We start from the raw sequence: 67,412 nt of genomic DNA on the forward strand, positions 1-67,412 counted from the left end.
CAGCAGCATTGCACTGCACAGGACAGGAGAGACAGCACGACAGAAGTTTGTTTGCGTGTTTTATTTGCTTTATTTAATAAACACACAAAAATGGAATCCTGCTTGGACATTTTACTCTCTTCTGGCTGCGTAAGAATACCGACCACGTGGCATCAGTGGCGTTTGATTATTATTTGTTTAAGTTTGATTTAGCCGACAAATGGCCACTACATAAAGTAGTGGCCACTACATAAACTTTATGTGACTATGACTTTTTTAGCATGTCGAAAAAAGTCATTTTATAGCATGTTGAAAAAAGTCATCGTATAGCGTGTCGAAAAAAGTCATAGTATAGCGTGTCGAAAAAAAGTCATAGTATAACATGTTGAAAAAAGTCATCGTATAGCATGTCTCGACAGTATAGCATGTTGAAAAAAGTCATAGTATAGCATGTCTCGACAGTATAGCATGTCGAAAAAAGTCATCGTATTGTATGTCAAAAAACGTCATCGTATAGCATGTCGAAAAAAGTCATAGTATAGCATGTCGAAAAAAGTCATAGTATTGTATGTCGAAAAAAGTCATAGTATAGCATGTCTCGACAGTATAGCATGTCGAAAAAAGTCATAGTATAACATGTTGAAAAAAGTCAGAGTATAGCATGTCTCGACAGTATAGCATGTCGAAAAAAGTCATAGTATAACATGTTGAAAAAAGTCATAGTATAGCATGTCGAAAAAAGTCATAGTATAGCATGTCGAAAAAAGTCATAGTATTGTATGTCGAAAAAAGTCATCGTATAGCATGTCGAAAAAAGTCAAAGTATTGTATGTCGAAAAAAGTCATAGTATAACATGTTGAAAAAAGTCATAGTATAGCATGTCGAAAAAAGTCAAAGTATTGTATGTCGAAAAAAGTCATAGTATAGTATGTCGAAAAAAGTCAAAGTATTGTATGTCGAAAAAAGTCATAGTATAACATGTTGAAAAAAGTCATAGTATAGCATGTCGAAAAAAGTCATAGTATAACATGTTGAAAAAAGTCATAGTATTGTATGTCGAAAAAAGTCATAGTATAGCATGTCGAAAAAAGTCATAGTATAACATGTTGAAAAAAGTCATAGTATAGCATGTCGAAAAAAGTCATCGTATAGCATGTCGAAAAAAGTCAAAGTATTGTATGTCGAAAAAAGTCATTGTATAGCATGTCGAAAAAAGTCATAGTATAACATGTCGAAAAAAGTCATAGTATTGTATGTCGAAAAAAGTCATAGTATAACATGTCAAAAAAAGTCATTGTATAGCATGTCGAAAAAGTCATAGTATAACATGTCGAAAAAGTCATAGTATAGCATGTCGAAAAAAGTCATAGTATTGTATGTCGAAAAAAGTCATCGTATTGTATGTCAAAAAAAGTCATCGTATAGCATGTCGAAAAAAGTCATAGTATTGTATGTCGAAAAAAGTCATCGTATAGCATGTCGAAAAAAGTCAAAGTATTGTATGTTGAAAAAAGTCATGGTATAGCATGTCGAAAAAAGTCATAGTATTGTATGTCGAAAAAAGTCATTGTATAGCATGTCGAAAAAAGTCATAGTATAACATGTCGAAAAAAGTCATAGTATAACATGTCGAAAAAGTCATAGTATAGCATGTCGAAAAAAGTCATTGTATAGCATGTCGAAAAAAGTCATAGTATAACATGTCGAAAAAAGTCATAGTATTGTATGTCGAAAAAAGTCATAGTATAGTATGTCGAAAAAAGTCATAGTATAACATGTTGAAAAAAGTCATAGTATAGCATGTTGAAAAAGTCAAAGTATTGTATGTCGAAAAAAGTCATAGTATAACATGTTGAAAAAAGTCATAGTATAGCATGTCGAAAAAGTCATAGTATAGCATGTCGAAAAAAGTCATAGTATAACATGTTGAAAAAAGTCATAGTATAGCATGTCGAAAAAAGTCATAGTATAGCATGTCGAAAAAAGTCATAGTATAACATGTCGAAAAAAAGTCATAGTATTGTATGTCGAAAAAAGTCATAGTATAACATGTCAAAAAAAGTCATAGTATAACATGTCGAAAAAAGTCAAAGTATAGCATGTCGAAAAAAGTCATAGTATAGCATGTCGAAAAAAGTCATAGTATAACATGTTGAAAAAAGTCATAGTATAGCATGTTGAAAAAAGTCAAAGTATTGTATGTCGAAAAAAGTCATAGTATAACATGTTGAAAAAAGTCATAGTATAGCATGTCGAAAAAGTCATAGTATAGCATGTCGAAAAAAGTCAAAGTATTGTATGTCGAAAAAAGTCATAGTATAACATGTCGAAAAAAGTCAAAGTATTGTATGTCGAAAAAAGTCATAGTATTGTATGTCGAAAAAAGTCATTGTATAGCATGTCGGAAAAAGTCATAGTATAACATGTCGAAAAAAGTCATAGTATTGTATGTCGAAAAAAGTCATAGTATAGCATGTCGAAAAAAGTCAAAGTATTGTATGTCGAAAAAAGTCATAGTATAGTATGTCGAAAAAAGTCATAGTATAACATGTTGAAAAAAGTCATAGTATAGCATGTCGAAAAAGTCAAAGTATTGTATGTCAAAAAAGTCATAGTATAACATTTTGAAAAAAGTCATAGTATAGCATGTCGAAAAAAGTCATAGTATATCATGTTGAAAAAAGTCATAGTATAGCATGTCCAAAAAAGTCATAGTATTGTATGTCGAAAAAAGTCATTGTATAGCATGTCGAAAAAAGTCATAGTATAACATGTCGAAAAAAGTCATAGTATAACATGTCGAAAAAAAGTCATAGTATTGTATGTCGAAAAAAGTCATAGTATAACATGTCAAAAAAAGTCATAGTATAACATGTCGAAAAAAGTCAAAGTATTGTATGTCGAAAAAAGTCAAAGTATTGTATGTCAAAAAAAGTCATAGTATAACATGTCGAAAAAAGTCATAGTATAGCATGTCGAAAAAAGTCAAAGTATTGTATGTCGAAAAAAGTCATAGTATTGTATGTCGAAAAAAGTCATTGTATAGCATGTCGAAAAAAGTCATAGTATAACATGTCGAAAAAAGTCATAGTATTGTATGTTGAAAAAAGTCATAGTATAACATGTCAAAAAAAGTCATAGTATAACATGTCGAAAAAAAGTCAAAGTATAGCATGTCGAAAAAAGTCATAGTATAGCATGTCGAAAAAAAGTCATAGTATTGCATGTCGAAAAAGTCATAGTATAACATGTCGAAAAAAGTCATAGTATAGCATGTCGAAAAAAGTCATAGTATAGCATGTCGAAAAAAGTCATAGTATTGTATGTCGAAAAAAGTCATAGTATTGTATGTCGAAAAAAGTCAAAGTATTGTATGTCGAAAAAGTCATAGTATTGTATGTCGAAAAAAGTGATTGTATAGCATGTCGAAAAAAGTCATAGTATAACATGTCGAAAAAAGTCATAGTATTGTATGTCGAAAAAAGTCATAGTATAGCATGTCGAAAAAAGTCAAAGTATTGTATGTCGAAAAAAGTCATAGTATAGTATGTCGAAAAAAGTCATAGTATAACATGTTGAAAAAAGTCATAGTATAGCATGTCGAAAAAAGTCATAGTATATCATGTTGAAAAAAGTCATAGTATAGCATGTCCAAAAAAGTCATAGTATTGTATGTCGAAAAAAGTCATTGTATAGCATGTCGAAAAAAGTCATAGTATAACATGTCGAAAAAAGTCATAGTATAACATGTCGAAAAAAAGTCATAGTATTGTATGTCGAAAAAAGTCATAGTATAACATGTCAAAAAAAGTCATAGTATAACATGTCGAAAAAAGTCATAGTATAGCATGTTGAAAAAAGTCAAAGTATTGTATGTCGAAAAAAGTCATAGTATAACATGTTGAAAAAAGTCATAGTATAGCATGTCGAAAAAGCCATAGTATAGCATGTCGAAAAAAGTCAAAGTATTGTATGTCGAAAAAAGTCATAGTATAACATGTTGAAAAAAGTCATAGTATAGCATGTCGAAAAGTCATAGTATAACATGTCGAAAAAAGTCATAGTATAGCATGTCGAAAAAAGTCATAGTATAACATGTCGAAAAAAGTCATCGTATAGCATGTCGAAAAAAGTCAAAGTATTGTATGTCGGAAAAAGTCATAGTATAACATGTTGAAAAAAGTCATAGTATAGCATGTTGAAAAAAGTCAAAGTATTGCATGTCGAAAAAAGTCATAGTATAGCATGTCGAAAAAAGTCAAAGTATTGTATGTCGAAAAAAGTCATAGTATAACATGTTGAAAAAAGTCATAGTATAGCATGTCGAAAAAAGTCATTGTATAGCATGTCGAAAAAAGTCATAGTATAACATGTCGAAAAAAGTCATAGTATTGTATGTCGAAAAAAGTCAAAGTATAGCATGTCGAAAAAAGTCATAGTATAACATGTTGAAAAAGTCATAGTATTGTATGTCGAAAAAAGTCATAGTATTGTATGTCGAAAAAAGTCATATTGTATGTCGAAAAAAGTCATATTGTATGTCGAAAAAAGTCATAGTATAACATATCGAACAAAGTCAAATTATTGTATGTCGAAAAAAGTCATAGTATAACATGTCGAAAAAAGTCAAAGTATTGTATGTCGAAAAAAGTCATAGTATAGCATGTCGAAAAATGTCATAGTGTAACATGTCTCGACAGTATTGTATGTCAAAAAAGTCATAGTATAGTATGTCGAAAAAAGTCAGAGTATAGCATGTTGAAAAAAGTCAGAGTATAGCATGTCGAATAAAGTCATAGTATAGCATGTCAAAAAAAGTCAGAGTATAGCGTGCCAAAAAAAAAGTCATAGTATAATATGTGACTTTTTCCGACATGCTGTACTCTGACTTTTTTCTCTCTCCCTCAGTTCTCCTAACAGGTCAATCGGGTGATTGGATTCCACCTGTGGGGGCCGGTTGTCCTGATGGGTGGGATGGCACCAGCGGCAGGCTGGCCAATCGGCAGAGGGAGAGCCGCAGATAAAAGGCAGGAAGCCTCGGAGTTCAGAAGAACTTCACTTCATACTGTGTTTATGTAAACTATGAGAGCGGCACTTGTTGGAGTTTGTGGTGAGAGGTTGCGGACAGTAGGTGAGTCTGGGGTACCCTGTACATTGGCACACACAGGATATTTTCTAGTGATGGCGAGATGACGCTTTCCATCCAATTGGTTCACACATGGGTCGAAGCTTCATTTGCTCTACTGCGCCATCAAGTGGACAATAAATGTAAAACGGGCAGAGTGATTAAAATAACACCACGGCTTTGGTGTGTGAAGAATTGAATAAATGAATGATCACTTTTTTATATTTTTACGACATTCTATCATATGACTTATATATATTTTTACGACATACTCTGACTTTCTATATATTTTTTAAACAAATTCCTGTGAATATTAAAACCTGCATCAGGAGGAATGCAGCAGCAAGAAAACAAAAATCTCAACACACAAGTTCACATCAGTAACACTGTCCAACGCCTTTGATGTAAACAGAGTCCTCTTGTACTACCGGAGTGATGTACTCCGGCCTGTGGTCCACAACGATGGCGCCAAGTATATGTAAAGATGACACGCTATACTGTGACAGATTCACACACAACACCCTTCATTTAGAATGAACCAGTTTATTGACAAACCAGCCAATGGAAGGAAATAGCTTTTTAAATGCATGAGACGTAACTTTAAACTGAGGATCATTTGAAAACATGACTGTATAAATTATTGCTAGACAATTCTAGAAGTATATCTTAAATAGTGAAAGACATAAATATATCGAGATTATTGTATGTGTGGCGGCAGTATTTATTGAATCTGTTCAACTCAGTTGCATCATTGAGTAAATGTATGACACACTGTAAAATGTCTACTGCGGCCACATCCCCCACGCCAGCCCGGGCAGGATGAGAGCGACCAGGACGGAGGAGAACAGGTTCACCGCGTTGTTGTCTAAGATCGGTTTCCCACAGATCCGCCGGCTCGTGGCCGACTGGTAGTTCACCACCTTCCCGATGCTCGAGTCGAAGCCTGAAGACGAGAGGAACGTAGTTTACAGAAGAAGAAGATCTGCTGACTCACATGGAGCTCAGTTATCTTTAGAAAGTCACAGTATATATTCTCATAGTATTTTATAAAGACATCGTCTCAACATTTTTCTGAGTATCTTTGGGTTTTAGACAAACTAGCGATTTAAAGATGTCAACTCGGGCGTGAGAAAATGATAAGTTAATAATAATAATGTGTTCCTACCCGAGTATTGCATGTGAGCTCCCAGGAAAGAGTCCAGCATCGACCCCAGCAGCCCGGCCACGCCCCCGTACACCATGATTGGCCACTGAGGGTTCACCAGGTTCAGGTCGTCCACCAACAGGAGCTGCGTTACGTAATAAGCCCCGCCCACCACCAGCCCGCCCAGGAAGCTGGCGACCAGTCCGACGGCGGTGACGCCTCCGTTCGTTCCTGGAGCGGAGAGAAAGTAGATCCGACTGAACAAAAGTACATTTACGTTCCGTAAACAGACGACATTCATTCTGAACGTATAACTCTCTACATGAGCATACAGCAGCTTCAGCTCATGTGAATGTTAAACTAACGACCTGATGAAACAGAGACGTGTAATAAACTACAGCGTGTATCGTAGCCAGAAGCTGTATAAACCGTCAACAGGTTTTCATCTTTCCTACGGTCCTTTAACACACCACGTGTGACAAACGCTTTCATCTAAAAAAAAATTAAAATCAACCAAAACGAAGCTTAAAATCAACCGCTCAAACTATGGCTTCCCCCTTTTTAGAAGAGTTTTAATGTTCGTGTTCTTTACAAGTACTACAATATTGTCACGATATGTTTATTCTTGTGTCCCTTGTTTATCTTGTAAAGCTGCTTTTAATAAATAAAATCTATATTTAGTCGTAGCTGGACACCCTGTGACTCGTCTCACCCGCTGGGACTTCCTTCCAGGTGGTGATGAGTCTGGGCTGTGATTGGCTGAGAACAGGCCCCACCTCCGACGCCCAGGTGTCCCCGCTGCTGCAGGCCAGAGCTCCCAGCAGAGAGAGACACATCCAGGAGGCCGTGTACTGTCTGCTGAAGTCGATGGGCATCTCACCGGGACCCACCTGAGACACAACTGAAGCTTTGATTACATCCAAGGTACTTCTACTGTACTTTCTCTGCATCTCAGAGGTGCATATTGTACTTATTCCACTGCATGCGTTTGTTTACCTCGATCATATAAAGCAGAGCCAGCTCTGTGGGAACTCCTCCGTTACAGAACACCTGGATCCAGTTCCTCTGACCCCCTGAACAAAAACATGAATATGAACACTTTGAATCGATTAAAAACATAGACCAGCGCGCACACCTTCACGTCTCTCACCTTCTTTGTACTCGGCGTCTAGTTTCCTCTTATGTGCTCCTCCCCAGCGGGTCAGCTTGGAGGAGGTGATGAAGAAGGCCAGCAGAGCGGAGAAGAAGCTGTAGTTCGCCATCGTCAGCACGAATCCTACGAGCAGAGCTGAGAAACACGAGTTCAACACATCAAAGACAAACGGACACTTCAGAGAGAACCTCACAGGACAAACAGACACTTCAGAGAGAACCTCACAGGACAAACAAGACACTTCAGAGAGAACCTCACAGGACAAACAAGACACTTCAGAGAGAACCTCACAGGACAAACAGACACTTCAAAGAGAACCTCACAGGACAAACAGACACTTCAGAGAGAACCTCACAGGACAAACAGACACTTCAAAGAGAACCTCACAGGACAAACACACTTCAAAGAGAACCTCACAGGACAAACAGACACTTCAAAGAGAACCTCACAGGACAAACACACTTCAGAGAGAACCTCACAGGACAAACAGACACTTCAGAGAGAACCTCACAGGACAAACACACTTCAGAGAGAACCTCACAGGACAAACAGACACTTCAAAGAGAACCTCACAGGACAAACAGACACTTCAGAGAGAACCTCACAGGACAAACAAGACACTTCAGAGAGAACCTCACAGGACAAACAAGACACTTCAGAGAGAACCTCACAGGACAAACAGACACTTCAGAGAGAACCTCACAGGACAAACAGACACTTCAGAGAGAACCTCACAGGACAAACAGACACTTCAGAGAGAACCTCACAGGACAGAGAGAACCTCACAGGACAAACACACTTCAGAGAGAACCTCACAGGACAAACAGACACTTCAGAGAGAACCTCACAGGACAAACACACTTCAGAGAGAACCTCACAGGACAAACAAGACACTTCAGAGAGAACCTCACACGACAAACAAGACACTTCAGAGAGAACCTCACAGGACAAACACACTTCAGAGAGAACCTCACAGGACAAACAGACACTTCAGAGAGAACCTCACAGGACAAACAAGACACTTCAGAGAGAACCTCAGAGGACAAACAGACACTTCAGAGAGAACCTCAGAGGACAAACACACTTCAAAGAGAACCTCACAGGACAAACACACTTCAGAGAGAACCTCACAGGACAAACAAGACACTTCAGAGAGAACCTCACAGGACAAACAGACACTTCAGAGAGAACCTCACAGGACAAACACACTTCAAAGAGAACCTCACAGGACAAAGACACTTCAAAGAGAACCTCACAGGACAAACACACTTCAGAGAGAACCTCACAGGACAAACAAGACACTTCAGAGAGAACCTCACAGGACAAACACACTTCAGAGAGAACCTCAGAGGACAAACACACTTCAAAGAGAACCTCACAGGACAAAGACACTTCAAAGAGAACCTCACAGGACAAACACACTTCAGAGAGAACCTCACAGGACAAACAAGACACTTCAGAGAGAACCTCACAGGACAAACAGACACTTCAGAGAGAACCTCAGAGGACAAACACACTTCAAAGAGAACCTCACAGGACAAAGACACTTCAAAGAGAACCTCACAGGACAAACACACTTCAGAGAGAACCTCACAGGACAAACAAGACACTTCAGAGAGAACCTCACAGGACAAACGGACACTTCAGAGAGAACCTCACAGGACAAACAAGACACTTCAGAGAGAACCTCACAGGACAAACAAGACACTTCAGAGAGAACCTCACAGGACAAACAAGACACTTCAGAGAGAACCTCACAGGACAAACAAGACACTTCAGAGAGAACCTCACAGGACAAACAAGACACTTCAGAGAGAACCTCACAGGACAAACACACTTCAGAGAGAACCTCACAGGACAAACACACTTCAGAGAGAACCTCACAGGACAAACACACTTCAGAGAGAACCTCACAGGACAAACGGACACTTCAGAGAGAACCTCACAGGACAAACAAGACACTTCAGAGAGAACCTCACAGGACAAACAAGACACTTCAGAGAGAACCTCACAGGACAAACAAGACACTTCAGAGAGAACCTCACAGGACAAACAGACACTTCAGAGAGAACCTCACAGGACAAACAAGACACTTCAGAGAGAACCTCACAGGACAAACGGACACTTCAGAGAGAACCTCACAGGACAAACAAGACACTTCAGAGAGAACCTCACAGGACAAACAAGACACTTCAGAGAGAACCTCACAGGACAAACAAGACACTTCAGAGAGAACCTCACAGGACAAACAAGACACTTCAGAGAGAACCTCACAGGACAAACAAGACACTTCAGAGAGAACCTCACAGGACAAACAAGACACTTCAGAGAGAACCTCACAGGACAAATTGATCATTTGGTGTCACACTCGTCCACATTAGCCAGCTCTGCTGTTTTATATTAAGTATTACAGAATCACCATCATCTGGAGTCTCAAGGTTTCAACTGAAACTGGTACATTTTAGATGAACAACATTTCAGTGAACTGTTAAACTCTAATATGATGTGACATGATGATAGTTCTATGTTGGCAGGCCATATGACGTCACATCCTCCTCATATAACATTTGAATAGTTATGGACTCATAAGGACAAAGACACGACAAGAAGCTGAAGTCACTTCTCCAGCGTCACAGAATCAAAGTTGAACGGACGTGAAGGAGAGATTTTAAATGATCCGTTTATCTGTTTTCAGGGAAAATGTGACAAACAAGGCTTCAAAGTAAAACGCCGTTAATGTCGAATGAGACGGAAGATCTAATCAGAGAGCGATGCTGATGACTGACTCCATCAGTCACCACAAGGAGAACGGCTCTAAAGTTAAAACACTCATTTACTGTCCAGTGAGAGCATTAGAGGAAGAGATGAGCCGGGACTCATTTGCTTTATTTCTCCGTTAAATAGCCGACTCCTAACTTTAACGGGAGACAACGGTGAAGAGTTATTTTCAGAGCATTGACGTTCGCTGTTAGTTTGTCTGCCGTGTCCGAGAAATCTGATTTCAGATTCAAAAAACAAATGCAGGAGTTATTTATTCATCAGAGGTATGAGCTCACTTTGATCATTGCAGAGTACGTACTGCACAGTGCGTACAGTACAGTGCACAGTACGTACAGTACATTTTCATGTCGTTCTTACTACGGACACTGAACATCTTTTGTGCAAAAACCTTCTTTCAGATGAATGAAGAACGAGATCCTAGTTTTCTCCAGAGAAACCCAACGAGTGAAGCTGAAGCGCTTCCCTCCGCTCACACTGAACGTCATTCATGAAGCGGATCTCACCTCCCATCGCTCCGGAGCAGCTCAGACTTCCTCTCTTCGACGCTCGGATCGTCAGCATGAGGGGGACCAAGATGGAGAACAACCATCGCCACGGCGACACAGGCTGCAGTGTCCCTGAGAACACAAACAAACAAACAAGCTCAGAACCACATGTTTATACCGAGTGCAGACATTTTGTGACGTTCAATAAGCTTCTCCAACCGTTTCCTCGCAAACAGACAAAGTCCAGCTTTATTATTTACATTTTGTGATTTGAATTAAAGACTTTTATTAACAAGTTGTGATGCGTTTAACTCTCAAAATCACAACGAATGTGTTGATTACTCGGGATGGGACGACACAGGATACTATTGGGCGATGGTACTATTAATATTTATCAGAGTGTTTCAAGTGAAAATGCAGTTTTTGGTGATAAACGTGAGTAAATAAAGTGGTTTTAAGGAAATAATATATAGATATCAGAGATGAATTGTGTTTAACTTCCTCTAAGCAGATTATAAAACATCAATAAATCAGTTTTTTGTATTTCTTAATCGTTTGAATTGTGTGTTTTTATGCAATTAACCACTAAAGATGATTAGAACTAATGAAAGGAGAACATGTAAACTTCTCCAGAGCGGTTTAAATGACGTGAGGAACAAAATAAACAGTTTGGATCCTTAAATAACAAAACAAAACAACAATATGGATCATCGACACCACGCTGCTGGAGACCAGGATGTAATGCAGGACTGAGAGGAGCAGACGGTCAGACCTGCTGCAGCAGAATGAGAGGTTTTCTAAAGAGTCTGGTGCTCAGAGACACGTCCACTTTAGTCCACAGGGGGCGACAGAACCAACACTAAACAGAGTGAAGTGTTAATGGACTGGACTCACCGAAGTAGCTGCTGATGGTGATGGAGATCACCCAGAAGGAGAGCGACAGAGCCAGAGTGGCGCACAGCACGATCATATCGGTCATCATCTTGATGTACTCTTTCATCAGCACGTCGCTCTCAGAGGTCATGGTGACGGTCAGAGCAGAGCTGCAGGAGTCAGATACACAGATACAGATACACAGATACACACATACACAGATACATCAGATACATCAGATACACAGATACAGATACACAGATACACACATACACAGATACATCAGCGGGCGTGCTCCAGACAATGAAGGGAACCTCTTCATCTCAGATCTCTCTTCATCTTTCCTCCTCCTTTTATTATTAAACGCCTTTTGAAAGCTGCTAGAATTTTTATTTGTGACGATGTGAAGGAGTCGCTCTGCAGAGTTTTCCTTGTAATTGCATCTTTGTCGAATGTAAACAACACCTGCACACAGTCGGTGTGCGAGGGAGCCGGCTTTACCTCGCGGTTACAAACAGACTCGTCATTACGAGCAGGAGGATTTGTTGTTGTGTTTCTTAATATCAGTGTTTGGTTGAAACAGATGCTCGGTGTTCTCTGGAGGTGATGTAATGTTTCAGGTGGAGTGAGCGCTGCACCAGACTCTGGTTAAAACCTGCCTTATTAAATACTACATTGTTTTGTCTCGTGGTATTTGATCCTCTGCACAGAAACAGGCGGAGCAGCTCGAATAAACGCCGTATCTTCTGCTTCAGTGCGGTGAATCTGATCTTCTGCCGGTGCGACGAGTGGTTCTTGTGGATTTCCTCGGGGGAAACACGGCTCCGTCTCAGATTGGTTCCAGATAAAACGGGTGAAGATGTGGATGAAACAGAAGCTGTTCGTGGGTGAACATTCCCTCAATCTGCCTCAATGCAACTGGTTGTTTTGAATCGGCTTCAACTGTGTCTCATTCATACGGACCAGTAAAAGAGTCATGGGGCCAAATATCCACAGTTCTTTCTGTGCAAAAGAATCATCATCTGAGACACAAAACGCCCCTTTTTACCCTGATGCACAAGGAAGCAGTGTGTGAGGAGACGTGTTTACGAAAGAGCCCAAAAGACTGGATGAGTCTGTACAAGTCCTTTGAACCTTTACTTTGACGTATGTAATGTGTATGTATACACAAAGTATACATATCTATATATATTATATATCTACACACATTTACTTTAGTCAAAGTGTGTAAGTATCAGAATCACATTTATTGCCCAAAGGGTTTTCTGCAGAATATAAAGATATGAATAATTAAATATGCATGCAAAGTATTGCGATACAAGTCAGGAACATACAGAATAAACTACAACTAGACACAGTAAATAGCAGTTAAAGTATTAATAGTGCAGTTCATGCTGCATTAATGTGTAAGCAGCATTTAACCTGCTTTAGTCTACAGCACATTAACTAACTCCTCCTTTACATGTGGTCTCGTGTGACGTCACAGTTTAGCTGTCGGCCATGTTGGAGTACACACAAAGCCACTGGCATGCACGGCTGAGTCGCATAACCTATCGGTGGTGAACTTTTGTGCTGTCTTTGGTTGTGGCAGCAGAGCTGATAGACAAGAAATCATTCGTTCGTTTGCCAGCGGTCATTACACATCAAGGAAATGACACGAAGGAGCTATCCAAGCGACGTCGCCAGAAATGGCTGTCACGCATCTCTCGAGATATAAAGGAATGGAATTTGGCGTACACTAGAGTATGTGCGGATCACTTTATAAGTGGTACGTGATTTTATATACAAATTCGTTTGTGAACAGTATTTAATAAAGGAAATATAAATTAAACTTGGACATGAGAAGGTTACCGAAGCTTCATCGGCCCGTGACAGCAGTCTGTACCAGAGACGTGTGGAGCGTGTACAACAGGCGAAACACAGAGATGCAGCCTCAGCATTGCTTGATACGAGTTTAACGTCAGATCATATATATATATATATATATGTATATATATATATATACAACTCGCACGCACACAATGACGTGCACGTACAATGTAAACAAACACACGTGTCTGTTTGCGCTGAGTAAACATTGAATATTGCTAAATATCGGACCAGATCTGTATATATTTACTCTTCCAATGACGAGATGAGAATTGTCGACGACTGTTGCTTTGACGTCTCGGACCCATCCACTGACAAACTGATTATAAGCGTCGAGCCCTTTGTAGCACTCCAACTCGTCTTTTGTGTGAGGACTGGGGGTGTTCACGAGATACGTGTAACGTTAGATGTTTGCGTAGTTTACCGATGGAAGATAAGTAGGATCGGCACTGAAACGATCTGCACTCATCGTATAGGGATCCAAGTTACCAATAACCTTCAATTTGGCCAGGTAGCGAACCTTTGATGCACTATCCAGTGATTCAAAGTATTGTATTTTCGCCGCACTTCCTTGTTTACGCGCCGCCATGTAGGATCTGTATGTACTCCAACATGGCCGACCGACCTCGTAACTAAGGAGATCGTGACGTCGGTGAGACCACTCCATTGGTACAACTTCAAATAAAACATTTAAATAAAGCACGTGCGTGTGTTAAACTCACCGGAGCCATCGTTGCTTAGCTTGAGCTAACGTCCGCTAATGTCACGTTGGAAGCTAACTTAGCGAACACTTTGTTTATTTAGTATTTTACAGTTCGGCCGATTGAATCTTCTCCGGGAGTTCGTGTTTCGTTATGAATTATATTCACGAAAACAACCAAATCGTTACTACGAAGTAGAACGAGACGACTGAAGCTCCGTGTCACATGACAGAGCCGCGCCCCCCAGAAGAGTTTTCTAAATACAACTTCCGGGTACATCACGTGACGCGGAGTGCCCATATTCTTCTTTGGTGTTTATTTGCGGTTAGATGCGCATTACCGCCACCTACTGGCCTGGAGTGTGGAGTAGTAGATGATAGGAGGAAATAAATTAAATAATTACATTCTCTATTACTCCTGTTGCTTTATAAAATAATACATATATAAATAAATACATTGTCGTTTCTTGTGTGGCACTGAACATTGTTCGGATGAAGATAATGTATGGAGGACCAAAGCTAAACATTTATTTATTTGTCAAATTACTTCTTCTCTTTATATAAAAGCAGGAGTTATTTTATCCATTCATATAGAATCGTACGGCTCAGTTGTGACGACAGACTTAGTGAGTATGAACACTACGTCATGGCTCCACCATTGTGTGAGGGCAGAAAGGAGAAGCTCTGCTCCTGGAGGAGGAGGAGGAGGAGGAGGAGGAGGAGGCGGCTCTGCTGCTGCTGCTACCGGGAGCTGGGCTCTCCTCCTCCCTCCGGAGTTCTGGATCTGGGTCTGTCCACGGTGGACCGGTCTCTGCTGGAGGATCTGGGTCTGTCCACGGTGGACCGGTCTCTGCTGGAGGATCTGGGTCTGTCCACGGTGGGCCGGTCTCTGCTGGAGGATCTGGGTCCGTCCACGGTGGACCGGTCTCTGCTGGAGGATCTGGGTCTGTCCACGGTGGACCGGTCTCTGCTGGAGGATCTGGGTCTGTCCACGGTGGACCGGTCTCTGCTGGAGGATCTGGGTCCGTCCACGGTGGACCGGTCTCTGCTGGAGGATCTGGGTCTGTCCACAGTGAAAAATATTTCCAACATAAATTTCTGCATGAAAATGAAGCAGAATGCAGGTAATGAAGCACAACATCTCCCGGGGGACGAACCCCAAAACACGGAAAGTTCACACATACTGCACACATAATGGACAATTCATTACCTGAAATGTGTTGATAGTACCAGGTGCAGAAATGATGAAAAATTACCACTCAGTCTGGTTTCTGGTCAAATTATATTTCTGACAGAGCGACAGAGAGTGAGACAGAGACAGAGAGACAGAGACAGAGAGACAGAGAGAGAGAGTATTAAACTCATTTTTTACCTATTTATTATACTATATTAAATACCCTTTCAGTACTTGTTTTTGTATACTTGTTTTTAATCTTTTTTTTAAATACTTATGCCTCTTGTTAGTTTGGACTACCCACTCTGCTGCTGTTATTCTGCATATTTCCCCGCTGTGGGATTAATACTTTTGATCGAAACGCATTTATTTTGGTACTCTTGGCTTGCCGTAGTATTTACATCCACTGTTTACAACATGGCGTCCTGCAGTTATCCGGTTAGCTTGGACACAGGCAGTTTTTTATCAAACGTTGTCGTTTTAAATACAAATTGAAGGGTTTTTTTCCCGTCTTAATCACGAAGATACATACGTTTCTATACATACTGTCAAAGATGTCGGTAAAACGCGTGTTTTCGCGGTCGTAATGCTCTTTTCTTACCTAGACCAGGCTAGCCGTTAGTTCTCCTCAATGACGTCATCGGAGGCCGTGGAGGAGCTGCGGCCCGTTCCTCGCGAGCGCGCCACCCTGGAGAGCTTCTTCACGCAGCTCGGCATGTTCTCCTTCGACCGAGCGAAGGACTACGTGGAGAAGGAGAAGGACGGCAGCAGGAGCGGCGGGGCCACGTGGACCGCGCTGCTCGCGGCTCTGGCTCACCTGGCCGCTGCGGAGAAGGTGTACCACCACATGACGTTCCTCGGGCAGAAAATGGGTAATAATTAATATAAGTCATAATATAACTTAAGTACTACTGCAATAAAAATACTGCGTCTGAAAAAAGTAAAATAATATTTATTATAATATTGTACTCTTATATTATTTATATAAATTATATTATTCAATTTAATGTATATTATATTGATTATTAATCGTACCTTTACTTCAGTGAAAAAGATAGCAATACAATGTGTGTGTGTGTGTGTGTGTGTATATATACACATACATGCATACATACACATACATGCATACATAAACTAAATATTAAAATACCGGAAGTAAAAAAGCAGCTAATATTAAATATATGTATATAAAAAAGGAAGTACTTTTACTTTCGTAAAAATTTAGATATCAGTGTAGGAATATTCTGTCAAAATATATCTGAAATACCAATAGCAAAAATGTTTATGGCCCATTTGAAAATATTATTTTGTTATATTTTTGATGCATTATCTCTAAATCTTTTTTATGGCTTAAATATAATTAAAAAAATATATATTTATATCAAAATAATTAAATATTGGAATGGAAATATTATTTTTTTTCATCCCATTGACAAAACTAGTCTTAATAGCAGCAGTTTCAACACCAGATGGCGCTGTAGCACTCGAATGCTGGAGGATGTGAACTGTGTCTCTCTCCCCCCCCCCCAGGAGGCCAGAGCTTCTTCAGCCGTAAGGACTCCATCCGAACCATCTACACGTCTCTGTACAACGAGCTGAGGAAGGTGATGACGACGGGGCGTCACAGCCAGCCGGGCTCCGCCTCCTACCTGGAGGACCTGCTGTGTCACCTGTCGGAGCAGCTCTGCCACTTCACGCAGGCGCGCACCGAGATGGCCGACCTGTACGAGAAGATGCACTCGCTGGGCAGCCAGAAGAGCATCAACTCTGAGGAGCTGGTGACCACGCTGGAGGCCGTGCTGCACAAATACAGCTCCAAGTTTGTTCATCATGATTAACAAAGTACAAACAGCATTATAGAAGAAGAAGCCGTAAACAGAGTGACAGAATGGGGCTGGAGGAGGAAGACGCTCTGCTTATTCCAACAAAAGCAGAATTCAACCTTTTATTATTATTTGTGTGTGTCAGCAGTTTGACACCAAACATCTGGAGCCTTAGTGTTTGTGTTGCTGACACCTTCCTCATCCTCCAGGTTCCACCACCCGATCCTGGGCCGGCTGGAGGAGGGCTTCCAGACGGAGGTGGACGTGGTGACCCAGCTGCTGCGCTGCCAGGTCCAGGTGTCCGAGTGGTGCTTCCTGCCGGCTCTGCTCAGCCTGCACGGCGCCGGCTCCAAGCTCACCGCCTGGGGCCAGCTGTTCCAGCGGCAGAAGGAGACCCGCAAGCACCTGTTCGGCGGCCAGTCCCAGAAGGCCGCGCAGCCGCCGCACCTGTACGCGTGGCTGCAGCGCTTCCAGGCGGCGCTGCTCGCCAAGTTCAGCTTCTACTTCCACGAAGCCCTGAGCCGGCAGGCGGCGCCGGCGGACATGCGGGCGCAGACCGCGCGCACCGCGCCGGACTACCACGGCAAGATCTGCTCCTTCGTCCGCAAGCACGACGCCAGCAACGTGTCGCTGGTGTTCGACAACCGCGGCTCGGAGAGCTTCCAGGGCCACGGATACCACCACCCGCACTCCTACCGGGAGGCGCCGAAGGGCGTGGAGCAGTTCCCCGCCGTGGTGTCGATGCCGTCGGGCGAGCGGCCGCTGACGCACTGGCCCAACGTCATCATGATGATGGGCGACCGCGCCGCGGAGCTCAACACCCTGGACAAGGTGGTGCACTTCTACGACGACAAGGTGCAGAGCACGTACTACCTGACGCGGCCCGAGCCGCACTTCACGCTGGTGGTCATCTTCGACGGCAGGAAGTCCGAGAAGGACGTGCACATCGCGGGCTTCCTGCAGGAGATCTCCGGCTCGCTGCGGAACTCCAAACCCTTCAGCACCCTCAAGCCGGGGTCAAAAGGCTGAGGCGAGCAAAACAAGTGCACCTCGAATCACTTTGGTTTCCTTCTATGTTGCGTTCCAGACCAGAGAGCTGCACCAACAAACTCTCTCCTGTATTTAAAGTTCATGTTCACGATTAATGTTTGTATTTGCTGCACAATTTAAATAAAGCTTTGAGATGATTGCACAATGTGCTGACACGTCAATAATGTGACTTAAATGAAAGAACTTTTTAACGCAGCAACTTCTTCCAGAATCCCATTCAGAGTTTCATGAGTTTTAACTCGTTGACATTTTGTAGCGTTTAAGGAAACCACATGTTTACAGAACATCTGGAGGTTTATTAGGTGTTCAAAACATTTTTTGCCACATTTTCATATTTCTAAAGAGAAACAAAACCCGTTTCACGACTCGAATGCTAATTTATTCCGGTTTATTTATAATATAAATACAACACATTGATACAATCCATTTGGCTATATGAGCTCGTCTTTTCAGGGGAAGCTCAGTTTTCAAATACGGCGACACCGAACAGACAAAACGGCTTTTTCCTGTTTTTAAATCGTGAAACACGTTCGAAGAAAAGCAAAACCTCCCGACTGAGTCTTAAACTGCACCAACGTGTTCTGATGCTTCATGCCAAGTACACAATCCCGTTATACATCAAAGTGCAAAGTCACAATGGGTTAATGCTAGAATTCATAATTCAGTAATCTACTAAACACTTTATGATTATTTCATTCAGAGTGCTGCTGCTCTTCGTTCAGGACATGCGTGAGTGGATTTACAACCCCCCCCCCCCCCCAACAAAAGACGAGGATTAAAAAAAAGAAAAGGCACTTTCACATACACACACACACCTCAGCACGTCACACACACACGTCAGTTACCAGCCCGTTGGAGGCCACATTCAGTGTGCTGTTCAAGTGTTTTTGTTATTTTTTGGGGGCGTTTACACACAACAGCCCCACCCTGTTAGCTTATTGTGATAGTTTAAGGTTAACTAGTGACTTCATAAGCAGGTAAACCAGCACACACACACACACACACACACACACACACACACACACAGAGTGGCATGCTTTTTGCACTTTTCCCAACTTGCACTTGGCGTGTTGTGGCATTGAAGGCGGGCATGAATTATCCATCATACTTCACTATTCTAGTGCTGCTGCACTTACAAGCAGTTAACACACTTCTTCTTCTACACACACGCACACCAACGAGCAAGAAGTAAATCATACTCCCGCTCTGTCCAAGCTCCACCCGATGTATAAAACAACAAACACAAGAAGGCTGTTTGAAACAGGTCGAGCGTCTGCTCGCCTCACATTCCAGAGATGAACAGTCGTCGGACATTCGTTGACGTGTTTGAGGCGCTCGTGAGCTTAGCAGCAGAAGAAACGATAATAAATGACAGCGGTCGTTACAATAGTCTTCCTCCTCGTCTTCCTCAGATACAGCAGCGTCTGCACTTCTGTCTCTACACGTTTTTATAAACAGCAGCTTTTTTTTTTTTTTTTTTGGCAGATCAGCCTATCGCCATGACAGCACAGCCAACATTCACATCACTGAACACGACATTTCTACTGGAGCTGAACTACACGCCCCCCCCCCCCCCCCCCCGACCAGCTCGTCTCTGCACTTCTTTTCGCTGACCTCTGATAAATGCTTCAACACATGGAGAAAGTAAACTCCTACACACCAAGAGAGTACACACCAACCTGACAACACGTAGAATATCATATCACAGGTGATGTCGTATATTATGGTGTCTTACTACATTAACCCTTTGTCCTCCTCTTCTACCCTCATGTTGATTAGAAACCCTGATCTCCGGCTTGGGCCCGGGTAGGCCTGATTTTGGCTCACATGGTGCAGGACTTGTCCAGCGGCGGGGGCAGCGGCGGGGTGCTGCTCTTGGGCGGGACCGCGGGTTTGGGCTTAAGGGCGGGGGGCCGCAGCGGAGCCCCCATGCGGGCAGCCGCCACCGGTTTAAAGGAGCCCAGGGTGTCGGGGGAAGGGTTTGCCGGTCTGGGAGGTCCCGGCGGAGGTCCGGGGAGCGGGCTCATGGGGCTCAGAGGACTGAGGGGGCTCGGGGTCCCGGGGGTGCTGGGGGTGCTGTGGGGGCTGGGGGACTCGGAGGAGCAGCTGGTGGCGGGGCCGTTCTTCACCTGCTCCAGAGTGTCCAGCACCACGTCGGGGGCCGGCCGGCAGCCATGCCTCAACTCCCCCAGAGCCACCGTCACCGTCTCCTCGATGTCCTGCAGGACCAGAGAAAAGCAGTCGAGTACAGAGTACCTGAGCAGAGTACCCGAGCAGAGTACCCGAGCAGAGTACCCGAACAGAGTACCCGAACAGAGTACCCGAGCAGAGTACCCGAGCAGAGTACCCGAGCAGAGTACCCGAGCAGAGTACCCGAGCAGAGTACCCGAGCAGAGTACCCGAGCAGAGTACCCGAGCAGAGTACCCGAGCAGAGTACCCGAACAGAGTACCCGAGCAGAGTACCCGAGCAGAGTACCTGAACAGGTAGAGTACAGAGTACCTGAACAGGTAGAGTACAGAGTACCTGATCTAACACACACTCAACACTACGTGATCAAAACAAGGCAACAGGCTGTTAGAAGGTAACAACTTTGAAGGGTTTTAATAATCAGAAGCCTAAAAACTTGTTTTTTTAATTAAAACGTCGCATCATCTCAAAACCTGGCGTTTAAAGGGTTAAAACTCTGAAACTGAATAAACATTTGGTATTGATATTTGGTAATAAACAATTAACTCGGTAAAAGTGGAAAATAATGTTGATATATAGTATTTTTATGGCCATTTAACGAGAGGACGTGTTTGTCGGCGGCCCATTCCTTCTCTCCACCCTCCATCACCTGTGTGTGTGTGTGTGTGTGTGTGTGTGTGTGTGTGTGTGTGTGTGTGTGTGTGTGTGTGTGTGTGTGTGTGTGTGTGTGTGTACCTGAGCCAGTGAGTCTGGGTCCAGGGCTCTGGAGCGATGGGAGTCACTGAAGCCGTGCTGCCCGCTGCTCGAGCGCCGGATGGGCGTGTCCTCCGGCCTCCGCAGCGAATCGTGTCGGCTCACCGTCATGGTCACCGCGGCGGCGGAGCGGCGGCGGCGCTCGGGGCTGTCGAGGGGCGGAGTCATCCCCTGACTCCGCCCCAGCAGCAGCTCCCGGGGGCTGAAGTGACCCGTCACCGGCGGCGAGCTGCGCTCCATCACCCCCCCGTTACCGTGGCAGTGGCTGTCGTTGGAGCGGCCGAGGGGGCGGCGGAACAAACCGTCGGTCCGCTTCCTCCTGTGACTGTAAACAGGAAGTAGAGTCAGCTGCTCGGGTTCACGGCGAGTCATTGAAGACGAAGGATGAGGAGGACGAGGACGAAGATGAAGACGAAGGATGAGGAGGATGAGGACGAGGACGAAGATGAGGATGAAGGATGAAGACGAAGGATGAGGATGAAGATGAGGATGAAGATGAAGATGAGGATGAAGATGAAGATGAAGATGAAGGATGAAGATGAAGACGAAGGATGAGGATGACGATGAGGATGAAGATGAAGATGAAGATGGGGATGAGGATGATGAAGATGAAGGATGAGGATGACGATGAGGATGAAGATGAAGATGGGGATGAGGATGATGAAGACGAAGGATGAAGATGAAGACGAAGGATGAGGATGAAGATGAGGATGAGGATGAAGATGAAGATGAAGATGAAGGATGAAGATGAAGACGAAGGATCAGGATGAAGATGAGGATGAAGATGGGGATGAGGATGATGAAGATGAAGGATGAGGATGAAGATGAGGATGAAGATGAGAATGAAGATGAGGACGAAGATGAGGATGATGAGGATGAAGACGAAGGATGAGGATGAAGATGAGGATGAAGACGAAGGATGAGGATGAAGAGGATGAAGATGATGAAGATGAAGACGAAGGATGAGGATGAAGAGGATGAAGATGATGATGAAGATGAGGATGAAGATGAAAACGAAGGATGAGGATGAAGACGAAGGATGAGGAGGATGATGAAGATGAAGACAAAGGATGAGGATGAAGATGAAGGATGAGGAGGATGAAGATGAGGATGAAGATGAGGATGAAGATGAAAACGAAGGATGAGGATGAAGACGAAGGATGAGGAGGATGATGAAGATGAAGACAAAGGATGAGGATGAAGACGAAGGATGAGGAGGATGAAGATGAGGATGAAGATAAGGATGAGGATGAAGATGAGCACAGTGATATTGAAAGATTCAATTCAATTTCAATAAACTGTTGAAGATGAATCCACTGGACTAAACTTACTGGATATAAAGTAGTTAAAGTAGCTCCACGAGTAACTTGATGCTAGCACTAACTCTGCAGAAGGAGAACTTTAAATACCTGAAGTACGTTTAGCTTGTAATACTCTGTATGAACAGTATTAAAATGGTTGTATTGGTACTTCAGTTAAGGGTATGAATATGGAATCATATATATATGTGTATTGATGACATTTGACTGGATTCTTTGATGTGTATGAATTAATGATACTTGTGAGCAGTGACTGAGGGAGTCACATGAGAGACGGGAGTGACGACAGCGTGATGAGGTTCACGAGGTATTTTTAGAGGCGAGAGAACAGTCGAGCGCTCTCTCTGCGCTGATGGCGGAGGTCTGTCTTACATGACGGACCTGTTGTAGGTCTCTGGCGGTCTGATGTCGGTCGGGGAGCTCAGCTCGCTCCTGGACCGCTTGTCGTCGGTGCTGCTGCTTCCTCCGTCGCTGTCGGCCTTCTGGCTGAGCGTCTCCGACATGACGTCGGGCCTGAAGACACACAAACGCACCAATTAATCAATTAAGAGATCGATAACGTGGAGGGTCAGTGACTCCCTCGGCCCAACGAAACCAGCCACTTATGTATGTATATACATATGAAACTAATCTTGACATTTTAAATACACGTACACTCAAAAACAGTATGGATCTATTTGCATTATTTTATTATTCTAAATTATATATATATATATATATATATATATATATATATATATATATATATATATATATATATGTGTATATATATATATATATGTATATATATATATATATATATGTGTATATATATATATATATATATATATATATATATATATATATATATATATATACTTAATATTTAAAGGTAAAATACCACAAAACGTTTACTTTAATCCACCAAACCTGCACAGAAACCAACTCAAATGCAATATATAACAGCGCGTGGCACTCGCCTGTCCTTCACCACGATGTACTGGTGAGGCACCAGGCCGCGGTTGCCGTTGTGCCGCCCCTCCCACCAGTCATGTGACGCTCGCTGGAAGAGCTGCAGGGACGCTCCCTTCTTGAAGGAGAGCTCGCGGCCCGACCGGCCCCCGTAGTCGAACCTCGCCACCGCCTCCACACCCTCGCCCTCTGCCAGAGAGAGAAGGGGGAGGGAGGGGAGGAGGAGGAGGAGGAAGATAAGAGCCAGACATTGGGAAATAGAGGTGAACCTGAGCTTGTCAATCAGCCGTCTCCATGCGGCTTTGTTCCGCCCACAGATCCACCAATCAGAGGAGAGCATGGAAACAAGTCTTTTCTATAAATCGAAGAGAGAGAAGGAGGGAGGGAGGGGTCTCCATGGCTGCTGTTGCCGTAGCAACCCCTCTCCACCAGGACACACACAGAGGGAGTGTGTGTGAGTGTGAGTGTGTGAGTGTGTGAGTGTGTGTGTGTGAGTGTGAGTGTGAGTGTGAGAGTGTGTGAGTGAGGGTCAGGCGTACCCTCGTCGCTGGTCTGGGTCTCGGTGCCGCCGTCGGGCTCGGCCTCCTCCAGCGCCCCCGGCTCGCTGAACGGACTCTCGCTGCAGGAAGAGGAAGAGGAAGAGGAAGAGGAGCTCAGATCGACACGCTGTCCATTCAACATGGAACAAAAGGGAGGACGCACAGATGGAGACGAGGCTGCACAGATGGAGACGAGGCTGCTCATCAAGAGTCTGAGGGAACAGTATCGGGCGCGCCGCACAGATCAACAGGAAGACATGTGAAGGTGACACTGTGGGCCACTTTGTTTTGGGGATTGTAAGAAGGAAATGATTTCAGCCTAAATTGGCAGCATAGAAAGAATGCAGAATGATCTATGAGCAGCTCCTGACTGCAGCACATCCAGACAACGATCACTGCATTACTTTAAAACGGAAGAAAACTTAGAAACCTGAACATTCTCAACAAGTTCTGCAGCGTCTTATTCTCGACGCTTTCAAAGTGGATTCCTGGACGTTTATGTTTGATGGACATCAGAGACAAAGATATCTTTGGTGAGTGTAAGTCACACTGAATGATATCAAAGTGTGTTTCATGTCTGTGTTGAGATTGGACTCAGTTATGTTCAGTCAAATGTTCTCTTTTTGCTCCTCTTTTGGTCTCCACCACCAATGCTCCTCTATGTCCCCCAGCTGGTCTCTATCTGAGTGTCTGCTGTTTGAAGCTGAGCTGGTAGTGTTTAGTGGCTTTTTTAAGTGTAGGTGTATTTTTAACCGATATCTTTTCACATTTTAGCTAATTAACACCATTAAAAGTGCGCCGAATGATCCATTAGCAGCTCTTGTTTGCAGTGAATCCGTGGATGTAGAGAGAACTATCGCTGTGTTACTTTGAGACTGAAAAAAACCTGAATTTTCTCAGGCCACTAGGATTTAACGGACTCTCTGGCGCCCCCAGTGGAGGCGTATTCTGTCTTTGTCCTGCTGAATGTCCACAAGGGTATTCTGTAATATCACCATCATAAAAAATGTAATTACAGAGCAGCGATTATTTCATTCCTGTGACGTCAATGAGGCTTCAGCTGAAGCTACCGAAAGGTTCAGCAGGTTGATCTGGATGGAGAGTTGGTACCAACATCAGGATATTAGAATGAGGAGAATCAGATGAACCAACTCACCAGTACTGGTCTCCGGTCATACACTTCTCATAAACCGGGCCGGGCAGCTCCTTGGTGTCCGGGAAGATGTTGTCGTGGTTCAGGATGACCGTCTTGACGACCTCGTTGACGTGCGCCTGACAGGCCACCTGGTCCAGCGTGTCCGGCGTGGGCAGCAGGGTGGGCCCGAACACGATGGCCAGGTTCCCAGCATCCATCATGTTCTCGTCGCTGTACTGGGAGAGGCTGTGGGGGGGGGGAACAGAGCGGGAACGCTGAAACATTCGGCAGAATGAAACATACTATTTATGATCGATATTCTTTCCAGCAATCAGTGTATTTACATTCTTCAATTGTCTCTGTTGTACAGTAGTTTTAAGTGGCAGAGTCCGCCATCCCTGTGCTGGATCTAGTCCTTTAGAAACAGAGTTTTAAAAACAATCTGAAATAAAAACCTCAATATCTAAAGCATTTATTCTGTCACAGTGTAGGTGAGGAGAAACTATCAACATATACAAATTAGCATAATGTCAAAACTATAAGATGCACATCGTTCAAATAATGTCAGTTGTGTTGAGAAATATTTTGTTCATGTTTAAGAAAAATGTGTTTACTAATTTTACTCAAACACATTTGAGATTTTTTGTATTTTTCAAAATGTATGACACAATTTCAATACTTTTATCAACTATTATGGTTTATTATCTTACACAACCTTTCAGCTGAGGTTGCACAGATTTTATTCACGCCGCAGGAAAGAAACCCTCGATAAGAAATATGCAACGTACCGCTGAACGGAGGGTTTAAAAGACTCTCGTGCAGGAAACTCTTCCTCGAAAGAAACAACTCAGTCTTTCTCTCTTGTGCTGTAAAACAACGTCAGCGGACTTCCTGCCAATGAATTAGCATTTAACAAATCTAATTATTGCTTCACAGAGCGCTGATGTTAAAATACACGGAACATTTCCACATTCAGTCGCGTTTCCTGTGACGTTGCCACCGGCGTTCGCAGGGACCAGGAAGTTAAACACTGATGGAAAGAGAACTATTCTCCGTCTCCTCGACAGTGAAGCTGCTGGTTTGATAACACTGAAGCTAAAAGCACTTCACGGGGCTGCTGACGGGAGCACCGACATGTTCAAGCTGGTCCATCGCACTCCAGTTCTATCACCTCTACGAGCTTTAAGTGTGCACTTCTTTAGCCTCTCCCACCGAGCCTCAGCTTTAAAACCGCGTGGGAACAATTCTGGGAAATGGAGGGAAATTATCATGAATGGAAAGGTTTTTTCCATACATTTATTGTGTTGAGTAAGTACACAAGTAAGCCAGTTAGCAAGGGAGTAAGTAAGCAAGTATATAAGTAAGTAAGTAAGCAAGTAAGTAGGCAAGGGAGTAAGTAAGCAAGCAAGAAAGTATATAAGTAAGTAAGTATATAAGTACCGGTAAGTAAGCAAGCAAGCAAGTAAGCAAGGGAGTAAGTAAGCAAGCAAGCAAGTATATAAGTAAGTAAGTAAGCAAGTAAGTAAGTATATAAGTAAGTAAGTAAGTGGGTAAGGGAGTAAGTAAGCAAGTATATAAGTAAGTAAGTAAGCAAGTATATAAGTAAGTAAGTAAGCAAGTAAGTAAGTAAGTGGGTAAGGGAGTAAGTAAGCAAGCAAGTATATAAGTAAGTAAGTAAGGAAGCAATTATATATGTAAGTAAGCAAGTAAGTAAGTAAGTAAGTGGGTAAGGGAGTAAGTAAGTTAGCAAGTAATTAAGTTAGCAAGTAAGCAAGTCATAACTAAGTTAGCAAGTAAGTAAGTAAGTGGGTAAGGGAGTAAGTAAGTCAGCAAGTAATTAAGTAAGTTAGCAAGTAAGTAAGTAAGTAAGTGGGTAGGGGAGTAAGCAAGTTAGCAAGTAAGCAAGTAATTAAGTAAGTTAGCAAGAAAGTAAGTGGGTAATTAAGGGAGTAATTAAGTAAGTAACCAAGTAGGTTTGCAAGTAATTGAGTAAGTGGGTAAGTAAGTAACAATTGAGAACAATTCTGTGGAATGGAAGTAAATGATCATCAATGTAAAGTTGTGTATTTATGTTGAATTAAGTGGATACTCACTGGTTGAGGAAGGCGAACAGGTAACGCATCACCACCAGCGTCGCCCTCGGGACGCCCAGCAGGATCTTCCGGATGCACTGCGCCCTCTCGTACATGTTCTCGATCCCTGAAGGGGAACACCATCAGAACTATCAGAACCAATCAGCGCAGAGACGCAGACGTCTGAAACACAACGACCGCTCTGCTGGGGAGATGAGTGAACAACAGACTAAGACACACTAAAGGGAAGCTAACACAAAGAGGCTGAGAGGGGAAGTGAGTCTTTCTACATCAGAGGAACGCTCATTTATGTTTAAGGTCACATATACAGCAAGAGACTTAGCTACATGAGCTATTTAGCTGCACTACAATGGTAGCTGTTAGATGTTAAAGCTCTCAATGGATCGGGAGCGCCCGACATTTCAGACTATTGTTTAGTCTGCGTGCGCGCGTGTGTGCGTGCGTGTGTGTGAGTGTGTGCGTGCGCGTGCGTGTGCGTGTGTGTGTGCGTGCATGTGCGTGCGTGTGCTCAGATCTGCTGCAGACTCACGGACGCAGGAGATGAGGTCATTAAACCTCTCCTTGGGAAACAGCGGGTTCTCCAAACCCCTGAAGTAAAGCTTCAACACTCCAGCCACCGAGTTGATGTCGTGGTTGCTCTCCTCGTCAATCAGCGGGTCGTTACCTGGACGACGACGACGACAACAACAACAACGAGTCAAACCGCATCCTCAGCCACCCGAAGCCGTGGGTCTGTTGGTGACGTTCTCACCTCTCTCGAAGGAGTTCTTGATGTCGTTGACCTCCACCTGAGATCCCGACACCCGGAATATGCCCTGATGCTGAAGACCTGTTGGGAGCAGACGGCGGGAGTCTTTAGCTGCGTCTGTAGCGTCAGTTAGTCGCAGTAACCTCAGACTAAAGAGATGTCATCTTTAGAGCAGAGCAATGTTTCAGACACCGAGAGATATCAGCTGCAGCTCTCAAGGCCTCCAGACTCCATTCAGCAAAACAGTGACTTTCCCTGAGAAGTCACAGGAGTTGCTGATCTGCGTTATGTTGTTGTGTGACTTTGTTGAATCTGAATGAACTCTTTAAAACAGACTTCATCCTTTCATTCTGTCACCCAACAACACAACGAGATGTATTCATTCTCCATGTGGAGATGTTGTGTTTGCCTCCAGCCAACACTGTGATGCAATCATGACGTCGACAATAAACAGATCAATAAAATAAATAGGTTTATTTTTACTTCTTGAATTCTGTGAACATTTCTAAACCACAGCTGTAAATCTATACCGCACATTTTTATACTCAAAAGGTTTTCAGGGAGTCTGCAGGTTACATTTAATACCATCAAATAAATGCAATTCAAATCCATAATATGCTTTTATATTATAATAATACATATATATATATATATATATATATATATTTAAACTCACCGTGTAGGTTGATGTAGCGGATGCAGCTCTCCACAAGCAGCGGTATGGCTTTAGTTGAATCCTATAAATAAAGTCATCAAGGACACAATTAAGAATCCTTATTGTTTCGATTTGATTCGTTATGATTGTTAAGTTCTTATCGACTCTTCGACCTCGTTTTCAGCAGGTTCACACAGAAGTAGACAATCTTTTGTTATTAATGACGAAGGATAGTTGAAGGATAGAAGTTAACCGTAAGAAAAAAAAACTGAAACAAAAACCTTAAGCTAAAAACTGTACAAGTTAAAGGGTTAAAGGACAGCAGTTCAACTTTTTATTTAAAACAAACATATTAAATGTAATTCTTCAGAAAAAAAATGAAGCTTAAGAAAAATGTAGAAAAAAACATTTTATAATCCGTACACCGATTCCGCAGTTTACTGCCATTTGTGCCAAAAACACGTGGATGTCGCACTGATTTGGAGAAAAAATCTCCAGCATACATTGAACCAGTCTACCTCGCCGAATGTATCCCACAATGCAAAGCGCTGGAACGGCCTGCGGTCACGACAACAGCGACCCAAAAACAGAAAGTTCTGGCCATTTCATCACTAAATTCCCGTCTGAGAATTTTTTAGGCGAGAAATCAACTATTTCGGCTGTGAATATCGGCAGTTTTTATAAAAGAAATTGGCGAATCAGTGATTTACTTTCATGTTTTTGGAGTATGCAGCTCTGACTGAACTATAGAATTGTAAATAAATGACGTCAGAGGTTCCCAGAAACAACCTGACAGCAGTGGAGCTCTACCTGGTGTTTGCTGTGGGAGTTCTTCCGCCCACGGCTGAAAATGAGCAGGAAGAAAAACAAAGTCTTCATAAAAACAAGAATAAAGAGTGAAAACGTGAAGATGAAATATGCACCGTGACATGAAGTCATACCTGGTGGTCAGGAGTTCAGCTTTATATCCTGTAAGAGAAACAGAGACGGAGGATTCAAAGGCTGTGTTCAACGTCAACCATCACAGTGTAAATAAAGTTTTACTGACTCAGTAGAACATGTGTTTCTACTCTCTGATCTCTGATCATGTTTCATTGTAAACAACCAATCAGTGTTTAAAGCAACAGGAGGAGAGCTAGTAACGTTAGCACCACCGCTAACGGCTAACCAACGGATGTTCACTTCAGTTACACTATGATGCCTTCAGGCTCTGCTCAGTTACACTATGATGCCTTCAGGCTCTGCTCCATTACATTATGATGCCTTCAGGCTCTGCTCAGTTACACTATGATGCCTTCAGGCTCTGCTCAGTTACATTATGATGCCTTCAGGCTCTGCTCAGTTACACTATGATGCCTTCAGGCTCTGCTCAGTTACACTATGATGCCTTCAGGCTCTGCTCAGTTACACTATGATGCCTTCAGGCTCTGCTCAGTTACACTATGATGCCTTCAGGCTCTGCTCCATTACATTATGATGCCTTCAGGCTCTGCTCAGTTACATTATGATGCCTTCAGGCTCTGCTCAGTTACACTATGATGCCTTCAGGCTCTGCTCAGTTACACTATGATGCCTTCAGGCTCTGCTCAGTTACACTATGATGCCTTCAGGCTCTGCTCAGTTACATCATGATGCCTTCAGGCTCTGCTCAGTTACACTATGATGCCTTCAGGCTCTGCTCAGTTACACTATGATGCCTTCAGGCTCTGCTCAGTTACACTATGATGCCTTCAGGCTCTGCTCAGTTACATTATGATGCCTTCAGGCTCTGCTCAGTTACATTATGATGCCTTCAGGCTCTGCTCAGTTACACTATGATGCCTTCAGGCTCTGCTCAGTTACACTATGATGCCTTCAGGCTCTGCTCAGTTACACTATGATGCCTTCAGGCTCTGCTCAGTTACACTATGATGCCTTCAGGCTCTGCTCAGTTACATTATGATGCCTTCAGGCTCTGCTCAGTTACACTATGATGCCTTCAGGCTCTGCTCAGTTACACTATGATGCCTTCAGGCTCTGCTCAGTTACACTATGATGCCTTCAGGCTCTGCTCAGTTACATTATGATGCCTTCAGGCTCTGCTCAGTTACACTATGATGCCTTCAGGCTCTGCTCAGTTACATTATGATGCCTTCAGGCTCTGCTCAGTTACACTATGATGCCTTCAGGCTCTGCTCAGTTACACTATGATGCCTTCAGGCTCTGCTCAGTTACACTATGATGCCTTCAGGCTCTGCTCAGTTACACTATGATGCCTTCAGGCTCTGCTCAGTTACACTATGATGCCTTCAGGCTCTGCTCAGTTACATCATGATGCCTTCAGGCTCTGCTCAGTTACACTATGATGCCTTCAGGCTCTGCTCAGTTACACTATGATGCCTTCAGGCTCTGCTCAGTTACATTATGATGCCTTCAGGCTCTGCTCAGTTACATTATGATGCCTTCAGGCTCTGCTCAGTTACACTATGATGCCTTCAGGCTCTGCTCAGTTACACTATGATGCCTTCAGGCTCTGCTCAGTTACATTATGATGCCTTCAGGCTCTGCTCAGTTACACTATGATGCCTTCAGGCTCTGCTCAGTTACATTATGATGCCTTCAGGCTCTGCTCAGTTACACTATGATGCCTTCAGGCTCTGCTCAGTTACACTATGATGCCTTCAGGCTCTGCTCAGTTACACTATGATGCCTTCAGGCTCTGCTCAGTTACACTATGATGCCTTCAGGCTCCTGCTGGTCTCACCTTCTGCTAAAGCTTTCTTCAGGATGTCGTGTTTGGCCTGAAGCTTAGAGATGAGATTACTTCCCTCCAAATACTCGCGGAATTTCTGAGGATTTAGAAAATAAAACACACAAAGTCAGCAAGTTTTTAAAAACATCATTAAATATTTACAATGAACAAATGATCGAAGCACTTTGACATGAAGTCAGCTGTAAATATGAGTGTAACGGGATGAAAGCGAGCACTGAAACGCTGCCACATGTGCTCACAGTGAAGTAGAAGAGCTCCGTCTCCTGCTGGTTGGCTCGTTTCTTGGCCAGACTCGGTTTGTTCAAGTATCCGTCCGACACGCTGGACTTGACGGACTCGGAGGACGGGCTGTGGGTGAAGCTCTGGGACACGTCGAAGTCCTCCAGCACCGACATGTCCTGCAGGGTCGTCAGAGTCGCTCCCCAGGTCTTCTTCACCTGGAGGGGGGGGGGGGGAGCGCTTTAAGGAAACCTGACGAATCAACATGCAAAGATCCTGCAGGTTTCTAAAATATCACAGGATCACCACATTAAACACGAACGTCGAGGGATGTCAACAATCACGCTTTAATAACGTCCTCTTAAGATCACAACCTTCACCGGATTATCCATACATCCCAATCATTTTCTTCTTTTATGTCTCATATTTTCATAAAACGTTTTGCGGCTGCAGTAAAGAGTTTGAAGCTTCATGAATAACGTTGACATTTAAATTCTGAATCAACGTGCTCGTGTTTATTCATTACATTTAAAGCTGATATTTCACTGCACCAGATGAATATCCGGCGACCCTCGTATTATTAGTGTCGACCTGTTCGTGGACTTATATTAACGTGACCCGAACATTTCAGATCATTCCAGCGTTGTTACGTCCAAAACTCAACGTTCATTAAACAGAGAGAGATGTTATCATTCACCACATGTTCAAATCTAACGAAGTATTCTGCTTTCATCCATATCTGTTGGCGTTTGAGGCAGAAGTGACGAGTTACATTAATTAATGAAGAACGTTCATAAGAAAAGGTCTAATTTAATCCAATGAATCACTTTATTAAAAATGTATTTATTGTATTATATATCAGTTAAAAACCTTTTTTCTTTTCTTAATAAAACCAATTAGACATTTCATGTCTTTAGAGCATTCAGAGGATCTTCTTCTCTACGTTTTCATTTCAACGATAAAAACCCCGAATCACAGATGATGTGAAATATACGAGGCCTGATGAACGATGGTGATTTGGGATCAAAGTTGAATGTATTATCATCACTGCTGCAGCAAAGCATGGAGCACGTTTGGTTTCTGAATGACTCCACCGACACGTCCTCCTGCTGAGACGCAGCGCTGCGTGTGAACACTGTTCGTCGTGCACTTCAGATATTTTCTCTTCTTTCAGACTGGTGGGAAGAAAACATCCAAAATACACATTTATGTGTTTATTTTACTACTTTGTCTGTTTGCTTCTGCAGATTTCTGCTAAATTCACCAAAACGTACCGTTAGATCATGCCTCATTTGCATATTTAAACATAATTCATAAAACGTGTAATACAAAACATAATCATCTTAATGTCAGTAATGAACTTGGGAAGTTTCATGGCGATATGTACGAGTTCAAAATGTTTCCCCGTCACATTTCTATCGTCACAGCTTCATGGATCACGAGTTACGGATTGTTTCCTCTTCCACAACGTCTGTGTGTGTGTGTGTGTGTGTGTATGTGTGTGTTGGTCTGTGTGTGTTTAGGTGTGTGTGTGTGTGTGTTTAAGTGTGTGTGTGTGTGTTGAAGCACAACTTGCTGTTTAAGCATTCTCCATATGCAAAGTGTGTTTGTACTTAGTGTTGTTATTTGTTGCTGATAACCAGGGTGTGTGTTTAAGTGTGTGTGTGGGTGTGTGTGTGTGTGTGTGTCGTGCAGACGCAGCTCATTAATCTGGACTGCTTCAGCGTGTTTATGCCCTTCAGGGCGAGTTAACAGCAGCGAGTCACGGGTTTATTTTTAGATCTACATCTGCTTCATGAAAACTTCTTAAATGAGCAGAACTGTGTTCATCGAGTGTCGCGCTGTCAGATGAACGTTCTGATTTGAAGGAGGGCGGTTTCTCCAGACGTTAAAGGTCTCTGAGGGGATGGATTGTGAAGCGTTCTGTGTGCGTTTGCGTGTCCCAACCTCTTCGTTCTCGATCTTCAGGGACGCCAGGCGGGTCTGCAGCTGCGTGAGGCGGAGGGTGAGCTCCGCCTGGAGCTGAGGCTGGGAGGCAATCTGGGTCACCTGACAGGAAGTGGAACAACGACAGGGTGAAATCGGACAGCACGGAGAAGAGGAGGTAGTGCAGTGTAATTCTAGTGATGTGTGTGTGTCGTGTGTTCCACCACTTTCTGAGACCCAAAAATCCATTCATATCAATAATGCTAAGGAGCTCTGGATCAAAGAACATGTCGTGTCATTTCTGTCTCTGGTAAGCGACTCATTGATGTAGATCTTTGTGGAACGAATATTCAATTCAGCGTTTTTCAGCTGAACTTTTGTCCACATCAGAATATTTTTGACTGTTTTGCTAAAAGCTTTTATTTTGAAAAAAAGAAAGTCAGAGTGTGTCACAAAAATATTAATATTCTGGCTGAAAAAAAATTGAGATAGAATGTAAATTCTCTCTTGATGAATATTTAATAAATGTATGTAATAATAATAATAATAATAATGATAATTCATTAATATAAGTCTAGAGAAACAATCCAGAAGCATGTGGTCGGTACGGTGCACTGACTGCGTCGCCCATGTGAGCCTGGAAGCTGAAGCGTAGGGGGGGGCAGAAGGCGGTGGGGTAGAGGCCCAGCAGACGCTGCCGGTCCCGGGCCGGGTCCAGGCCCTCCACGGCCCCCTCCAGCACCTCCAGACCGGCCCTCCTGGAGGCCTCGAGGCTCAGTTCGGCTGACAGGTAGGTCCTCAGAGCCCGGCTCAGACTGGAGTGGTACCCTAGGTCACAGCACTGACACACGAGGACACGAGGACAGAGGACAGAGGAAACGATAGAAGGCATCACACAATCATAAAGCACCTTGAATAATAACACAAATAATAATAAAACACCATTATCGTTGCTTCAACCACAACTATGTATCTTCATCATCACGTTCAACAGGTGACTCTTCCTCAGCCAATGAGTTTAAACCGGAGCACTCACGTCTATGATGTCGGGCAGGTCGTGGATGTAGTACTTGAACACGGAGGCGTTGGTGGCCTCCAGAGTCAGCAGGTACTCGTTCCTGGCCTTGAGAGTCTTCAGCTTGTTCTCAGAGTACTTTGCCTTCCTCTGATGAAGGAAGAAACACCGTTACGATCCTCTCAGCTCATCGTTTCTCAGAGATTTACACGCCGAGGTGTCGGCAGGAAGCTAGTAAGATGTTTGATATATTTATATAAGTCTCCTTGGTTCCTCTCATGTTTCCTTGGCTCCTTAACTAGAAGGACACGAGACCCTCGACATGGAGACGTACCTTCTCCCTCATCTTCTCCATCTTGCGGGCGGCGTTGCGTCTCTGGTGGCGCTCTTCTATCCGCAGGCCGAACACCGGCTCCACGCCGCCGCCCGACCCCGACAGGCCCTTCACGCGGCCCTCCTGGCGCTCCGCCTCCCGCAGCTTGGTCTCCGCACTGATGGTCTCCACGTGGTACATGTGGTACGTCTTCATCACCTAGGGAACAGAAACTTCCACCTTCTGTTTGATGCTTTGTGAGAGAGTATTTATTCAAGAAAAATACATTTAAAACACGTTTCTAAGACCCGCTGACGTCCACTTACGGTGTACAGCTCGTTCAGAAGCTTCATGAGGTCTTCCTGAAGCTGGAAGATGATCTCTTTACTCTAACAGAGGAGCCGAAACACAGAAAAAACATCATCACTGCATGTACTCGCATGTTCAGGTACTTGTACTGGAGTATTTCCGTTTTAATGCCTCTTAAAGCACATTTCAAGGGGATTCAAGGGACATTTCAAAAACTCAAATCAATGTGTGACGTCGCAGTGATGACGTCCACTTCTTGTACACTGTCTCAACGAGTACTTTAAGTACATTCTATTTTGGATATTTCACCTTTTATTGGACAGAGACGGAGGACAAACGTCCCCGGCTGGAATCGAACCTGCGTGTCGCTGTAGTATTACAGCAGTATTACTGCAGTATTACTGCAGTATTACAGTAGTGTTACATTTGTATTACAGCAGTATTACTGCAGTATTACTGTAGTATTACATTTGTATTACTGTAGTATTACAGCAGTATTACAGCAGTATTACAGCAGTATTACTGCAGTATTACTGCAGTATTACTGCAGTATTACAGTAGTGTTACATTTGTATTACAGCAGTATTACATTTGTATTACTGTAGTATTACATTTGTATTACTGTAGTATTACAGCAGTATTACAGTAGTATTACAGCAGTATTACTGCAGTATTACAGCAGTATTACTGCAGTATTACTGCAGTATTACTGCAGTGTTACTGCAGTGTTACAGCAGCATTACTGCAGTATTACTGCAGTATTACTGCAGTATTACATTTGTATTACAGCAGTATTACAGCAGTATTACAGCAGTATTACATTTGTATTACACTAGTATTACATTTGTATTACAGTAATATTACTGTAGTATTACAGTAGTATTACTCTCACGCTGGAGATAGAACATCTCTCCACCACTTTTGGGGAGTAATGTGGCGGCACATTCATATTATATTATAATATTAACGGGGGGGGGGCTCCTGTAAGAGTCTGACTGGTTATAGCTGCACTTTAGTCAGTATGAATAAAAGACGAGAGATTAATAATGAACAAGCTGAGCTAAAGTTAGAGGCGCTTTCCTGTGTGTGTGTGTGTGTGTGTGTGTGTGTGTGTGTGTGTGTGTGTGTGTGTGTGTGTGTGTGTGTGTGTGTGTGTGTGTGTGAGAGAGTGTGTGTGTGCGAGAGAGTGTGTGTGTGCGTGTGTGTGTGTGTGTGTAATTCGTTAAACTGGGAGGAAGCGTGACGGACCTCAGGGGAAAACTGACTTTACTTTTCATTCGAATCAACTCTGGTACTTAAAGAAGCCGGAGGAACAAATAAATAACGAGAGGAAGAGAAGTACATTCAAGGTACTAAGTAGTACTTCCACCTCATACTTCTACTTGACTACATGTACAGTATTTAGATTTTAAGAAAACAGAGTACTTACTTTGAGTACATTTAGCTGATAATACTTCAGTACTTTAAGATACCACATATTAACGAATGAGGACTTGTTTTCGTCTACATTAAGTTAACAAGCAAAGATCTCCTTCTCTTTCCCTTCTGTTGCACAGCGCGTCCCGAGGTCTGAACATTTACAGCGACACCTTTGGCTTTCATTGCCAGTTCAACGTCCTCTTAATTACGGCTCGTTGGAGGTGCCGTGATGTGTCAGAAGCTCCTCCCTCCTGAGAATAAGGAGACACATTGAACCGACAGAGAGGCCGATCGGAGCCTCGGACCCTCCTAACGGTCAGAAAAGTACCGACTGCTGTTCAAAGACCCGCATCTTTAAAAAACACATCAAAAATAAACAGTTCATATAAAAACAATGCTGCTGTTATCACGTTGTCTCCTGAAGTAGGTTTTAAGTGTTCGGAGATACGTTTTAATTAAACGAAGGAGAGGAAATAGAGCATTTCTTCCAGTGAACGGGAGGAAGTGGTCCGGTGAGTGAAAGGTCTTTGAGCTCACCCTCTTCAGAAGTCGGGCGGAGTCCTCGCTGATGTGAGTGAGGCGAGAGATGACGTTGTTCAGGTAGAGATCACTGAGGGTGGCGTGGTCCTTACTCTCCCTCCTCACCTGGAGAGAGAGGGGGGGGGGGGGGTGATGGAGGGATGTATAATGTTTTACATATGTATTATGATAAGAGGGTCTTAAAGGAACCCACCTGGTTTAACAACAGGTACCAGCAGTTCACAGGAGAGAGCAGGTTCTGGTCTTTTCTGGAGGAGAGGAAAATACACTTTTAATTTCTTCTGTTGTTTTAAACATCGAACATGTTGCGCTTCGGTTTCTCCGTCCTACTTGTATTGCTGATGGTCCTTCGTGCTGCGTGTTTTGGCCATGAACCTCTCCGCCAGCTTCTCCAGGTTTCGGGAATATTCGGTCTCGATCTCGGACTTCTTCCTGAAGAAGTCCTGCAGGTCCTGAAGCAGCTGGACCCGCATCTCCGTCTGCTGCTCCAGACATCGCTGCTGCTCCACCAGCTGGGCCCGAACATCTACACAAACACAAACACATGGAGGTCACCGTGCACAAAGACACTTCGGACAATTTGGTTGTCCGTGGCAGCAAAATAGCTGCAACATTTATGTTTAATTTTACCTCCACAAAGAGAAGAATGAGTCCTACAACCAGGAAACGAGTCCTACAACCAGGAAACGAGTCCTACAACCAGGAAACGAGTCTTCTAGCCAGGAAACAAGTCCTACAGCCAGAAAACGAGTCCTACAACCAGGAAACGAGTCCTACAGCCAGAAAACAAGTCCTACAACCAGAAAACGAGTCCTACAACCAGGAAACGAGTCCTACAACCAGGAAACGAGTCCTACAACCAGGAAACGAGTCCTACAGCCAGAAAACAAGTCCTACAACCAGAAAACGAGTCCTACAACCAGGAAACGAGTCCTACAACCAGGAAACGAGTCCTACAGCCAGAAAACAAGTCCTACAACCAGAAAACGAGTCCTACAACCAGGAAACGAGTCCTACAACCAGGAAACAAGTCCTAGAGCCAGGAAACAAGTCCTAGAGCCAGGAAACAAGTCCTACAGCCAGAAAACGAGTCCTACAGCCAGGAAACGAGTCCTAGAACCAGGAAACGAGTCCTACAGCCAGAAAACAAGTCCTACAACCAGAAAACGAGTCCTACAACCAGGAAACGAGTCCTACAACCAGGAAACAAGTCCTAGAGCCAGGAAACAAGTCCTAGAGCCAGGAAACAAGTCCTAGAGCCAGAAAACGAGTCCTACAACCAGGAAACGAGTCCTAGAGCCAGAAAACGAGTCCTACAACCAGAAAACGAGTCCTAGAACCAGAAAACGAGTCCTACAACCAGGAAACGAGTCCTAGAGCCAGAAAACGAGTCCTACAACCAGAAAACGAGTCCTACAGCCAGAAAACGAGTCCTACAGCCAGGAAACGAGTCCTAGAGCCAGAAAACGAGTCCTACAACCAGGAAACGAGTCCTAGAGCCAGAAAACGAGTCCTACAACCAGAAAACGAGTCCTAGAACCAGAAAACGAGTCCTACAACCAGAAAATGAGTCCTACAACCAGGAAACGAGTCCTACAACAGAAAACGAGTCCTACAACCAGGAAACGAGTCATACAACAGAAAACGAGTCCTACAACCAGGAAACGAGTCCAACAACCAGAAAACGAGTCATAGAACCAGAATACGAGTCCTACAGCCAGAAAACGAGTCCTACAACCAGAAAACGAGTCCTACAGCCAGAAAATGAGTCCTACAACCAGAAAACGAGTCCTACAGCCAGAAAATGAGTCGTACAACCAAAAAACGAGTCCTACAACCAGAAAACGAGTCCTAAAGCCAGAAAATGAGTCCTACAGCCAGAAAACGAGTCCTACAACCAGAAAATGAGTCCTACAGCCAGAAAATTCTACATACACTGTAGACAGGTCTGTTTTACACATTGATTAAACGCTGGGATCTGATCGGTTCTCCAGATCGGGAGTGAAGAAGTTGAATCGGTGAATCTTTTTTTGTCATGTCTGCCGAGTGACAGCGGCTCTCTAACCTCCACCAGGATGACTGATGGCAGACATTTACTGAACCACAACAGTTTTCATGTCAGCTCCATGAGAAGAAATCAACAGTGCTTCTATTGATTGGTTGGTTTCATTTCCTCGAATCGGTCTTTAGGGAAACAGACAGACTTGATCAATCAATATAGATCCAGGTAATGAGTTCATACATATAAACTGCAGGACGTCTGTGTGATTTGAACAGTTATCTACGTGAGAGTGACGGACGTCTGTTTCTGCTGCAACATCAATTTTCTGTCACTTTGGTGATTTGTATCAACAAGAGCAAACTAAATAGCAAAAGTGCAGAAAAGACGGAATAATTCTTTCATGTAAATAAAGTCTGCAGTTAAAGAAAAGGTATAGAAACTATTCATGTATTTTAATGTGGTTGTGTGGTTGGAATCTTCTCTCTCATCGCTGTAAGTATTCGTGAAGTAACTAACAGACCATTTCATTCTATTGGTATCTATGTTTTAGAGAGAAAACGAACCTTTTCTCCTCTTTCATTGTGCACCATGACAAATAAATGAAGATGAAAAGTCAGTAGGATTCATCGGAACATGAACGTCTACACAGTCACACGTGCTTCTTTTAAATGACCTTCTATGCATTTAAACACTTTAAATGTAAAACGTTTCCCGGTTGTTATTCGTCTTTAAATAACAATTCAAATGTGTTTGTAATACGCACGCTTTCTTCAGACGACTTTTATTCATTTCATCTGTAAAAGGAAGGTTTTATGTTTTTATTTATTTTTAAATGTACAGCACTTTGAGCTACAACATCTGTATGAAATGTGCCGTACAAATACAGATTATTATGATATATATTTATAACAATAGTGAACAATGTTCATCACGACCTCTCAGAGCTCGTTTTGTCCAAAACACAAAGATATTCAGTTCACACATAAAACAGAGATTCTTCTCCTGTTGGAGGAGCTGGAAACAGAACGAATGTTTATCGTGTTTCAAACATAAAGTATTTCATTTTCTGTCTGTGGACGGAGCCGTTAAATCAGCTGTTCAGCACCGCACGTCCTCGCTCTCTTTTTAATCCTTTATAATTACTGATGAAGACGGTCCGTCTTCTTTCTCCGAGGAGTCACCTTGGAAGACATCCTCTGACCGCATTACAACACACACACACACACACACACACACACACACACACACACTGTAATGCCTGGCTGCACGCTTCGCTGGTCGTGCCGTTTCAGAGCTGGATCTATCTGCAGCAGCAGGGAGAGAGAGCGGGTACAGAATACACAATTACAACACACACACACACACCAATCCCTGAGGGGACCCTGTCCACTCCACTACCTGTTGTCTAGGCAACCACACACTGCGTGCGAAGCATGTGATGAGGAAGGTGAAGACAAGAGCTTGGATCTGCCGCATCGACACACACACACACACACACACACACACACACACACACACACACACACACACACACACACACACACACACACACACACACACACACACACACACACACACACACACACACACACACACACACACACACACACACACACACACACACACACACACACACGATATGCTTCATAGATCTCTATAGAACAAATGTCCCGGTCCACACAAGTCTATGAAACTCGTGTGTGTGTGTGTGTGTGTGTGTGTGTGTTGATTCTAATTTAAAATGGCTGCCCATTTCATGTCGCTCTCTCTCACACAGTGTGAATGTGCAACACTTTCATATTAAATGAACGACTGCTCTGCGTCCTCCGAAACACATAAATAAAAGAATTCTCGTTTGTGATTGGCTGTCGGGACCACACGGGACGTCCCAAATATAGTCTGTGGCATCCCAGCGGTCAGAGGTTTCATCATTGCTGTGAATTGGTGTCGAGCCTTTCAGTGTTGGGCTGCAAGTAGCCATGGATGGTTGCAATGTTTGAAGGATTATCAGGATGTCAAAGTGATTCAGCAGCAAAAAACAAGTTAAAAAGACAACGATAGAAGTAGCATTGGTTAGCATAGCGTAGCACAGAAGCACTAACACTACGATGTGCTAACGTACTCTGCTCACTCTCAATCAATGCTCTGGTACTCGTACCTTAGATAGTACTTTATCGTGTACATTGTGGTTCTTACTGAACATCTGGATATGAAGTCTTATTTTTGAGTCATTGGCTCTTTTAAATGTCCAGTTTCTGGAGCATCTGTCCCTTTATTAGAGAAGTTTAATGTTTTACTTACATGCTCCTCTTTATATGCACATATGTATTGGTACAACTGGCTGTTTGACGAGGTTTTCACGTTATTTCACTGCCGTATATTTAACTAATTTCCAGATTGCTAATAACAGTTTATCATTTTACTTGCATCAGTCAATATAAAGTAACTAAAGAGCTTCTATTCTCTGTGGTGATGTATTTGTTCTGTATTTAATCTTGTGGAATAAAACAAACTCGTCTTTTTTTTGCCTTCCTCGCAAAAAGTCCCACTCATGATCTCCGTGGGGGATTTCAGACGCCACATCAAAGAGACGTTAACTTCACTGTCGACAAAATGAGGTGAGACTTCCTCTTCAGAGGAACACCCACCACCAGGAGGAAGAGCCGCTCCAGAGGCACAGACTGAAACATATATATTAGCAACTATCAAAGATTGCCAAGAAATCTTGTGCAAACATTCATGTCGCCCTCGTGATGAGTTGTAGTCACTGGTCCTTGAGCGCTACCAGCAGGGCAACTATTCAATTACATTCAGCCCCAGCTGTAGAGCTGAGCTCGTTTATGCTACACAACAAGTCGCTCGCTAACCGATCGGTACTGAGCATGTGCAGGATTCTTCACTCGTTAGCTACGGAGCTTGTGGCCGGTTCTGCCGAGTGAAGCTGATGCAAAAGTCTGTTAAAGCTGCATTCTCTCTAGTGTCCACCAGGGGGCGACTCCTCTGGTTCTATAGAAGTCTATAGAAAATGACTCTACTTCTCTCTTGATTTATTACCTCAGTAAACATTGTAAACATGAGTTTATGGTCTCAATCTCTAGTTTCAAGTCTTCTTCAATACAGCATGATGTTCATTTAGTACATTATGGTCCATTTAGAGTCACACAGACCATAAAGCAGGGGATGCTTTAGGGCGGGGCTACTGTGATTGACAGGTCTCTACCAGAGACATATACGGCGTCTCTACGTCACTCCTCCTCAGTCCAGATATGGTCACTTCCTGTTCACTGGTTGAGAAAAAAATAACATGGCGACGACTGTAATCCAAGATGGCGATGGCGAAGTCGCTCATACAGCCAATAATGGGGTCCTCCGCCCCCCCAAGGTTCACACTTCTAGCTCTGCCGGCACTGTTGCCTTTGTTGGCGCTGTTAGCACTGTTAGCTGCTAAACACCAGCTCAAACATCTCCATATTGACAGCCATGTACAGAAAGGTAATACAATCTCATAAAATCACTTGCGGTGATTGACTTCAAGCAAAAACCATACAAACGTCACCTTGGGTGTCAGGATACCATGATTTGCATTTTTTCACCATTTTCTACCAATTCATAAATCAAACAATCCCTCAACTAATGAAGAAAACAATCAGATTGACTGTCCGATTGACTGATATGAACACAATGGCCGGCTGCAGCAGAGCAGCGAGTGAAACAAAGGTTTGCTGTTTGCAGCAAAAGGAGGTTTATTGAAGCAAACCCAGCGCGGAGCAGCGATTCTATCAGCGCGCTCCTCTCCTTGGATCACAGGCGATTGAAAGTGAAAGGAGGACATCCGCCGCACTTAAACTTTTTGATGTCTGAAACGCTGCTTCTTAGAAACCTCCTTGTGCGTCCTCGTAACATCCCCTCAAGACAAGACTCAAACCCTTTGATCAGAGCAGCTCCGGTCGGCTTCGGCACAATGTAGCATGGTGGGAAAAGTACGCAGACAAGAAAAGCCAGCAGAAGGAATTCGTCTGGTGAAATCTCCGGGCTGATTGGATCTGAGAGCTCTACAAAGCTCCACTTGTTGCTTTAGCTGGACCACCGCAAAGGATGAAGCGTGAAGCCGGCGAGGAGGATGCACAATCATCAATTTCAAGGTTATTTGTTGGTGTGCAAAGAGACATTTTTGCACCGTTTTCATATAAATAAAAGCACATTTTTGCTGCTTTTTTAAAATCACATGAAATCTTTTGATATTTGCAGGTCCAACAACGGCGGATTAAATCTGGATCTGTTACGTCTTCTCTGGTGCGACAAAGTCAAATGAGATTTATTTCAATCGCCTCTGTAGCTTCACATTAGTGAGATTATGTGCAGCTCTGGGCCGGATCCCCAAAAAGGCTCCGTATTGTAAAGATGAAGACAACAAACCATTTAAAGCAGGAAAAATTAATTCAATGCCAAGAACCGAACAGTGATCAGCACCTGGAGACGACCGGCGTCTAGACTTTCCTCCTCAAAGAGTCTGAGCTCCAGCAGTGAAATGATTTCAACTGTATGCTCACTATACGTCTAGAAAGACTCCCAGAAATGGACCATGAATCCAGATTTAACTTGTCTGGGCTGAGAGATACGACAATGAAATAACTTGTGGTTAAAAACTTGTATTTAAAAAATACAAACTGACTGCAGTTCACTTTGTCTGCTGGATGAAGTCCAGTTTAATGATCAGTTTTAGCAGAAACAGAGGAGCGAATCAGAGCGTTAAACTGCTGAATTCATGGACTAAACATGACGCTGCAAGCAGTCTTAAAGCTGCATTCTCTCTAGTGTCCACCAGGGGGCGACTCCTCTGGTTGTATAGAAGTCTATAGAAAATGACTCTACTTCTCTCTTGATTTATTACCTCAGTAAACATTGTAAACATGAGTTTATGTCTCAATCTCTAGTTTCAAGTCTTCTTCAATACAGCATGATGTTCATTTAGTACATTATGGTCCATTTAGAGTCACACAGACCATAAAGCAGGGGATGCTTTAGGGCGGGGCTACACAGTGATTGACAGGTCTCTACCAGAGACATATACGGCGTCTCTACGTCACTCCTCCTCAGTCCAGATATGGTCACTTCCTGTTCACTGGTTGCAAAACAAACAAGATGGCGACGGCAAAATCGTCGAACTCGAAGCTTCAAAACATCAGTTCACAAACTAATGAGTGACGTCATGATGACTACGTCCACTTCTGATGTACGGTCTGTGGAGAAATAACGTTCTCAGCATCACTTCCAGCTGGTGACGCCTTCAACCGTCGTTCACTCATTCATTCTTATGGCAACGATCCGTCCAAACCCTCGGCTAACGAGAGAAAGCGTGTGTGTGTATGTGTGACATCACAGGAACAGGAAGCTTGCAACGTCATCCCCAGGTGACCGTTACCATGCCGACCAGGTCCAAGGACACGGGGGGGGGGGGGGGGGTTAGAGTACCGCTGGATCATCAAGAAACACACACACTGATTGGGGGCCTTTTTTAACTCGGCCCTCCAGAAACATTTCAGTCGATGAAGAGTCACTTTATCGTCTTTCCATCCCTCAGTTTGTCCTGCAGGTATGCAGATGTGAGGTCACTAAACGCCTGCATGCACACGCAGGCACAAAACGAGAGCAGCAGCCGCCGCATGCAGCAGGAAACTCTTCTTCATCTCTTCCTCTTCCTCTCTCTCCTGCAGAGCTCTGTTCTTTCCTCTTTTCTTCTATTTGCATTGTCTCATTAAGGCGCTCCTCGTCTCCTTCAGACAGAGGAGGAGGTGTCACACACACACACAGCGGTGAGGTGATCCTCCAAAATATCAGGAGTACACAAATATGTATCGTCAGCGTTCTGCATGGTGCTACCTTTTCTTTTCTTTTTTCCAGCGAGGCTCACCTCACCTCAGCGAGCGGACCCCACCTCCTCATCCTCCTCCTCCTCCTCCTCCTCCTCTTCCTCCTGTGTATACATTACACACCACCTCCTGCACGGACCAATCAGGAGCCAGAGCAGAGAGGCAGACTTGGAAAGCACATAGTTACAACGCAAGGATCTATACGCTGGGCTCCCGGCAGGAGGGCAGAGAGAAGGGCCCGCTAGGGCTCCACGTGAGCGGTCACTTCCATGTGAGTGTGTGTGGGCAGAGCGCCAGAGCAAGGGCCACACACACACACACACACACACACAGGTATGAGTGTGTGTGTGTGTAAACAAGACGCACACATGAGAGCTGTTACGCTCTCCATTACATTTAATCACTCAAACTCTGTCGATTTCATTGTGTGTGTGTTGCACTGACGAGGAAGAAGCACAGCAGGGGAGAAGAGGAATGAGGAAGGAAAGGAAGGAAAGGGAAGGAGATGAGGAGGCAGAGTAATTGTGCAACGAGAGATTTTTTTTCTGAATGAAGCAGCTCGAATTTCGGGCGATTTGAACTGGAGAGTCCCGTAAGAACACGCCTCTCCTCTCACTCAGAAGTGGATTTTAGGCGTTTTAGATGACGGTGAAAGTGGTACTGGTGGTGGTGTGTGGGCGGAGGTGACAAGTGAATATGGAGGTGTGAGGAGCCATGTGGAGAGGGAAGAGCGTGAGCCTGCACAGGAATGACAGACTGGAGAAGGGATGAATCTCCGGACATTTTGAAGTGAGTCCTCTGCAGCGGGCGGACAGCGGGCGGCTCGCGTCACAAAGAACCAGCCGGCTACGAGTTGTGCTAAAAAGGTCATTTGACTCGTGCCAGTCGCCACTCCTACGAAGCAGGGATGGTGGTAACCATGGCGCCAGAGGGAGGAGGAAGAGGAGGAGGAGGAAGGGGGGGCGTCCCACGGTCATGATGGCAACCACTATTTCAGGCCGAGTTCGTCATCATTAGCACCTTTAAAACAGGTCCCCAGTTTAGCATCATGCCCCCAGATAGTCTATGGGGACCACACACACACACACACACACACACACACACACACGCACACACACACACACAGCCTCAGAGGAATACCAATAGAAAGACTCCCAGACGGTCAAGAGACACACAAAAAACCTGCACACATGGACGAAGATCAAGAGGCTTTGCAGAATACGCCCCCCCCTTCACCCACACACACACACACACACACACACATATCCCCCCCCTCCCCTCACACACACACACACATATATATCCCCCCCCTTCACACACACACACACACACACATATATCCCCCCCTCCCCTCACACACACACACATATATATCCCCCCCCTCCCCTCACACACACACACACACACATATATATCCCCCCCCTTCACTCACACACACACACACACATATATCCCCCCCCTCCCCTCACACACACACACATATATATATCCCCCCCCTTCACTCACACACACACATTTATATGCCCCCCCCCCTCCCCTCACACACACATATGCCCCCCCCTCCCCTCACACACACACACACACACACACACATATATGCCCCCCTCCCCTCACACACACGCACGCACACACACACACACACATATATGCCCCCCTCCCCTCACACACACACATACACACATATATATCCCCCCCCCCTCAGGCGCCATGCAGCACTCAGGATGAACCCAGAAATCCTGACGTCTCACGGTGAGGTGTCAGCTCCCATACACACCCTGAATGATCAGCGCATGAGCATGCAGGCAGACAGGTGTGTGTGTGTGTGTGTGCGCGCGCGCGTGCTGGCTGGTTTATGTGAGCGTGCATAGGTGAGAAAAAGGTGGGTGTGACCGAGCGGATCGCGTGCAAAAAAAGAAGGCATAAATGTTACAAAACGTTTTTAAATGCTCTCACCTTTCACTTGGCTCTCGTATTCTGCGAGGATTTCTTTGTCCTTCTTGCTTTTGTTTGAGTTTGACATGTCGTCACTGTAAAGGTGACCGGCCGGCCGGCAGGTGACAAGAAGAAGAAGAAGACGAAAAAAAAAAATCCCTGTTTATTTCCCTCCGCGTGCACCGCCCGAGGCTTCACCCGCAAACACGCTAGTTCGATCCATCCAGTGCCGCAACAACACAGCCAGTAGTGGCCCCGCACCTCCACGCTGAGGAGCAAGAGGAGGAGGAAGAGGAGGAGGAGGAGGTGGGGGGGCACGCGCGTGAAAAATCACGCACACTCAGTGAGAAATTACCCACACGTGACCGCAGCCGCCACTGTCGCGAGGACCCGCACAAACCATAAAAAAAGAATCAAATAAAAAGCTGCAACATAATTTGCGGTTTCTTTCCGTGAAGCTCGTGCAAACATGCAATCACACACGCATGCACCGGTCTGCAGGGAGCGAGGACAGCCGGGCACACGCCCACACACACCTCGCTGGTGTTTGATGTTATCTTTCACCTCGCCGTAACCTTTCACGCATGCAGCCGCACACAAGCGTACGCACGCGCACACTTGGGCTGAGCGGGCTGAAAGCGCGTGAGGATAAAACCACCGGTAAATGAAATGCCGGTGAGGAAATGGGTGTGTACGCGCTGGAGGCGGGACCAGAGACGTGATTGACAGCCGAGGTTGACCAGTGAGTCACAGAGCATCGTGGACATTAATGAATGGAAGAAGAAGTGAGATCACCTGACTTTGAATAATGTTGGTAACAAATAAAATAAATAAATAATAATCTGTTGCTGAATAAATAATTTAAGGAATAAAACAAGAACATGTACAACATGTTATACACTGGCCTGATAGTCCTAAACATTTGACCTGTTTATGACCATTTACGTCTTAGAGGGGCAAGTCCAAGTCAAGTCTCAAGAGTCCTAGTCAAGTCTCAAGAGTCCTAGTCAAGTCTTTGAGTAAGAGTCCAAGTCAAGTCTCAAGAGTCCTAGTCAAGTCTCAAGAGTCCTAGTCAAGTGTCAAGAGTCCTAGTCAAGTCTCAAGAGTCCTAGTCAAGTCTCAAGAGTCCTAGTCAAGTCTCAAGAGTCCTAGTCAAGTGTCAAGAGTCCTAGTCAAGTCTCAAGAGTCCTAGTCAAGTGTCAAGAGTCCTAGTCAAGTCTCAAGAGTCCTAGTCAAGTCTCAAGAGTCCTAGTCAAGTGTCAAGAGTCCTAGTCAAGTCTCAAGAGTCCTAGTCAAGTCTTTGAGTAAGAGTCCTAATCAAGTCTCAAGAGTCCGAGTCAAGTCTTTGAGTAAGAGTCTAAGTCAAGTGTCAAGAGTCCGAGTCAAATCTTTGAGTAAGAGTCCGAGTCAAGTCTTTGAGTAAGAGTCCAAGTCAAGTGTCAAGAGTCCAAGTCAAGTCTCTCACCTCAGTGAAATTGCAGCCTATGCAGTTTGAATGGATGGAATAGATTAGATACTTTAATGAGACCAATGGAAACATTGTATCTATCACATTACAATCAGACTGAATCCTCATCAGCTCAAAAAAGACATTTTTAAAATGAGTTTCCATTCATGGCTATTTGTCTCCACCTAGTGGTTAGATTTGAGGACCTTCACCCGATGGATCTTCTACATTCAAAGTTTGACTCTTGTGTTGTTGATATCCTCATTGTTTACATTTGTTTAACACTGAAAATGTGTGTGACTGTAAAATGATCTTCAAAGTAAGTTATCAAATCAATGTAGTGGAGTAAAATATACAATATTTACCTCTTAAAGTGGAAATATGAAGTACAATTGTACAGTACTTGAGTAAATGTATTTATATTTCCACCTCGGCTGCTCACAGGAACATCACGAACAAATTAAATTAGAATTCTACATTTAGAAGTCAAATGAGCCATAATTCACAAAAAGTCAGCGTTAAAGGAAAGCCAAGAAAATAAACGCATTCTGTGTTTATTTCCTGCAGTTACTATCGTGTTAATCAGGATTCTGAATTACTACAACATGGAAGAATCCCTTTGTTGTATTCTCTTAACCCAAAGCAGACACCAGAGGACCGGTGTGTTGTTCGTGTGTAAGGAATGTGTTTACAGAGATGGAACATCGCAGTACTTCCAGCTGGAGTTTGAAGGAACACCAATGAATCACTGCTGCTTTATTTTCCTGTTTGGAAGTCGGAGTTATCTCCGTCGGCCGCAGGAATGTACGCTAATCGTACAGCCTTCAGCAGGTGGAGATTAACGGTATATATGAGAGAGTTGTAGTTCTGTTAGGACAAGAGCCAGCAGCTTCTCTTTCAGTCGGACGCTCTGAAATTCACTTTTGTTTATTGTATTTTTTTGTGCTGCAGGAAAACACAAGACAAAGAAATAGTTCAACATTAAAGATAAACGACAGCAAGATCGAGATGTCTGCATGATGACTATGTTAGCGTAGCTTAGCACAAAGACTGGAGACAGGTAGAAGCAGCTAGCCAGTCTCTGTCCACCACTGATCTCATTCATCAAGTTGTTAAAACTCGTTTTGTTTCGCCTGAACAGAAAAATCTTTCTTCACTCGGAGCAGTTGATAATCAACAGAAATAGCCACAAAAATAATAAGGACAAAGATATCAAAGGTGATTAATGACAGAATCTTAAAGATGAAATATCGAGTTAATAAACAAGCGGTGGAATCGTGGAAAAGGTCTCAACATCTCAACGAAAGTGGAAACTACTTAACAGGGAAAGTTCTCATGGGCTCAGCCTGACCCGGAGGAATAGACCTCTGAAGGTACAAGAAGTCTTTTATTCCTCAAGCCATCAGCCTGAAGAACATGCGGATTGTTCAACAGGGACCTGATTCATGGACAATATGTGAGACAATTCTTAGAATGATGACGTTTTCTAAAAATGTCCCCTTCCTGGTAAAAGGAGAAGTTATTTACAAAACGTCTTCTGAGCTCTTTACGAACTGTTAGGAGGATTTTTAAGAAGCTTAAGTTTCACGTGAACATCAACATCACCGTGTTGTTAACGATTTTGGTGGTTTTGTTTTGAAACTGTATTCTCATTTACATTTAGGCAAAAACAATACTTGGTTAGGTTGTAACATATATATAGGTTGTTATATATGTATATATATATATATATATATATATATATATATATATATATATATATATATATATATATATATATATATATATTATTTATTATTACAATGAGATGATTACACAACAAAAATTTGAAGATATGTTCTGTTTTATCATCATTGTAAATTGAATATATTTATGTTTTGGACTGTTTCTAGTCTTTGTGCTAACGCTAACCAGCTCCTAGAGGACAAGACGGCAACCTCCGGTTCTTTAAAGTGAAGCCAATGCTTCATGTGTTAAAGCTGCATTCTCTCTAGTGTCCACCAGGGGGCGACTCCTCTGGTTGTATAGAAGTCTATAGAAAATGACTCTACTTCTCTCTTGATTTATTACCTCAGTAAACATTGTAAACATGAGTTTATGTCTCAATCTCTAGTTTCAAGTCTTCAATACAGCATGATGTTCATTTAGTACATTATGGTCCATTTAGAGTCACATAGACCATAAAGCAGGGGATGCTTTAGGGCGGGGCTACACGCTGATTGACAGGTCGCTACCAGAGACGTATAAGGTGTCTCTACGTCACTCCTCCTCAGTCCAGATGTGGTCACTTCCTGTTCACTGGTTGCAAAAAAACAAACAAAGTGGCGACGGCTGTATCCTAAGATGGCGACACTGCGATAGTGTTCACTGTAACTTTTGATACTTTAAGCACATTTTGCTGATAATACTTTTACATTTTGAATGCAAGACTTTTAGTTGTAATGGAGTATTTTTTGACTGCGATATCTCTACTTTCACGAAAGGATCCGAGTACTTCTTCCACAGCAAACATGAGAGTGGTTTCAAACAAAGTAATGACATGAAATGAAATGTTTTGTTGATCGTTCTAGTTGTGTCTCTTGGCTGCTGCAGGTGAAACACAGAGTATCTGAGGCTGTACTATCGGGCAGAGCTTCGTTGGCGTGCAGCAGAGATCCTTTACAAGACTTCCCAGAGGCGGCTGCTTTGAGTCCGCTGACACAGAGCCACTGTAATAAAACACGGATCAAACACGGATCATATCTTGAGTGAAGGGGTTGAAGACAATTAGTACTGATCCATCACAGAAATCCTGCAGTTCCTCCAAAGCGCACATTAAATCACTATAAGAGGCTTTGGGCAGAAGAGCAGGCAGTGTGTGTGTGTGTGTGTGTGTGTGTGTGTGTGTGTGTGCACGTTCAGCCACTTTAGATGTAATTTACAGCTCCGCTCACGGAGATAATGACCACTAAGAACTCACAGAAAGTTCAAAGTGAGAGGGATCATAAAGAAGAATAAAAGTCATCTGAACGCTGCATAGCTGCCTTTAGAAAAACAAGTCTGACCGTTCAGGGAGTATAAAAAAAGCTGATGTGTAACTGCAGTCTTTCGGAAAATACCATGAGGTCAACAGTTTAAGTTCTAAACCTGCGAGCGTGGTAACAGGCTAAAATAAGGGGCTAAACGTAGCAACTGCTTAAAGGAATAGTTCACCCAAAATAATATAAATTGTACAAAATACTCACCTCCCATAGCCCTCTATGGTCAACTATCAGTCCAACAAGACTTTGACAGAGGCCGAACCAATGACAGCAAAAAAAGGTTATGAAACGTCTGGAAAACTTTGAGAAAGTTCCTGTGCAGCATTGTATTAAATGATAGCATCATCGTCGGATTATCTCCAAGCATATGGCAAAAACCAAGATGGCGATGGCCAAAAACCAAGATGGTGATGGCAAAAACCAAGATGGCGATGGCCAAAAACCAAGATGGCGATGGCCAAAAACCAAAATGGCGATGGCCAAAAAGCAAGATGGCGATGGCAAAAACCAAGATGGCGATGGCCAAAAACCAAGATGGCGATGGCAAAAACCAAGATGGCAATGGCCAAAAAGCAAGATGGCGATGGCCAAAAAGCAAGATGGCGATGGCCAAAAAGCAAGATGGCGATGGCAAAAACCAAGATGGCAATGGCCAAAAACCAAGATGGCGATGGCCAAAAAGCAAGATGGCGATGGCAAAAAGCAAGATGGCGATGGCAAAAACCAAGATGGCGATGGCCAAAAACCAAGATGGCGACGGCCAAAAACCAAGATGGCGACTGCCAAAAACCAAGATGGTGATGGCCAAAAACCAAGATGGCGATGGCCAAAAACCAAAATGGCGATGGCCAAAAACCAAGATGGCGATGCCAAAAACCAAGATGGCGATGGCCAAAAACCAAAATGGCGATGGCCAAAAACCAAGATGGCGATGGTCAAAAACCAAGATGGCGATGGCAAAAACCAAGATGGCGATGGCCAAAAACCAAGATGGCGATGGCAAAAACCAAGATGGCAATGGCCAAAAACCAAGATGGCGATGGCAAAAACCAAGATGGCAATGGCCAAAAACCAAGATGGCGATGGCCAAAAAGCAAGATGGCGATGGCAAAAACCAAGATGGCAATGGCCAAAAACCAAGATGGCAATGGCCAAAAACCAAGATGGCGATGGCAAAAACCAAGATGGCAATGGCCAAAAACCAAGATGGCGATGGCCAAAAACCAAGATGGCGATGGCAAAAAGCAAGATGGCGATGGCAAAAACCAAGATGGCAATGGCCAAAAACCAAGATGGCGACTGCCAAAAACCAAGATGGCGACGGCCAAAAACCAAGATGGGGACGGTGAAAAAACTACCATTGACCAGTAAATACAAAGGCACATGTCATGTCTCTGACGTGGAACTTTGTCTGTTGGGAAAATGATCATATTTCCTACTTTGTGTGTCTGAGTACAAACTGTTTTGTATAACTCAACATATTCGCTGAACAAACAAACTGAGGCATAAAGCGATTATTGCAGCTCTGCTCAAACAATCAGAATAGATTGTCCCTGAGGCGAGAGCATCCTGAAACACAAACACAGACAGCACACAGGTTCAAGGCCAGAAATGAGGGTTTTTTGCATGTGGGTGGTATATTGTCCTATTTGTGTGGAGCCGATGAGCTGCAGGTTTCATTTTTAAATGCTCAGTGAGAGTCGTTTATCACCAGCCCACAACCTCAGAGACACATAACGCACAGCTGCTCGTGTGTTCTTTCTGGGATTCACAACCTTTCAAAGTAATAACCGTAAAATAAGCCAAAGTCTGGGAGAGAGAGCACCATCCTCCTCACCTCAAGAGACCATTAATTCAGCCTGAGTTCAGCTTTAAATCTCTGCTACACACTAAAGTCACAATAAACACGATTGAAAAGAAGACGCTGGTTCTGCTTGTAGAAAAATGATTGGTGCAAACAGAAAACAGCCATTCACAAAAACAATCAGCGTAGACAGAAAAGAGTGACGAGGAACGCATTTCACAAAGAAATTAAACGAGAGAACACTGAGTAAAAACAAATGACTCACAAAACAAACCACATTCTGAGTTCTGCTGTTGTTAATGTTCTTTGCTTAACGTGCTTTGGCTCTCGGGGGCTCCAGATGGATTCCTGTCTCTGAAGACGGAGGAGGCCAGGGGGAGCACGATGGAGGAAAACATCAACGCAATCAACCAGAAGGCAACTTTCCTTTTTAATCAGACAAGACCGCTATTCTACTCCAGCTGGACGTCTTTACACTGAACATTTAGTCACGCTGATCCCGATCTTCATCCGAGTCTTTTAATACTGAGTATCAGCCGACCGCATCCAATCCAATATTTGTTTCTATTAATTATTAATACAGAAGATCAGGTGCAGTTTCTGAACCAACAGCTGCACCTCAGAGGTTCACCTGCAGAATGTCTGAAAGAGACGCAAAAGGGCCAAAGAGACGCACGACTACAAAGAGTTATACATACATGCATACATGCATACATGCATGCATACATACTATATAATGAATAAACTGACCCTAACATTTCATGGAAAAAGAAATCTTTGCAAAAAATCTTTGCTAGCCGTGTTACCCTCTCTCCTCATCTCCCTCCCTCGGTGTCCTCTCTCCTCATCTCCCGTCCTCGGTGTCCTCTCTCCTCATCTCCCGTCCTCTGTGTCCTCTCTCCTCATCTCCCGCCTCCTAAATTAAATTGTCTCCGTGTTAACGAACCCAGAGTCGTTATTAGTCCTCCACACAAGAATTAATCTGATTTCATATTCATTGTCTTCCTCAGAGTCTAAATGAATGAGGCTGTGGTCGGAAAAAAAAAAACAAGACGGTCAGACAAAAGACAAACCAGATGTATAGATATTACTCTCATCGTAGCTACAGGTTAGCTTAGCTTAGCATACGAGCCTGGAATTGGCTCTGTCTGATGGTAACGCTTCACATACCAGCACCTTGATATCTCAGGATTTGTGTCCCAAACTGTTTCTTGGCAAATCAAATACATGCATATTTTTTGGTAAATTACTTTGTAACGTATTTCCGATATTTTCCCACCAAACGCGGTGAACTGAGGGTTACATTGTTACCAAACAAGAGTTGATGATTGTACATCAGGGAGTTTAATCAAATAATTTAGGCTTTTTCACACTTCAGATTATCAGCTGTGGAGTTGTTCTCACAAAGTCTTCTTCAGTACATTCATGGTCTCATCATTAATCAAAAGGCTCTCCTACAAACAAAGTGGCTGAACTTAAATCACACCAATTAAATCCTCTGAGGATTCTCAGAAAGGTCCTTTTGTGTGTGATGATGTGTGTGTGTGTGTGTCAGAGACTCATTTATCCTCCTGTGGGATGTGTGTTTCCAGCTGTTCTTGTTCATCTATCTTTGTGAGGACCCAGACCTTGAAAGCGAGGACATTTGACTTCTTCACAAGGCTGCTTTAGGGTCTAGATGACATTTAAACGAGGTTTTTATTGAAGGCAAAGTTAAGTTTTTGGGTCAGATGTGTCGTTGGGATGGGTAGAGTTAATGTAAGGGAACACAGTACGTCAGTCAGAGTCTTCATATATCCTGAGATTAAACTGTTATAAAACGTAAACACAGCTGAAGTCTCTTTCCAAAATATCACGAGTCCCACAAACCAGGAAGTGTCTGGTTTTCTTTTCCAGTGTTGCAGCAACAGAACAAAATCTGTCAGTTACACTTAAACTCAGATTCACTGAAATCAACCAAAACATCAACAGTCACATGAAGACGTGTCTCTCAACGGAGCAGCTGAGAAAACACTGATCATAAAGTATGGATGTGAGAAAATGAAGATAAGAAATTTAACTTTTTCTGGAATTCTGTTCATGTTCTTCAGCAATCAAAGACCTTTCACAAGGTTGAGTGTTTAATAATCCATCATCAGCTGCCTGTTGGACGATTTATTTATCGATTTATGAACAATATTCCTCCAGCAACACGAATCTATTTCCTCTCGTTACATGAACACCGTTTTCAAAATAAAGTGCTCACTTCACAGGAAACAACTTTGTTAAGTTGAGGCAACAAAACTACAGAGTTATTTTGAGGAAACGGTCGTTGTTTGGGTTAAAATCACTAGAAGTACCGAATGAAACAAATAAAACTACAGATTTCTCTCGTTTGTGAACAGAAGTACAATATACCGGTATATAACATGTCTAATGCAAAAAGAACAGATATAAATGTTTAAATGTCTACTTGCATCTCCCACTTTGGGCCTTTTTACAGCTCTTAAACAGAAGTACTTCTGCAACCTCTTTGATCTTAAATAGAGAACTTGAACTCCCCGTGTTTTCTTTCATGTCTCTGGCAGCTCACTTCATATCCGTTCTCACTCTCGCTGCTGTATTTCCTCTTTATTTCCTCTCGCTGGCTCCTCAAGACGTCTGACCCCTCGGGACGCTGCTGACTTAGTGTTGAATGACGGGAGTATTGAACGGACCGAACAGGGTCCGGGGAGGCAGACCACTGGGATCATAGAGTTAATTAAAGTACAGTGAGAACTCAACTCTCAGGGCCAATGAGAGGGATTGATTTACAGTCTGGTTGAAGGGAAAGGCCACATGTGTGAGTCCTGAAGGTGTTGTAACTCAGAACCAAAGGTTCTGAGTTACAACACCTGCAACACCTGAGGAAACACATGCCGATACCAACGCAATCGCCTGAAGACGTAGAGATGGAGAAGCACGCAAACAGGATTCAGCTGGAAGCAGTTTGGTCAGACAAAATGTTGATTTGTTGTGAGAATTTGGAGATTTGTTGGAGAAAAACATCTGAAATCCCGATTTAACAATTGAGAAAACCGTGACTAGTCAAAGACAGGACAGAAAAGCTGTTCAGGGTGAGATGACTCGTAATCGTTCTGAAACACAAAAAGTCTATTTACACGTCTTCTTTCAGACGAGTGGAAAGAAATTGTTTATTTTACCACTTTGTCTTTTTGCGTCTGTAGATTTCTACTAAATTCACCATTACATAATGCCTAATTTGCATATTTAAACATAACATTTCAGATAACTTGTAATACAATAAATACTGATCTTAATGAGTGATGAAGTGGTGAAGTTTCATGGTGATATCTATGAGGTCATGTTGTGACTATTCACCTGTAGAGTCTCTAAATGTCTAATGTCACTAAACGTCTCTTTAAAGGACGTTTCCTCTCAATGAGTTCAATAAATCTCCACTTCAGCAGCTCTGACATTCACCAAACTTCACTCTTTCATTCCTCTCTGTGTGCTGAAGGTTCACACATCACTCACACACTCATCTTTACTACATTTTATCACAAGAAATCGTGCAGGAAATGGATTGTTTGTATGTCTGTTGACAGTATTTTCTGATTGATGGAGTGTCTCCTCTTAACAAGTCAAACATTCTTAAAAACGTGCTACTCTTTACCAGATGATGAGATCCTGAAAAATCCATTTTGAAAACAGGAGTAAAAAGTCAGTTTTATGTTAAATGAAGCCGAACCAAGAGGAGAAGTATGTTCAGTCCTTTTGGTGACAGAACCCTTTATGAAACCGCTTCGTGACTCAATATTTGTATCCACCGTGAGAGCCAGTCTGAGCTCTTATCAGCGTGTGCACCTGCCTGGACTATGCATCATTAATAAGCGACTCGATAGGATTCATAATCGTAGCGTGATACATCTTTGGACTCCTGACAGCCCCGACTATTACCCACCATTGTTTTAATCACAGCACATTATGTAACGTTCCGCAGCAGCAGCTGGCAAGGCCTCCACACAACGACTTGACATGAAAAACACAGTCGGCCTCTGTGACTTCTAAATGCCTTCAGCCAAGTCTTGCATATAGATTGAACATTAAGATACTAAGATGTGGCCTTGTGGGGCAGCGAGTGCTTTACTTCAGTGTCAGAGGACGCGGGAAGACCAGGTTCAGGTCTCGAGAAACAGACTCAGCAAAAAAAGGGCAGGAAGGCATCACAGTTTTACTAATTACCTCCACCAAGGAGGTTATGGTGTCGGTTCGGTTTCTTTGTCAGCAGGATAACGGAAAAACTACTCGCCCGATTTACTGAACCTTGATGGACAGGTGTAGCATCGGCAAATGAAGAACCGTAGACCGTATAAGAAGTGGACGTAGTCACCTTGATGCCACCCATTGGTTTGTGGACTGATGTTTTGAAGCCTCAAGTTCAGCATTTCAACCATCACCATGTTGGTTTCTGGCAGCCTCTACCCTGGTATTTGGTTGTTGCCATGTTGGTTTCTGGCCGACGCCACGTTGGTTTCTGGCCATCACCATATTGGTTTCTTTCTGTCGCCATCTTTGTTTCTGGCCGTTGCCATGTTGGTTTCTGGCCGACGCCACGTTGGTTTCTGGCCATCACCATATTGGTTTCTTTCTGTCACCATCTTTGTTTCTGGCCGTTGCCATGTTGGTTTCTGGCTGACACCATCTTGACTTCTGGCTGTTGCCATCTTGGTTTCTGGCCGTCGCCATCTTGGTTTATGTCTGTCACCATCTGTATTTTTGGCCATCGCCATCTTTATTTCTGGCTGTCGCCATCTTGGTTTTTGGCTGGCACCATCTTGGTTTCTGGGCCATCGGCATCTTTCCTTCTGGCCGTCGCCAGCTGTGTTTTTGGCCGTCACCATCTTTGTTTCTGGCCGTCGCCATGTTGGTTTCATACTTTTAATTCCTGCAGGAGTTTTCCACTTCTCTCTCTGCAGAGCAGCAGTTTGGTTTCTGTCTCAATGTTGAGAAAACAAGCGCCGTCTGTGAGGTTATCAGGTTATCGCCACGTAAACACAATAATGCAGCGCACACACACACACACACACACACACACACACACACACACACACACACACACACACACACACACACACACACACACACACACACACACACACACACACACACACAGTATGTCATGGTCAAAGTGAAGAGAAGGCTAAATCAATATTTAGGTGAGGGCGGTCAGTCAGCGGCAATTAGATGCACCACATGAATGTTCCTCTTTTAATGATGCTGCGGAATTTAGAAGTTAATTAATCAGCTGACAATAGAGAAATAATCAGAATTAAAAATAACAACAATTTTTGAGTTTCCAGCCTCTCAAATGTGAGAATTTGCAGCTTTTCTTCAATTAATTGCATTTTTATAATATATTTTAACGTTTGGTCGGACAAAACAAGACCTTTAAAGAAATCACTTTGAGCTTCAGCAAGCAAGCAAAGTTTAATACTAAATTAATATTCAGCTCAAAATGCACTAAAAATATATATAAAAAGTGACATTTTTAAATCACGGAATGGAAGATAGAAAAGTTTAAATACAAACTCATAAAAATTAAAACGTGTGTACGATTTTAATATGTTTTTCATTTTCTATTTGGCATTTAATATTTCCCATTAAAATTTTAGGTAAAATTATCCTCCAAAATTCTTGAAAGCAATGATTTGAAAAATTACTTTTTCACAGCGGTTTTCTCCTGCAGGCTCCATCATCTCAGGTGGGGAGAGAGAACGTGTGTGTGTGTGTGTGATGCTGTGGTGTGTGTGTGTGTGTGTGTGTGTGTGTGTGATGCTGTGGTATGTGTGTGTGTGTGTGTGTGTGTGTGTGTGTGGGGGGGGGGGGGGGGGGGGTTAGGAGCCTTTAAAAGAGGCTGGATCTGCAGCAGTCTCGGATTGGAAGCAGGAGTTGCTGTGCGCCACGAGCGGAACAATAACTGTGGATATCATATCTTTTTGTTGATGACTTCTCACTGCTTTACTCTTCGTGTATTCATGCGGCGCACATCTTGGACTGATCGAGGAGTTTGACAGTAGCGCACAGGCGGGCAGCCAAAGCTCCGCGCGCGCGGATTAGGAGGAGGAGCGGCGGCCACCATGCTCTTCTCCTCGGAGAGCTCCTGCAACATCACGGGAGGAAACTGCAGCGATGGGTTCAACTTCACGCGGCTGGACTCCGGAGCTGGAAACAGCAGCGGGAGGAGGAACGACACCGACCCGTTCGGGCGGAACGAGGAGGTGGCCAAGCTGGAGATCACCGTCCTGAGCGTCGCGTTCGTCGCGGCGGTGGCGGGGAACGCGAGCGTGCTGCTGGCCATGCAGAGGACCCGGAGGAAACCGTCTCGCGTGCACCTGTTCATGAAGCACCTGAGCCTCGCGGACCTGGTGGTGGCCTTCTTCCAGGTGCTGCCGCAGCTCTGCTGGAAGATCACCTTCCGCTTCTACGGGCCGGACGCTCTGTGCCGCATCGTGAAGCACCTGCAGGTGCTGGGCATGTTCGCCTCCACCTACATGATGGTGATGATGACCCTGGACCGCTACATCGCCATCTGCCACCCGCTGCAGACGCTCCAGCAGCCGACGCGGCGCGCGCACATCATGATCGGCTCCACCTGGTTGTGCAGCCTGGTCCTCAGCCTCCCGCAGTACTTCATCTTCTCCCTCAGCGAGGTGCACCCGGGCTCCGAGGTGTACGACTGCTGGGGCCACTTCGTGGAGCCGTGGGGGCTGCGCGCGTACATCACCTGGATGACGGCTGGCATCTTCCTCGTGCCCGTGGCCGTGCTCGTGTTCTGCTACGGACTCATCTGCCGCACGATCTGGAGGAACCTCAAGTACAAGACCCGGAGGAAGACCGTGGGCTCGGCGGCAGAGGCCACCAAGACCGGGATCCTGGGCTGCGGCTCGGTGAGCAGCGTCGGCACCATCTCCCGCGCCAAATTACGCACGGTGAAGATGACCTTCGCGATCGTGCTGGCGTACGTGGTGTGCTGGGCGCCGTTCTTCACCGTGCAGATGTGGTCCGTGTGGGACCAGAGCTTCTCCTTTGCCGGTGAGTCGCGTGCTATACGTTTAGACCGAGTGGTGACGTGCGCATTAGAACGTATTACCGTCTATTCACGATTTAATATTATCAAAATAGGACATAACCAATCAAGTTTAAAGTTCCTTCACTTTCTGTTAAATAGATATGAAATGCATATGACAACATCTGTAATCTGTTACTATGAACCTGATGATTTAGGAGAAATGAGAAAATGTCACCAACTTAAATCAAGTAGATGAACCACAACCCGAATATTTCAGGTGGAAACTTTGCGTGTTCCAAAGAATAGATGAAATGTGTGTGCAGTGTGATTGCTCATGATTCTCTTCATTCGATATAAACCAGCTGCTGCTGCCCCACCTGAGGAACCAGAGTTTCACTGATTCATGAGGGTCCAGGTGCTGCTTTCAGAGGCTTCCTGGACCTGGCAGGAGCTCAGAACACTGAGTCGCTTCTCATGCTCGTCTTTGGCAGCAAAACAGTCGAGAAATGTATTCAAGGCCCAAAAACATGTTGTGGATGTGTGGACTGTCCAATCAGCAGCCAGATGGAAAAACACCAGCTGTCGACCAATCACTGATCCCCAAGGAATCATTTCATTTGACCATTTAAGTTTTATTTTCTCTCGAAATACACAAACATGTGAGTTCATCTCAGCGCCTGGGTCCTCTCTATTCATTCAAAAGCTTCAGTCGACACAACGGCCTCAAAAAAAGGTTTTAAAATTTGATAAAATACGTGTCGTAGAAATACTTGCTGGCTTTAACCCGACACGCCGGACGAGGAAGCTCCACGTCAGGTGTGTTTGAGGATCGTCTGGCAGCTAATCTACGCAACAGGACGACATCTTCAATGCTAAAAGTCCAAATATGTAGATCCTCTTGTTTACTCGAGAGGCAAACAATGAGCAGGCGGGTGAGGGACTCCTTAGACCACCGGTAGCCACCGGTAGCTATCGGTAGCTATCGGTAGCCACCGATAGCTACCGGTAGCTACCGGTAGCCACCGGTAGCTATCGGTAGCTATCGGTAGCTATCGGTAGCTACCGGTGGCTACCGGTGGCTATACCTGGAAGCCAAAATGGCGGACGTTGGAACAACCGGAGTATATTTCACTTCACCTCTTCAGTGCTTCTTATTTCCAAACATTTGAACGTCCTGAACTGTAACAGGACTTCAGTATTACAGCGCTAAAGAGAGATGTGGCTCCACACCGTGTTATTCTGCTACAGCGGGGAACAAAAAGTTAGTATTTCGTTGACTTTCATTTCTTTAAACCAATCACAATCGACGTGGGCGGAGCTAAGCACCGGATGCAGAGACGGTGCATTTGTAAAATAGATAAAAATATAATAAATAATGCTGCTTGAGATACGCAGTCTACATCCGGTGAGTCAGACTAGAATGACTGTACGAATATTTAATAAGAGCTTATTGACATTGTGTATATTGTTATTTTTATCCTTTTGGCTATTAAAGGCAAGAGAGTGATAACAAAGATTTTAATGTTTGCAATTTGTTCAGCTTCTTCAGAGACTCACTCCACGATGTGTTGTAGTTGTAAAGATGTAATGTATTCTATATATTGTTGTAATTATATATATATATATATATATATATATATATATATATATATATATATATATATATATATATATATATATATATATATATATATATATATCGCTACATGTTGTAAAGAGAGGTACATGCTCTTCCTTGTATCCTCACACGATGAGTTTCTGTTTCATTTACATTTCTTCAGACAATCGTAGAATGATTTTTGTGGTTTTGAATAAAATGTCTCACATGTCTTGACATGTTAGTATCTTTCTTATATGTTGAACATGTTGAACAGCTTCTTATTCACACATTCGGTGCGTGAAAGTCCAACATCTTCTCTCTTTTATCTCTGCGTTTGGTCTCCACCAGCTCCTGAAAGACGTCTTTCTGTCTTTAGCTCAGCGGTGGGCAGACCTTTAGATTGTGGGGCATAAACAGAAACGTATGAAGAGTCACGGACTGAACTACAGCGAATGTTCAGTTTTCAACCAGCTACACGGAAGGAAAATCGAGAGTTTCTAAACCAGAAACCATCTTCCAGTGTACGAAGTGCAGGACCGATAAGATAAGATGATCCAACAGAATGTCCGGGTTCAGAGTGAAGATAATCAGAAATGGCAACGCTGCACCTAATACAGCAAGAGGAAGGCACGCGGTGAGGCTCGCAGATGGTTCTGCATGCTGTTAATGCTGCTCGTTTGTCAAAAGAAATGTACTGCGAGTGAATAACGGGTTATATGTTCCAGCGTCCCGTCTGCTTGGAAGGAATTTCATTTCACAATCAATCACACTGTCCACAGGGACGCAGGCCTATCAGAGCGCTGGATGCAGGAAACGGTGGAAGAGGAAGTTGCATTGTTAGCAGACAGGAAGTGTGATGAATGGCTTTAAGATGGAGCAGCTTTCATCAGGAGGTCGGGTGGAGCCTCTTCCTGTTTTCAGAGCGTTTAAGTGGCCTCTATCTCTCTATACATCGCCTCCTTCCCTTCACTGAGCGACGCTCGTCCGTTCAAACATTACAGCATGATGTCATGGTGGTGTTCACGCTGGTGCAATGGAACTAAGTACAGTTATAACATACTTTAAATACATTTCAGTACATCTTTCCTTTACATGTGAGAGGGAAATACTGTATTTTACTTCATTACATTTATTTGACACCAAGTTATAAACAGAAGATGTAGTTATACACCAGTTATCTAATCGAGCATACAAGGAATCTAAAATACTCCAGAATATAATATTCTGTATTAATACAACACTAGCCATTCCGCATAATAAGAATTAGTACATTTAGCTCATAATAGATAATACATTTGTATTTTTACTACTTTGCTGTATTTTTTTGTAATACTTTTATATGTTTTTTTATGTGGTATTTATACTTTTACCTCAGTAAAGGATGCGAGTACTTCTTCCCTCTCTATGTGAGTTGAGGCTCACAAACAGAAGTCACATTTAATTAATGGAGTCTTTATTTAGCGAGGTAAAGCACTTCTTATAACTGTTTATCAACTAATAAACTCTATTTTTGGTCAGTACAATGTCAAAAAATAAAACAACTGGAGTTCAAAAAGCACACGTTGTTGACTTGATGATTTTAGTATTTACTCGGGTAAGAAATATTTTAGTTTTCCAACAAACTGCCATAAAATTATAGAGCAGTAAAATAAAGTTAACTAAAATTTGAATCTGCCTCTTGATCTCAATGTACATTAAAATGCACAATATATTGCATTCATTCATGACAGTCGTGCAATAAAGCGTCTCGTAATCTTATGCATGTCTTTAAGAACGTCTCTCTCGGTTTTCCACCGAACAAACTAACTGAACCTCAGCTCACATTTCACTGTGAAGGCATGAAAACCAGCAGAACAAATGTCACGCGTGTGTAAAGCCAGCTGTGCATGTGTTCATGTGTTCATGTGTTCATGTGTGCACGTGTTCATGTGTTCATATGTTCATGTGTTCATGTGTGCATGTGTCGGTGTATTCAGGAAGTGGTTTTCCTATCGTGGACCTCCTAATTATCATGACTTTTACTTCTGGTGCTGCAGTATATTCTACTTGCTAATGTACTTTTACATAAATACATCTGTCATGCAGTATTTTCCCACATTGAATGTAATTAAATGTTCTGAGTCTTTCTCCATCACTGCTAACTGACACATCAGGAAGAGTCAACAACTCATCAAAAGCAGTGATTAATGATATCTCTGCTCTATTGCAGACGTAATGCAGTATTATGGTCTGTACTTTTCCTGCTATGACAAGACGAAATATCAGCTTCAAGCTCAATTGAAACCATCTAAAGGAGAAACATTAACTGAACTATTATCCGTAATATCTGATGACCAACACATGGCAGCCTCTCGTATTATGTATCAGCTGGTGGAAACTCCAGATCGCCGTCACAACGAGCTGCAAACTCAACCTCATCTGACATTAACGAGGACCGGTCCTGTGGAAAGACGCCCTCATAATGTGATGAGAGAACATCCTGTGTGGGAGCGAGAAGCTCCATTTAGGATCTCCAGCAGCAGTGATTCAAGGTTCTGATCTGATGCTCAGACTCGTGTTCGATGAACTCTACCGAAAATACCATCAAGTACACGGAGAGCTGGTGGAGTACACCTGTCTATTTGATTGAAAACAATATATCCATATATTGAGTCAGCTAGGATCGGCTCCAGAGCCCCAGAGACCCTCCAACAGGACAAGCTAACCGTTAGCTTCATGTAATGCATCAATAGTTGACACAGTGATCTAAAAGTAGCCTGATGGGGAAATTGTTACAACAGATTTAAGTACTACTTAAATCGTGAGCAGTGTATAAACTGTTGCAATCGTTAGCGTAAAGTAACCTGAAGGATAAATCCTAGAGATTACTACCGAATGGATAAATGCTAACTTTAAAGCCTGGTTAACCGTTGTAATATTTAGTTCAACATGATAGCTGGAACATTCAGATTCTGCCACTTCAAGTGACAGCAGAACAACTACAAACTGAAGCATTAATATCTGGTTTAAAACCAATAGAAATGAAGACATTTGGAGCATGATGGGTGTCGATGAAACATCAACATCAGCCAAAAACATGTTGAGAAATCACTTCTCTCATCACACGTTGCTTTTATTCTCTTTAAAAACCCGTCCGAGAGTTCAAGGCTCGTATACAAACTCTGGGAAAACGTCATAAACACCAAACAGATGTTCAAAACGTGAAATATCTTTGCTGTATTTGAAGTGTTGTCTTTATATTCCGTGACAGATGTTTGCATGAACGTATTCGGGAGGGTTTTGAATGAGATGTTGAAGACGAGATGTTGGAATCTAGCACGTGATGTACTTTAACACTGAACTTCTCGACAGGTCACGCGTAGAAATAACGACATCAAAAGGTGCCGGTGGAGCGACACTGAATCATATTAATGCGTTTTCCATCAGAGATCCGGACTCCTGCTGAAGGAAGGAGAGCGAGGCTGCTGCTTGTACACTAACAGATACATGTTGGCTCTGTGCAGAAAGACATGTACGATAAGAGATGTGATAACTTCAGTGTTCATAAACTGTGATGTTATTATTGCTGCTTAAAACAGCAATAATAACATCTAGATTCATGCGCAAGCAGCACAAATACAATGCAGTACAATGATGGATCACTGGGCAAGGCTTGGAAACCAAATTAAAAAGGCAATATAGGTCCACACAGGAGGGGTACTACAGAAATACATTGAAAAGATCAGATTGTACCATAAACAGTGAAGGCAACATGACAGAGTAGCAGCATGTAGGGAGTGCACAGATATTACTGAGCAGAGATTATTAAAAACGGGTATAAATGTAGGAGACACTCTGGTTTTATGTGCAGAGGTTTTGGGACCAGAGGTGGAAGAAGTACTCACATCTTATCTACGTAGTAAAAGTACCAATACCACAGAGTAGAAATACTCTGTTAAAGCCATGCATTCTAAACTTCTCCACACTGAAATGTCCAAATAAATATAAATATATATGTTGTTTAGTTGTGCACTTACATTACCCCAAATGCCATATTTTTGCCAAAAAATACATTTTATAAGAATGCATTTGAACGCATCATGATTAAGTTATAATGTACATTCTCCCAATGGCCATTTGTACAGACTAGAGCATGAAGGCAAGACGATGTACATTTAAAGTTTGTTTTTCTTCTAAAAACAAGGTCCCACAGTCTCTGAACAGTCTGCACACTTCAATGTGAAGAGTTTTAATTTGGAGCTAATTTCTGCCAGAGGTTGAAAAAAGAGAAGTCAGCTGTTTATTATTTTAGAAGCCTCTAAACACGAGAGGGGGGAAATGTTTCACTTATGAATGTTGATAACAGCGCCCCTCAGTGGTTAACTGAGCATCCTGCAACTGGTACTTCTATGAAGAACAGGTGCGTGCTCACACACTAATGTAAAACAGTTACCAGTATATCAGTTAAAATAGACATAAAACTCTTTTTATAAACACTCATTTCATCAAATGAATATACAAATTACAACATTTACCTCTGCGATCTAGCGGAGTTTAAGTATAAAGTATTAGAAAATGGACCAAAGTTGTAAAACAGTTGAGTAAATAAGCTTGCAAAATGACAGGTGATATTATCTATCATGTGATCTACTAATTGTGGGTAAAATTGTCTTTTTATGCATTTGTAAACTTAATAAACTGGCGTTTTAAGATGGAATAAATACATTTTTTTATTCTATAACATCGTCATGTTTGTACTACAAACTAAAACTTTCAGACAAATGTAGTAGAGTAAAAAAGTACAATATTTAAGAGTAGAAATAGTAGAAATAGGAAATATAAATTTAGGAATATTCCCAATTGAGTGGGGAGTTGTCATTTTTTAGTTTATGAATATAATAAAGTGGCGTTTTAAGGTGGAATAAACCTGTTCATTCCCCACACAGTTTAACACAGGTGATCAGACTGGACACATAACGTACCTGTTCTCCTCAGCAAGCTGCTTGAGATCCTAAAAACCTGTTCTGGACCGAGAAACCTCCGAATAACACGCAGGGAAGCAGAACACAGCATCTTATCTGACAAGCTAACGTTAGCAGTTAGCGTCAGTTAGCTTGTTTTCGGAGTTACATCTGCTTGTTTTTTACTAAACGTTTGGTTTATAACAGTATCCCGCGGCTGCTGGTCTCCGGAGTGTTTACACTGTAGTTTTTATTTCAATAATACACTTTAAAATACGTGCTGTAGAGGATAATCCAGTGTATAAGTGACTAAAAGTGCTAGCTAACTTTCTACACCGTCTGACAGCTGGGAGTTCATGACGACAACAGTTCTTGGGCAGACAGCCAATCAAATTGCAGCGGTATGTCAGCCCCACGCAGCATCGAAGTTGTAACGTCTGCTGCTCTGTGAGCATGCGCAGTGGTGGTTTACCCACGCACTTGATAGTGCGAGGGTACTTAAAACAGCATTTTAATCACAAATAACAGCAATAACTGAGGATTCTTTATGTCTTTCATTAATCCAGAATCATACTTATTTACAGTGGTGAACGCAAGTACTGTAAAAGTAAAAATACAACAAAAATACTGTATTTAAGTACAATTTTGAGGTACTTCCTTAGAGTAGTTTCCATTTCATGCTACTTAATTCTTCCACTACACTGGCAAATATTA

The 67,412-nt window shown here is 43.2% G+C and overlaps 4 protein-coding genes across 5 annotated transcripts; 2 read left to right on the forward strand and 2 right to left on the reverse strand.

Moving 5' to 3' along the window:
- Positions 1 to 5,639: 5,639 nt before the first annotated feature.
- On the reverse strand, positions 5,640 to 14,343 carry tmem19 (transmembrane protein 19). Its single transcript, XM_079294234.1, has 8 exons — positions 14,133 to 14,343; positions 11,563 to 11,711; positions 10,687 to 10,800; positions 7,400 to 7,537; positions 7,246 to 7,322; positions 6,962 to 7,139; positions 6,271 to 6,480; positions 5,640 to 6,048 (listed from the first exon to the last, which is right to left on the reverse strand). The coding sequence occupies exons 2-8, from the start codon at positions 11,690 to 11,692 to the stop codon at positions 5,888 to 5,890; spliced, it is 1,008 nt and encodes a 335-aa protein (XP_079150360.1). The 5' UTR covers positions 11,693 to 11,711; positions 14,133 to 14,343; the 3' UTR covers positions 5,640 to 5,887.
- A 1,363-nt stretch (positions 14,344 to 15,706) lies between these two features.
- kics2 (KICSTOR subunit 2) lies at positions 15,707 to 18,306 on the forward strand. 2 transcript variants are annotated; one of them, XM_079294358.1, is made up of 3 exons: positions 15,707 to 16,156; positions 16,815 to 17,103; positions 17,317 to 18,306. In XM_079294358.1, exons 1-3 carry the CDS (start codon positions 15,916 to 15,918, stop codon positions 18,134 to 18,136), a joined length of 1,350 nt encoding a protein of 449 aa, XP_079150484.1. In that variant the 5' UTR covers positions 15,707 to 15,915; the 3' UTR covers positions 18,137 to 18,306. The 2 variants fall into 2 exon arrangements, with proteins under 2 accessions (XP_079150484.1, XP_079150485.1); XM_079294359.1 differs by having other exon boundaries at positions 16,818 to 17,103.
- Positions 18,307 to 19,980: 1,674 nt separating this feature from the next.
- srgap1b (SLIT-ROBO Rho GTPase activating protein 1b) lies at positions 19,981 to 46,924 on the reverse strand (the record flags this gene model as incomplete). Its single annotated transcript, XM_079294245.1, has 23 exons — positions 19,981 to 20,376; positions 21,082 to 21,424; positions 22,791 to 22,931; positions 23,378 to 23,558; positions 23,909 to 23,988; positions 25,065 to 25,289; positions 27,137 to 27,242; positions 27,666 to 27,800; positions 27,888 to 27,965; positions 28,561 to 28,621; positions 29,350 to 29,383; positions 29,481 to 29,508; positions 31,283 to 31,367; positions 31,531 to 31,728; positions 33,458 to 33,559; positions 34,056 to 34,277; positions 34,473 to 34,601; positions 34,786 to 34,983; positions 35,091 to 35,153; positions 37,030 to 37,137; positions 37,226 to 37,280; positions 37,363 to 37,558; positions 46,858 to 46,924. 23 exons carry the CDS (start codon positions 46,922 to 46,924, stop codon positions 19,981 to 19,983), a joined length of 3,231 nt encoding a protein of 1,076 aa, XP_079150371.1.
- Positions 46,925 to 59,226: 12,302 nt separating this feature from the next.
- LOC306796063 (arg8-vasotocin receptor-like) lies at positions 59,227 to 60,558 on the forward strand (the record flags this gene model as incomplete). The annotated part of the gene is made up of 2 exons (XM_079294842.1): positions 59,227 to 60,181; positions 60,521 to 60,558. The coding sequence occupies 2 exons, from the start codon at positions 59,227 to 59,229 to the stop codon at positions 60,556 to 60,558; spliced, it is 993 nt and encodes a 330-aa protein (XP_079150968.1).
- Between the last annotated feature and the right edge of the window lie 6,854 nt (positions 60,559 to 67,412).

Source organism: Melanostigma gelatinosum, assembly GCF_949748355.1.
Source record: "Melanostigma gelatinosum genome assembly, chromosome: 22".
NCBI lineage: Eukaryota > Metazoa > Chordata > Actinopteri > Perciformes > Zoarcidae > Melanostigma > Melanostigma gelatinosum.

What these genes read in the sequence shown, in the direction of transcription:
- tmem19 (XM_079294234.1), bottom strand. Translation starts at nt 11,692, where the DNA reads ATGACCTCTGAGAGCGACGTGCTGATGAAAGAGTACATCAAGATGATG. An exon ending in CTCTGCTTTATATGATCGAG is followed by an intron (nt 7,140 to 7,245) that starts GTAAACAAACGC and finishes GTTGTGTCTCAG; the next exon opens with GTGGGTCCCGGTGAGATGCC. An exon ending in AGCTCACATGCAATACTCGG is followed by an intron (nt 6,049 to 6,270) that starts GTAGGAACACAT and finishes TCTCGTCTTCAG; the next exon opens with GCTTCGACTCGAGCATCGGG.
- kics2 (XM_079294358.1), top strand. Translation starts at nt 15,916, where the DNA reads ATGACGTCATCGGAGGCCGTGGAGGAGCTGCGGCCCGTTCCTCGCGAG. An exon ending in GTTCCTCGGGCAGAAAATGG is followed by an intron (nt 16,157 to 16,814) that starts GTAATAATTAAT and finishes CCCCCCCCCCAG; the next exon opens with GAGGCCAGAGCTTCTTCAGC. An exon ending in CTGCACAAATACAGCTCCAA is followed by an intron (nt 17,104 to 17,316) that starts GTTTGTTCATCA and finishes CTCATCCTCCAG; the next exon opens with GTTCCACCACCCGATCCTGG.